The 60,948-nt window shown below is 38.8% G+C and overlaps 2 protein-coding genes across 3 annotated transcripts; both read right to left on the bottom strand.

The window, feature by feature from the left end:
- Positions 1 to 26,350: 26,350 nt before the first annotated feature.
- LOC102795488 (uncharacterized) lies at positions 26,351 to 29,293 on the bottom strand. Of its 2 annotated transcripts, XM_087852464.1 has the most exons (7): positions 29,266 to 29,293; positions 29,007 to 29,101; positions 28,514 to 28,615; positions 27,653 to 28,396; positions 27,414 to 27,556; positions 26,915 to 27,030; positions 26,351 to 26,561 (listed from the first exon to the last, which is right to left on the bottom strand). In XM_087852464.1, exons 2-7 carry the CDS (start codon positions 29,065 to 29,067, stop codon positions 26,435 to 26,437), a joined length of 1,293 nt encoding a protein of 430 aa, XP_087708590.1. In that variant the 5' UTR covers positions 29,068 to 29,101; positions 29,266 to 29,293; the 3' UTR covers positions 26,351 to 26,434. The 2 variants fall into 2 exon arrangements, with proteins under 2 accessions (XP_087708590.1, XP_035767055.2); XM_035911162.2 differs by lacking the exon at positions 29,266 to 29,293 and having other exon boundaries at positions 29,007 to 29,130.
- An 18,746-nt stretch (positions 29,294 to 48,039) lies between these two features.
- On the bottom strand, positions 48,040 to 55,339 carry LOC148106057 (uncharacterized). The gene is made up of 2 exons (XM_087852471.1): positions 54,077 to 55,339; positions 48,040 to 50,281 (listed from the first exon to the last, which is right to left on the bottom strand). Exons 1-2 carry the CDS (start codon positions 55,337 to 55,339, stop codon positions 48,041 to 48,043), a joined length of 3,504 nt encoding a protein of 1,167 aa, XP_087708597.1. The 3' UTR covers position 48,040.
- Positions 55,340 to 60,948: the final 5,609 nt, after the last annotated feature.

Consider the following 60,948-nt stretch of genomic DNA (forward strand, 5'->3'; position numbering starts at 1 on the left):
TATATATATATATATATATATATATATACACACACACACACACACACACACACACACACACACACGTATATGATTTTTTTGTGTTCTTGTATTGGAGATCTACATTGAAATTTATTCAGACTGTCAGTGAAACACGTGAAACCCATTTAGGGGGCCTGAGAGGTCACCAGTTAATTGCAGGTGCAAACAGTTATTAACTCCACTAAATTGACCTGCAAATGAAGTCACAGTGTGTTTTCATTCATGTGGGAGTTATTCCATAAATCCGATACCATCAGCTAAGCTGTCAGACACAGGGAAGCTGACATTCAAGCACTTATCCTGTTATTGTCTCCATTCACTGGCACTTTTTGTATTTTGCATTGTGGTCAGCCCCACCCATCCATTAAAGGTTAAAACAAAAGAATGGACCCTTATTTACAAGCGTGGTAATTCAGGCTGAACTCCTACTTTTATATTAGAACATATTTTTTGAGGACACTTTGTTCACTGCAGGAAATAAGTCTTGCAAAGACAGCCTAATGCTAAGCAGTTAATTTCTTCTCCTTTTCTGCATGTTATACCCAAAACTTTATTCATGCTAACCTTAAGAGTCACTTCTAAAAAAAAGGAAAAAAGAAAATTTTAAATATCTCTATTTTAAGAGTCTGCTCCTTGATACATTATAGCCCAATAATTCATTCCCACTAACTAAAATGGCCTTACAGTTGCTGCTTAAGGCAGAATGCACCCAGGTGAGTTTTAGCTATATCCAAGGGGTTGCTCAGCCAGTGGAAAAAGTAGCACATACAACTTCTCGAGCAGATGTTTGTCACAGAGTTTAATATATTTTTTTATTCCTTCCTTTATGAAAGGACCACATGACCCCCTCAGCAACCAAAAATAATCTCCATAGCCAATGAGAGGATTATAATGTTATATCTAACAGAATGTGAGACATCTAATGAAGACTGAAAAAATTGTTTAGGTAATACTGACCCTACTCACTGATTATTTTCATCTTGCTTTTGCTGCAACTGCTGTCAGGGCGTTGATTAGTAGTATTTGTAATAAGTACATTGAGACATGCCCACACAATGCTGGACAGCTTTTCTTGTGGGGGTTTGAAGACAGCCTGTCTCTGAGCGTGTATGAACTGTTTTGATGTTTTATGTTTCAGTCCCAAAAATAGCACAGCAACCTTGTTGCATCCAAAAAAAAAAAAAAAAAAAAGCAGTTACATCATGATTACCATGACGTGTAAACCAATTACAAATAGTTGCCATGACAAATATTTCCAAAAGCAAGGCAAGTGTATAGGCCACCTTCTGGGATGCAACCTGTCTCCAAACAATTGCGATCCAAGTTGGACTGCAGTCACTTTCTGACAGGAAAAGATTTGCAAATAATTGTGATGTAATTTACAAATGCAGACACAGTGTCAGTCAATCTGAGTCAGTTTGCACCAGTGAGCACAACAGCTCTTTGCAATATGTAAATCAGCTGATTGCTGACTGGTTTTATTCTAGTTAAATTTCTAAAATCAATTTGCAGTTCATTCACTGTCTTACAGCAGGACACTGATTTGTGGATTCATTTTTTAATGTATGTTTTAAATCTATGAGGTCCTGGCTGAACTCTGAATGTAAGCAGTTAACGAGAATTTCTGTGTACGTAAACACAACTGATTTGTGATTTTTGCTGATTTATTATTATTATTATTTTTATCACAGTTAATTGTTGTTTTAAGTTGCAAACTGATAGCAGAATCACTCTTGTCTTTTTGCCATATTATTGTCATCTTGATGAACTAAAGTCTGTCTGAAGATGCCAGGTGACTGCACGTCATCACAGACCTGTTTGCCGTTTCTGGCAAGATTGGAAATTCATATCACACTCTCACAATAATTTTGGTTTCCAGCCACTGTTTTCCAAAGTGTGACTGTAGCGTTGGAGAGTAAGTGTGAACTGCCAAATACCACATCCAACATCTTAATCACACACAGAGCAACACATTCAGCTATGGCAGGTGAGAGTTCACTCAATTACCACCACGCATGCACTGACCGCATCCCATCAGGCATGCAATCTGCAGCCATCAGTCACATTCTGTATGCTTAATGACACAAAGCTTTAGAGTAAATCAGCTTAAATGGACCCCAGACAGTTAGGCCAGAAGTAAACGTCTAAACCTAAACTCTCTGTCCAAACAGGGATCCTTTAACAAAGCATGACCACAAACACAATGAACCTTTTCATGGAAGACTCTCTGGCCTGTCATAGCAAGAAAAAGCAGAGGTGGAACTAATAACATTATGTGTCACAGACAGGCAGTGTGAACTGTACCAACACTCTGCAATGACACATAAAGCAGAAGTAGCCAATAATATTGTTAATAAATGCTTTATGATTTTTATTCCTGCTTATTCCTGTTTAAAAGGGCAGTCGTTGGTGGATGGTTGTTGTAAAGGTCATAAACACTAACCTCTCCATTTTTAATTATTAGAATATATTTCATACCAAACTTATTTGTGTTAAAGTATTCATTTTTCAAAGTAAAGTCTTTTAGCCAAAGGTTAGGGTAACATATATTGACTAGCTCAGGGTCACCCTTGTTTTTTTCAGACAAAAGCAGGAACCTCCAATCATTCGAGGTTCTGTCTGTTACCTGCTCAAAAGCAAATTTAGCTTTAGTTTGTTTGAACAAAATATTTTTTTTCATGTTTTCTTAATCCTTGTCATCTATTGTTACTTTTTATAAAAACAGCAAAATAACAATAACAATTATATATAAAAATGTAAAAAGTGTACCCGTTATCAAGCAAATATTGTATTCCATAAATTCAGTCAGTATCCCAAAATGGCTTTCCGGTGGATCTACATGAATTTCTTCAGGCCAGTCAGTGGAAATCAGGCTAGTCATAAACACTGACTTCAAAGTATCTGAGTAGTCATCAGTGGCCTGGAGCATTTAACACTTTAGTGGTCTTTCATAATTTGTAAAGTACACAGTGCTCCCATACCCAGTTTATGACAACAAAACTATCAATGGTGAATACATGAAACTCACACATTATATGGCTTACTAGTGGTAAATATTAAGGGGGGGCTTGTGTAAGATTTCTAGAGATAATGTGGTAAAAGTTGAAGATTTACTAATTCAACTACTTTACTCAAGTAAAAATGAAAAAGTTCTGACTGAAAGTATAAAAGTACAAAGTAATTCTTTGGAGCAGCGGTCTCCAACCTTTTTTGTGCCACGGACCAGTTTATGCCCGACAATATTTTCATGGACCGGCCTTTAAGGTGTCGCGGATAAATACAACAAAATAAAACTAGTACCGGTACTGAAAAAAAGAAATTTATTCAGAACACACGTGAAAAGACCAATGAAAACCGAGTAAACGATAAAAACGATAACAAATTAACGCTGAAAACCGATAAAAACCCTGAAAACTATAGATTTCACACCTGAGCTTCAACTCTCGCGGCTCGGTACCAAACGACTCACGGACCGGTACCGGTCTGAGGCCCGGGGGTTGGGGACCGCTGCTTTGGAGGACATTTCTAACAGCTATCTGAGCAAAGCTAACTGGACCTTGTGGTGCATTAATTTAATATTAATAGATGAGAATATAAACTTTATTTCAAGTTTCAAAATTTGGTGTGACTTTGCATCCACATTAAAACTGAAAAATGAGTACAGTCAGGGGCTAAAGTGGGATTTGGCAACTCGAGGGAACTAAGATGAGTTGTAGTGGTGCACCATGGGGAAAGATAGTTGAAAAGTTAATTTACTTCAATTTGTTTGGCAGGATGTTTCAAAATTTGAAATTTGAAAAGCATCACATCATCTCTTTAAAATAAACACTAAGATAATATAACATGTTACTAAAGACTTACAGGAGCCAGGTGTTCAGGGGTTTAGTTGGACCTAACTTTCGATGAATCTCAGCATATCCAGGAGGCACGATCACCTCTGCTGATGATTCTGTGTGGTTTCAATGTCACTGTTCTTTGTCCCCGTTTACACCAGCTGCCAGACCTGCAAGTACTTCAGCAGAAAGGGGAACATCTTGATATCAAACAAGGTCTAATGCTGAGCGCAACTCTTTCATCAAATGGAATGAAGGCGTTGCCTAGGAAACGGAAATGGATTCATGTGTGATATTTGCCAAATGTGCTAGTATGAGTACCTGAAAGGAATGCTCCTATAAATAAATGCCTGCATATATGGCACATTTTTAAAGTCACATGCACAAGTTACAAGATTTTTTAAAAAAAAAAGTCTTGTGATACCTTTCAATAAAACTCTGTTTAAAAAAAGAACTTTGAAGAAAATTTGGAAAAATAAGCAAAAAAAAAAAAAAAAAGTTAATATCCTCCCTAATGGTACACTGAATGAATGAAGTAACAGTCTTTTTATCTGAGGCTATTATATAACTTGTGTTTACATTCAATATTTTATTTATGAGTCTCTTTGAAATAGCTACAGGATATAATCTGTATTACCACCATAGCAATAAACATTGTCTTCTGCCTCTGGCAAAACAGAGTTTTTATTTACTGTTATTTGTACTGATTGCCACAAGACATTGCTTCGTTTTTTAAAAATTTCGTTTTATCTTTTATATATTACTGAACCAGTCCTTCTGGAATAACAACACTATATCTTTGAGTGTGCACCATTTTCTTTCAGTGACACAAAACAGGAGCCTCCACCTCCACAGAGTGTGGCTGGAGGGCTTTGTAACCCATTTCCACTTAAAGCTACTTGATTTTGAGCAGCACTTAATGTAGCGAACCCTCCACATGAACACACAAACAGAATGAGTGATGGTATGGGGCATGGATTGGAACTGGGGTAACTCAGCTGCCACATTACTCTGATAGTAAATGGCATCAAAAAAAGATGACAGCACCCATCCTCTTTGGGGTCGCGTCAGGAAGAGCCTCTCATATTTAAATATGCAGAGCGATCCACTATGGCGACCCCTTGTGGCAAGGGAGCAGCTGATGGAAGCTTCTTTTTATTTGAGAGTGCTATGAAGGGGTGATCAGTTACTCTTTCGATGCTTTGAATAACGTGTTTTAACAGGGCAGTGCATTAGAAATTCATATGTGTGCATTAAAGCTGAGCAAGCATTGGGAGAGCTGCATAATATTTATCCCAGTGGGATCGATAGGAGAGTTCATCTAGCTTGCTTCATGTGGTAAGAGAAACTGAAGATCATGCAGGAAACCTATGCAAGCTTGGGGGGGACAACACACAAATTCTCATAAGTAGATCTGAACCCTGATTCCTATTGCTGCCAGGAAATTCGGCATGAAGACTGGAAGCAAAATGTAATAATATCTCCAAAGCTCCCTGATTATCATGTATTGCTTTAGTTTACCAAAAGCTCAAAGCAATCATCATCAGTTCATAGAGGGGCGTCACTAAACAAGATTCAAAATGCAGTCTGTTGAGTATTACAGATGCTCGTACTGGTGAATCTTTTATGGAAATGAGAGTGGAATTAATCTTTTAAATTTCTGAGACAAAACTGGACCTTTAATTAGAACTTCATGCTTCATTATTAAACTTTTCTTAGTCTGACTAGCACTAGCCACTACTTTAGAAATTAAAATTAATTAATGATGTGAGTATTTTTACATTTTAATTACCACACAGAGGTTTTTCCATCTGACAAGCAAAGATCTGCGGTAAAAGAGTTCTAATGGGTGTTTTCAGGTGTAAGAAGGTGACAGACAGCTAAAGAGCTAACATCCAATTATCCTAGTAATGACAGATACGTTTTTGGAACCAACACATTCACATGTTTGCTGTTAGTTAATCAGTCAGCTAATATTAACAAACTAATAATGTTAAGAATATGTAGGAAAATACAGTTTTCCTTCCAAGATCTCTGAAATCCATTTATTATTATCAGCAAATTCAAAACTATGTGCTTCAGCAGACAGACTTGTTCACCTCCCATAATTCACTCTTCACCAACTGATTAAACTGGACAGGTACTTAAGCATTAGACATGAAGCAGAGAATATGCATTTTCCACAGCACAGTTATCTCAGACAGGACCTGCCTGCTGCAAATCAGCAGACTGAATCGACTTGGGCAGTTTTAACTGAGTTGTTTAGTGTCTTCAGACCAGCAATTTAATCCTGGTGTTGGTTTCAAAGGCTTCGGTGGATGCAGAGCACGCTGATTCCACCTTCCACTTTCAGAAAAGGAGAAACTCAAGTGAGCTTTAATTACAAGTGATTATCATTCATAGACTGGTGAGTCCCTGGAGATCAGGGTTATTGAATCTGTACTCCAAAGCAAAGGTGAATTTTAAATGGACTGCATTAGTTCTAAATAAAGAAAAAAACATAATCAGCGGCTGGAATCCAAGCAGTTTGTACTGTCGGAATTTTGTGTTTAAGTTGAGTTTTAAAATGGAAAATACATTTTTTATTTGTTTTTTCTGCTCAAATATCATAATTTGTCTAATCAGAGAGAAACCATCATTTTCTTATAATGAATAACTCAATCCAAGACAAATAATCTTGTGTAGGTTGGGAAATAACACATTTTAGACTGTCGCACACTTCAGTAGTTCATTATTTCTGCATTGAGAGATGGAGAAAAATGTGTATCTTATTATCTTTATTATTGGGATGTGCTGAGATGACAGAGCTGCATTTAAGAATGAGAAAAGCGTTTAAACACTCACTCATTGATGCTCATTTATGTTGAGGAGAAATCAGCTCCACAAAGCCATCATCTCAGTTTGAATTTTTCTTTCTTCTCGATAGTCACGCTGGAAAGCCATTTATTGCATAAAACACTATCTGAAATAACCTTTTAATTGACAATTTTCTGAGATAAGCATCACAATCTGGTTTCACACATTTGGAGAATTAAGAAGCGAATATAATTTTGTCAATAAAACGTGGATTTTACACTGAACGTCAACAGTTGTTTCCTGGTTTTGCATTGCAAAACTGTGAACCTGGTCAACATCAGGAGATGATCAGCAGTAACCACAAGCTACTGGAGTACAGATAACAGACACTGAGTCCCAGTCACATCATACTGGAAAGAGACCAGGACAGAGTGGTCAGCAGCACCTGGATTTTTTGTGCCAGATGAAAAGAGCTCACCTCATTGGGATTCCACTTTCTCACATTGCAGTACATTGCGCAAGAGTGCTGCCTGACCATACAAATAACATCATACACGACCCCTTCCACCCTCACCCTGCTGGCCACTGGAAAAAAAGACCTGCAGCATCCACAGCAAAACAGCCAAAAAATGCAACAGCTTCTAAAATATACTAAATCTAAAATACTGAAGGATTTTTTTATGTTGGCACGATGCATGTCTGAGTGAACGCATTGTGATGTCTAATTTTGATGTCTATTTTTTTCTTTTTAATCAGTTAATTGAGTAATTTTTATTTTTTTTATTTTATGGGATAAATCTAACTGATCTGCAAATGAAAATCACAGGCATAAGTGTAAAAGTATCAGCTCTGCAGGACTCAAACTGCTGTCTCTTATGTAAGCAAAAAGCACCTGATTCCTAGTGTTGACGTACACTCACAAGCCATTTTATTGGATGCACCTGTAATGTTCATTAACATGGTTATCTAATCAGCCAATCACCCGCCAGCAATTCAGTGCATTTAGACCTGCAGACAAGGTTGGAACAGCCTGCCAAAGTTCAAACCAAGAAAAAAGTGGATTCAAATGGCTTCCTGTGTGGTTTGGATAATAAACTACAAATACTGACAAACTAATAAACTAATAAATTAAAAATGTAATTGTTTCTTAATGTCTAGTTTCGTCTATTATGTCTGTGTCTATTTTTGCTTCAACGTAAAACATTTTCACCCCGATGACAGGCTTTTTCGTTCAGGTAAGTGTCAGTTCCTGTCCCAAGACAGCGAGACGAGCAGATAAAACAGCTCACACATGTAAAATCAGCACCTTACATCAATAACGAAACAACCTGTGTTCAGTAAAACCAACGCACGAAGCATACAGAGTATGAGGCAGAGACAGCCTATGAATAAATTATTCAGCTAGCTTTTTTTTTTCACTTCAGTCCTACTGACAACCACCCTTTGATGTAGCTTTACATCTGCTTTAGCTATATGATTTGATATAAGGCTTTTGAAGTAAGTTTAAATTTGTGTTTTTCCTATGATTGGTGGTCAGCCAACCTGCATCTGTATTTTGAGTGACAGCCTAATGAATATTTACAATGTACAGATAATATTTTTAAGCTGTACTTTCCATGGTTACACCACTAATTACACTCTTGGAAGGAACACACATACCCATAATTGAGGTTGACATGAACAAGGTGCTCTCAGGCTTTAATAATGCAGCAGTATTGCACCGGAATAATGGCGCCATTAATTTGATGCACAGTGATCCTTCAGTTTCTCCAACATTCCCTTTGGTTCTCCATCTCTGGATGCTTAAAGCCTTTGGGGTGTTAGTGTTCTTAATAATGGTTCAATGGTGTAGCTGAGCATTGATCCAGCTGACACATCCGTCAACAGCTGACAACTTCCCACTATGTTTCCTGTTATTTATTTATTTTGGGGAGTAAGATGTGATATGCTCTATATGTGTCTGACTCTGTGAGTGGCTTCATTCACACTGCATCTAAAAAAAGTCTCCTTCAAATGATGCAGATGTGCGCTCTATAATCAGTGCATATGAACCAAATCCCAGCTGTTGAGAAAGTGTGTTTCACGTAGATGGGTGACAAATTAAAAGAAAAGTTAATGCTCTGCTTTAAGTCTGCATTTTGACAGCTTGGCAACACATTGATATTCTTCGGGGGTAAAGTGTTGGCGCAACATCTGAGTTGAACTTGATGTGTTAATTTTTGGTTTGTTGTCACCTGTCTATATATTTGAATTCCTCCATCAGACTCAGCATGATGGACGAAAAAGGTGGAGAAATAATTACTGATAGAGAGACAAATGAGCAGAGCTCCGTCAGAAAAATAAACTCTGAAAGGAAAATCTACGTCACAGTTTTATCACAATCATGAAGAATCATTTGATGCAGTGGGTACTTCCAATGAAATTAATATTCTTGCTTGAAATGCCTGTCCCACAAAACCATTAAGAAAGTTTAATCATGTTTGTTATTGCAATATTCCAGGAATGAAATATGCCATCAGTGAAATCAACATTTTCCAATTTTGGAGATGTGACAAAAAACTTAACTGTTATGTTAATGAAAACGGCATTACTTTTTTTTTTTCAAAATCATTTTTATTTCTACACAATGGACGTTCCTTTGGGTCTTTAATTTGTTGTTTTTCCACAGAAAAAGAAGTCTCCTAGTTCTCAGCCATTCTCAGTCCACCATTATTATTGTTCCAAATTAAAAAGACGAGGTATGCGGTACGTATCCAGTCCTTTTATTACTCTCTCTTCTCTCTCTCGTCTTTCTGTTATAGACACCTAATTGGTCGTGGTGTCAGGTTTGCTCACCCTCCTCCATGATACCTGCCTGGTGGGCATACTTCTGGATTAACAGCAGACGGAGGTCAGCACATAATCACCCTGATGAATATGGAGGAGGGCCTTTGAGGGTTTACATGGGAGGACTGCCAAAAATGATAACGACCCCTCCTAAAGTATCTCCTCAGGGACCCATACGCTCTCATCTCAAGGTTGTAACTAAAACAGAGGAAGTGCCTATGGGGGAGGGTGGCTCGGGAGTTCTTTGCTTCTTCGGTTGTGAGCTAGAGTGATTTACACAAATAGTCTCGTGTAGTCTGATGTATGTGACGTCATCTACAAGTGAAATCTTAAATGAGTTTTGGGAGGGAACTGAAATGTCATGCGTGGAACGTTTTTGCAGACACAAATTCTAGTCATGTTGAATTCTGATATCTTTGGTACTTTCATGGAGGAGCATCACATTGTGTGTTTTCCTCTTGCAGCAGCAGCAACCTGTTTCACCCATCAGAACTCTGAAGGTTAAGTAATGCAATTTTCATTATTATTCCGTTCTTTACGCAACAATTTGTCAATATTAAAAGGAACAAATCACAAGAGCAGACATGTTGAAGTAATCTAATAGTTTTCTGAAGCAGTCAGTCAAAAACATTTATTTGCAGGTTGCCTCTTCTATGCTTGGAAAAATCTGTCAAAACCCATTTTCATTCATTTCTGTCTTCATCTTGCACTCCTTTTCTTTGTTCACTGTGATTGTGTCATTTCCCCTTTCAGACGTAAGACTGTACAACCTAAAGTCAGATCATTCCCTCTTTTAAATATAGCACAAACCCTTCTAACAGCCAGTTGTTGTAATGAAATCGGGTACAGTTGCTGCAGTCTTGATACCAAAATGTATGTTAGTACATTAGATGTTTAGAGCACCTATAATATGAGTTCTTACTAATGTGGCCAGCCCAAAGAGTAGCAATTTGACATATTTGTCTCATTCCATATCAGGTTTTTCCATCTATTTCTCTGTGAAAAACTCATTTTCTCTTTTAGTAACCACCCATGCTTGTAGCTACACTGAAACTGTCATATTTCTAGTCACACAGATGTGATGCACTTTAATCACCGTGAAAAGTAAAAGGCTGTACTCTGTCCCTTAGATTAAATATGAAGAACAGACACATCGGGAAATGACATGTTGAGAAAAGACGGGCATCTGAACTCCTCCGAACTAAATTGGTCCAAGTTTTGATGAAACGTGCAACATTGCTGCAGTTTTGGAAACAGAATGTTGGCAGCGAATCTGAATCCGCAAATAGGCGGAGGAAAAAAATGACTTTCCTATTTTCCTGTTTTCAATTTCAAATTTTTTTTTATTGATTTATTTATTGCCATTTGTACAGCCAAACCCCCCCTATAAACCTAGAAATTAAAATTAGTTGCAGTCTCGATTTATTTTTTGCATTTCTGGCAGGAAGACCAACAAACGTTGGAATGGCTGTTTGAGTTTCGATTTTTAGATATTAAAGTTTAATAACTTTCTAAAGTTTGCAAAAGTTTTGATTTTCTGTTTATGAATTTTGTCTCGGATACATAAAGCCACAATAAGTCACTGGCCACTTTATTAGGCACACTTGCCAGTACCAGCTTGCACCCACTTTTTAGTTCAAAACTGCCAGAAATCTTTGTGGTTTTAATTCAACAAGATGCTGGACACAATCCTCTGAGATTTTGATCCATATTGAGACGATCACATCACAATAACAATGCAGATTTTTTTCAGCTGCTCATCCATGTTGCAAATCTCCCATTCTGCCACGTCCCAAAGATGCTCTATGGATTGAGATCTGGTGAGTGTGAAGGCCATATGAGTACAGTGACCTCACTGTCATGTCGGGACAGGTTTGAGATGATGTGAGCTGTGTGACATGGTGTGTTGTCCTGCTATAAGCAGCAATTAAAAGATGTGTACACTGTGTTATAAAGGAATGAATTCGTTTAGTAGCATTTGCAAGGAAGGCTGAGTTGGTACAGATGGGCCACACCATTACATCATCCCCAGCCTGACCTGTAGATAGAAAGTCAAATAGACCCTACCTTGTTGTTAATTGTAGTCTCAGTTTCTTGTTCTTTGCTGACAGATTGGCATTTGGTGTGGTCTTCTGCACATCTGCTTCATGGCTCAACATGTTTGGATACTCTTCTGCATACCTCTGTTGTAACGAGTGATTATTTGAGTTGATGCTGCCAGCAGCATGACATCATTCTGTGTCACAGTGCTGGGTCTTTAGCAGTAATGTCCAAATTTGTTGATTTTCTAGTTGGGTTTATGTTTTCTATTTGATTCTTAGCTTGTTAACTGATCACTTTTTTGTATTTATCTGTTTAGTTGTTGATTCTCATTTCCTGTTTTATCTTTGGTAATTCTGCATGTTATCTCGTATTGTGTCTTGTGTGTTAGTTTTACTTCCTCCCCTGACCAATTGGATTGGTTGTCTATGCTTGCGCTTGTCTGCCCCAGCTCCCTCCACTTGGTACCGTGTTGTATATGCAGTTTTTTGTTTCATCATACTCTTTCTCTGTTTGTTTCCTGAACTACTGACTTTGTTACTCTTTATTATGGGAGGGTTTGTGTCTGGTTTGGGTTTGTGTTTTGGGATTTTAATCAGTCACATAAATAGCTTACTGTTATTGAACTGTTTTTTGTTTCCTGTTCTCATGCTGTCCTACCATGGAAGCACAGCATGAGTAGAGGTCTCTTTTTTTCCTCTTGTACGTTCCCATTGTTGTGTATATTTCAGTGTTTTTCTGTAACGCTACCGATCTCCAACTTGTATCCCCATGTAATGTCTGTGTTGTGTCTGTAAGGTCGGGGGGAGGGGGGGTCCCATTTCAATGCAGGGCAACCTGCATGTGGCAAATAAAGCTTTGATTGATTGATTGATTGATTGATTGAACTCTGCCTCTTAATTTTTCTGCTTTTGAGCCCTCACTTCAACACTCACTCTTTGTTGCCCATTAAGACAGTCTGATGCTTGATTTGAACTTCAGCAGGTGTCTTGACCATGTTCGCATCCCTAAAGCAACTGGATAGTGTAGTGGTAATACTACACACCTTTGGAGTAGGAGTTGCAAGTTTAATTCCCGTCTGGTATCTAGTAAGGGTCTTGGCTAGAACCCCCCTGCTAAAAAACCAAGCCATGGAATGGTGCGGCTACATCTGCAGCCTGTCCGCAGCTCGGACACAAGCATTTCACTACAAGTTGTACTCTGTGTGATTGTGTACTTGACAAATAAATCTTGTTTGATGTTAAAGACATGTAGCTAGGTGAGTAGCTCAGTTGCTGACCAGGTATACCTAAAGAACTGGCCAGTAAGTATATTTAGTAGGCTACTTTCTTTCTCCAATTTCAATCTGCCCTAAAAGTTTTCAACTTTGTCATCCATGTTTTGTGTCTGGAAACTTTTTATGTTCACTATTCTATGTTATTAAAACTCCTTATCTGTTGTTACCCACAGTAAATGCTACGCGGGTTCGGTTTAACAAGCCACGCTTTTCTATGTAAATCTGGATCTCAATTAGTGTGAGCTTTCTTACAGTGAGGCACAGTTTACAATATTCTGTGTCCTGTCCCAGGCACGTTAAGTCATAGGTTTGTCATTCATTAATGATAATGATCATGTAAGCGCTGATTAGTGTGTTACACTGCAAACTATCAGAGCTATGTCATGGAAACGGCAAGAGCAGCTGTTGCTAACTAAACTGGAATCAAAACTAAACAATAAATAACAAACAACTGTAACAAACTCATGAATATGGTTACTAACTTCATAATCACGATAATGGCAATCATGATGCATTGATGACTGTTTTGTTTTTGCATTGAGGCGTGCATTGCTTTTCTCCTGGTGATTCATAAGCAATCAATGCAGAAAATAAATGGTTCTTCATTAATGAATTCATGCTGGTTCATGTACACTGACTGTAAAATGTACACTTATTGATGAAAAGTGCTTCACTCAACTCATTAAAACACTAGAGATAGTTAAGTTAAAATCCTTCTCCATATTTATTACCCAGCTCAGTAAAGGCAAATGTTAGAGAGTCACAAAGGAATAATGTTTCACAATCAATGGGCTCAAGGCTCCTGTTGACATCATTAAAATTTAACAGCGCGTTTTGCATTCATCCCAAGAAGCATTTCTTTTCTTATGAGTAAAAGTATAAATCTTGCTAATCTTAGTTCATCATGTTTATAGCATTGACATTATACCGCAAAAAGTACTGAGCCATCAACCTGCAATACTACACAGTAAAGCTGTTCCTTTTGCCAAAATCATCTGCATTAATATGGATTTCTCATAAAACATCAAACTAAAGGGCACTACACCAGCTTTTTCCTTCATTTCCTTACTTTCACTTAAAAAGAAGGATTAAATTATAGATGGCAGCAGAACTGAGTATAATAAAATATTTATAGTTAAATATGTGAATACACTGCACAGTTGAGTGAGATTCCTCCGACTGTCTTCTAGGTGGTCCTGGCCTATGCTTACAGACAACTGGCTGGCATGGGAGCATCATCAGCTATAATGCCTCTAAGCTCTATAATCTGACTCACTCTTGTCGCTTTTTATCAACTGTCTTTAGTGTTTGTCTTTACTGTCTTGTGTGTACTCCCTCTTTGTCACATACCTTGAGTCAGCATGTAATAAATGGGTGGGATTTGCTTAAATTAAAGATAAGAAAGCTAGCAAGTGAACACCTGGACCAGTTTATAGCTTGTAAAGCCCAGGTGAGGGGCATCAGCCAGCATCTCTCCCATGTCATCCAATTATCAGCAAGCGCAGGCAAGGGCCGCTTCCAACACAGCACGAGGGGCATCGCAGATGGCTGAAAATAATAAAGAAATAAGAAGCAAAAATGAAAACAAGTTATGCTTTGGGGAAATTAGACCTGTAGCATATGTGGTTTCTAAATGCACTATTTTCAAGAGCCCTGACGTCACTCTAGTTTTATTTGGCTCCATATAAATAATTAAATTTTATCATAATACAGCAAAATTGGACTGAAAAGTTGTGCTCCATCTGCTTGTAAGAAGCATCAAAGCCCCGCCATCTAAAATTCTGTTAAGTACTTGATACTGATAGAATAAAGGAACACTTTGGTCCATTTTAAGAGTTAGTTCATCTCCCTTTTTCCCCAGTAGCAGCTCCAGCAGCACCAGCACCACCCAATCCCTGGATATCAAGCTGTCCCTTCAGTCTCTGCTTGAAGTTTGTGTCCATGTATCTTTAAGAAAAAAAAATCATCAACCATGAAAATGTAAATACTTTTAGGTTTCACAGCATGAACTCATGCCCAGTTCCCTTACCTCACTGTGTTGTATGAACAACCAGACAAATATTAACTGGGGAATACTGCACAGTTTGCAGACTAGATAGCTAATTAGTTGCTCGGCTGAAGCACATTAAACAGCATGTAAACACAGATACAAATGCCACTTGAGTCCAGTTTGTCCCTCATTCTCTGCTGTGTAGGCACTGTGGCAGCCTGCCAGCTGCTGCCCATCAAAGACAGGCAGGCACACCTGTATAACCCACTGAAATAAAGAGACATTTCAGATTTTTTCAAACCCCTGTTTTTTCTTTCTGCGACTATAAAAAAAGCAATACATTTTAAAGACACTTAGAAAGAACCTTTGATTGTTAAAAGGGATAAATGTTATTCAAGTTTAAGTTTAAGAAAGAAACTTTTACAAATAGATAAGGATCGACAGCCCATCATATCATCGAGGTAAATCATTGTGTTATCGTGCACAGATAGCAGAAGAAAAGATGTCAAAAAGTCCTCTCCTCTCTTTTCTGAAGTGTCTGTTTCTCATTAGCTCATGAGTTATAGAGCCTAATTAATATGGGCAGTGTAGGGTGTGACAGGCTGAAGGACGGCGTCTCTCAGCCGCAGTCATTTCCCCTTATCTCCATCAGACACTCAGCAGCTTCACTCTCCTCTTTCACAGCCTCTTTTTAGTTTCGATGGGAGATGCATATGACAGCATGATAACAGTCACTGGGGTCGCAACTTGCTGCATTAAAAAAATTACAAAACATAATCAGCTCTCGGTGTGATGCCATTTGCCGTTACTTTCCACCATGTGAGTGTGTTTTTATTTTTGTGATATTACTAACAAGATAGTGTTCATTATTCATTCAGGAGTTGAGGAGATTAGGAAATTCAGTCCAGCTGCCAAAAATAGACCCGTGTTTTCTGTCAGTTGAATTCTGATCTCCTTCCTGAGTGTCTGAGTTCAGTTACAGTCTGAGATTCTCCAAGTTGTCAAGAGACATATTGGAGCATGACAGATCAAGGAAGCAGATAAAAAAATAAAAATTAAAAAGGCAGTAGGGGAGGTTAAATGCCTTGTTAACTAGTCATGTGTCCACCCTCAGATAAAACCGATTCCCAGATCAGCGCTTTGTTGTGTTGAGGCTCTCATCTCTTTAACATGTTGCAGTGCTGTGTCCCCTGTTTTTGATCAAATCAGCAATGAAACAAGTGATTAAATTGCTGTTTTAATGCTCTGAAACATTTTATTCCTACTAGTATTACTACTTTAAGCTAAGAAACATCAATAGTACACATTACTGAGTCTTGTTTTATACACAGTATATTTACTTATCTGTAAATCTGTCCATAATTATAACCTCTGTATAACTATGTTTTTAATTACATGATCAACACTTTAGTTGAAACAGTCTTCCATTTTCACTCCACTGTTTTAGCCCATCAACAACTCTACAAAACAAAACAAGAAAAATGGGGGCAGTGTGGTGTCAAACTGGGTTAATGGTTTTACAATAGAGAAGTGGTTAAAATTTGGAGAAAGTCTATGAAAATACTCCTTTTTAGCATTTGTCAGCAATAGGTTACACAGTCAATTAAACGAATGGTTATAAAAAAATAAAGTCATTGCAAGCAGATCTGAGTTATAAAGATTATAAAAGAAGAATATGGTGAGCTTAGTTTTGGCCATCGGCCTGTTGGCTGCTGCCAGTTTGGGGCATTTTTATTTACCTTATATGAATGAAAGGGTGGAGTGCTAATTTACTAGCTAATGCTAGTTATCTTGGGCAACGAGCTACATCATAAGCTTTGCAGGGACAACACAAAGACACACATAGCAGCTAAGTAATGGATACTGAAACACTAGAATTTCACCCACTGAAGCCGACGCAGTTCTTGGATTGTCTGTACTACACAGCAGCCCACAGTATTAGTCAGATGAGCTGTTAGAAATGCTCCAAAAGGTACATGCAGCATAAACAAACTGACATCCAGTGTTATGATTCACAGCAGTGCAGGTAAGGCCCTGCAGACACTGACAGGCTACTACTGTTTGTGTCCAGACACCAGGTGGATGAGTTATGAAAAAAAAAATTCAGTGTTGTTATGAAGAGGAGATATTCTTTTTAGCATCAAACTGGTTTTAGTAGCAGGCTGTAAATATTTCTGTTTTTGCCGTTGAAGTTAGCCACTGGAGCTTACTGTTTTTTCGATAGAATAAAACCCACCTTTAACAGTACTGTTGTCCTTTTCTATCTTTTGACTGCTTCGCTCTATTAAGGATTTAATCACACTTTATGTATCCAGTATTAAAGCTGCCTAAGTGATTAAAATCACAGTTTCCACCATTACAACTCTCCCATAGTTTATCATGTTACTGTTTATTCACTGTTTATGAATGTTAAAAACATATTGAAATCAACTGAAAAAAACAATCATCTTCTCAGTGTCTTCATTTGTGCACATGTGAGCTGAATCACAATTATTATTATCTTCAATAGTAATTTTACTATAATCCCTTTCGCACTCATTTTAACAACAAGCAACAGCGGGATGAATAGCATCAGTAACAGATAACAGTCTTACAGATTATACCGCTGTTTAGTAACATGAGCTAATCTTTACACGATTCAAGATGACCGTACTCTAAATTCATCTTAGGGCCATCATGTAGATGATGGATTTGTATTTTTGCTTGCACATATAACACTCTATACTTGATGCTATCATATGTGGCATTTTCGCTCCTCTGATTTTTACTGCGGCACTGCTTTTTTTATGTGTTTAAAATGTCACACTTTTTTTTCTCTTTTAATGGAAATGGATCCCAGAAGCCACTGGGAAAATGAGGAATTTGAACTTTAAAAAATGGAAATGGAATCACACCGGTTGATATTCATTTTTATCTGAAGTATCTCACCATTATAGCTTGAAGGAGCCATTAAAGCAGACTCATGTTGTCAGCTTAAGTCAATGCTATATGTAACACAAACATGAGATAACTGCACAGTAAAGGGCCGTAAAACAACAGGTAGCAGATTTCTTTTTCCAAAAAAAATGGAAGTCTAATACTAAATCCTAAAGTTGATAAGGAGGTCTGGTTTAGTTTCTGTTAGCATTTAATGTCTTTTGCCAAAAAGGATAAAAAATGAATACATTTCTTTAGTTAAAAATAAATAAATAATATAAAATATCAGAGAGCACATTGGCTCATGCTTTCTGGCATTGTCCCTTATTGACCAATTTCTGGTTCAAAATATTTGATTGGTACTTTTTTTTTTGCCTGTCCCGTTTGGTTCTTTTGCCATCAGAATTATTGTCTAAAGGCGAAGAAAGATGCCCAACGGATTTACTTTACCAAATTGACCATCCCAGCCTTGCCGTAATGGTCTATTTGATTCACCTTTTATTGTTTCTTTTATTTATTTTTTATTTTCACTTGCTAGATACGGGACAGACTGGAATGAGGAAAAGAAAAGGGAGAAAGGAAGAGGGGGAAAAAACAGCAGAGAAGAGGGACGGGGATAAAGGGCAAAAAAAACAAAAACCAACTAAATAAGCAGACAAAAAAAAAATACATATATCAATCACCTGGATCACCTGTTGAGAAAGAAAAAAGAAAACAAGCAGAAGAAAACGAGAGTAATACAATGAATAACATCACGATGATATATGGGAATATAACAGTAAATACTAAATATTAAACATTATTGTGCAGCACGTAATATCGACAGCGCACAGTGTGCTTTGAGGTAGGAGCCAAAAAGGGTGTAGTTTGTGAGTGTGAGCACCCGTGTGTACACCTGTGAGCATGGACGCGCTTGTTTTTAAAAAGTTCCTTCATGTAATGATCTGCTAGAGGGTGTGGGGAGCCACAGCCCTGTCCTCCAGGGCATGAAGCAGGTATGGAGGAGATCAAGACTCCAGACATCCAGAGGCCCCCAGAACACAGGAGACCAAGGAAGACCAACAGAGGGGCAGCCGCGCCACTATCCCAGAAAGAGCTGAGGAGAGTCCCAGAAGAGGGGTCACTCAGCAGCTGCAGAGCAGAAGCCAGGGGGGGTTGCAGTGACGTGCCCGTGAGCTCCGCCGGCAGCCAGCTGTACCAGAGTGACCGAGCCCCAGGTCGAGAGGCTGAGGGCACCCCACCCCTGAAGTGGCCCGAGCGAGCCCCAGGCTCCAGGCCCCGATAAGCAGCCACCAAGGAGTGAGCCGGTGTGTACTTGGACGCCCATCCCCGGATTTGATTGGTACTCTAAAGCTTATGGGATCTCCATTTCACCCAATGCAGAAATTGCAGATTTTGGCTGCGTACGTTCCAGAACTATCCCTGCGACTGTGCGGGTGCCAATTGATCTCGGAATGATGATTGCGAAAAGACTTATCCTAAAGGAATGGAAGTCCGCTGTTCCTCCCTCCTTCAGAGTCTGGCTCAATGACATGTTATCAGTCATTCAAATGGAAAAAGTTTGATACCTACAAACATCTGCAGCAAATGTTTTCTCAAAATCCTGCACTCCGTTTTGTAATTACTTCAAGAAAGCTCACGTTATATGAGCATGTACCATGGTACTGCAATTTCTCTGTTTATTACATATTCATGACATTTACTTCATTATGGATACTGGTAGTTTCTAATTTTCTAATGTTTTCTATTCTAATCTTTTTTTTTGCTTTGACAGCACACTCTACATTAGTGTTTTTAATGGCCATGAACCTTTGGCTCAATAAAGCCTGTAATAATTTGATATTTCTCCATTCAGACTGGCACACAGGCAGTTATTCAGCCACATAAGCAAATCCAAACAGCAGACTTAAAGGTGGAATTTGGTCACAAAATCACTTGTCTACCACATGAAGCCACCGCACCACTCTTTGTTCATTTTGGCAGGAATTTCAGTTGTACATGCAGTCTGTAGGCTCAACTAACAAAAATGCTAATGGGCAGTTGAAGATCACATTTCAAGATCTTGGGTTGGAAGTATAAAACAATGACCTTGGCATTTTTTAACAGTGGAAAAATCCATGGATATATCAAGAGCGCTGGATGTGGCATTATCTGCAACAGAAAAATCGCTTCAGGCCCAAAAGGCAGTTTGGTTTTACTAAGCTTTTCTCTTTGCAAAACCTTATATGAGCCTAGATTTGAGTAATGTTGTAGTTCTTCAGTGTCAGCATGTGATGCAAAGCCTATAACCAGAGTGAGAACTCATGGGTAGGTGCATGAAGGGACACAAACCCAGATGATGTGAGTGCTGTATTCAGTTCCCTCTAATGCATTTACTGAAAAATGCTTTTTCCCTGCATCATCACAAGAAGGGCATTGAGATAGAGCAGCAGCAATTATAAGTGGTGGCTCTGTATCAGGTCTCTTGATACATTTGGGCAGTGTTGGGAAGGTTACTTTTAAAATGTATTCCACTACAGATTACAGAATACATGCCCCAAAATGTATTTTGTGACGTATTCCGTTACGTTACTCAATGAGAGTAACGTATTCTGAATACTTTGGATTACATGATATATTATCATGCTTTTTACAACTACATGAATGTACTATTGCTGTGTGATTTATTATGATTAGTGAAGGTCCGCGGCTCCGAACCGTAGTAAAGGGACCTCTGGCCAGTATGTCATGTTCCGTGTCGGGCTCGTAGCCGAAAAATAGCTTTACTTTGTTGTCAGGGTCAAGTTTTAGAGAGAGGATTTGAAAGGCCGCTCCAACAGGAACTTATTGTTTCGGAGGAAAACACGAACACGGTGTACAGTCGAGTCTTAATAGCTTACTTTCAACTGGGCTCGTCAGGCACTCTTCTTGGCTGCAGTGGTTATTATTATATTTACATGCTTCCAGCTCCCGTTTCTGCTCGATGATAACTCGTACTTTTCCACTCTCCTTTTTCTCCCTCCTCGCGCTCACAGACACATAACAGGTATGGCAGTCCATTCTCCCTGCAGCACGGACTACACTGCCCATAAGGCTACATTCTTTAGGGCTATGCCTGTAACATTCTGCCTATCCGGTCGTTAAGTCTGATGTCACTAGCCGTGTCTGGGCCTAAACTCTGCTGCAGCTCCATATATCAAACAATCACTATGGCATTACTGAGAGTTGAAAAACTGTCTAAAGTCTTTCATCTTTAATAAAATGATCAGCGTTCTGCTCTAACAGGTGTATCAATTGAGTTTAACATCCAGGCATCCATGAAAACAGAATTTATGACATTTAACGGAGTTAGAAGTTAACAGGAAGCTAGCTCGCTAGCGTCTATCTAAATACAATATAGCATGTCCTAACTGTGGGGTTTTGGAAACAAATTAAAACGTACAGCTCTGTTATCACTTCCAACATAAATGAAGACAGAAAACTAAACAGCAGTGACATTTGTAGGGTTACTGAAGTTTGGCTAGCTGGTATATAATGATGTGCTACGTGATCGCTAGCGACACAGCTATGTTAGCATAATATAAACAAGCTAACTTTATTTTACTCTCGATAAAAGTTAACGTGAGTGTTCTTGGTGGTCAGAAACAAATGTGATCGCATGGCAGGATGCTGTAAAAGGACCAAACTTCAGCCAGGAGAACAACTGAGATAATCCAGCCACAATATGAGGTTAGTTACATCCTAAGGTTTTAAAAAGTGATCTTAAATAAATGATTAGCGGTAATAAAAGCAGAGGGAGGTTAACAGTGACACTACTGTTTTAGGAGCTTTTTGAGATTAAATTGAAGAAAATACAAAACATTAAACATGTTAACAACACAAAAACCATATTAAACGCAGACTACTTTAGGCCCGGAAGTAGGATTCGTCACGTCATCACTTAACAACCGGATTAGGTTAGCACAACAACAGCAACAACAAAAAGGCGCTCTCTCACCCAGGAAACACACAGAGAGACAGCGTCACCCTGTAACCATGGAAACCGTAATGCTGCCGCCTGGAACAACAGAACATAGCTGTCAAACAAAACCCAAACAGTCCTGACCCGCGTCAATATGAAACAGGAAAATACCGCAGTGTAATCCATTTATTTCAACAATGTAACTGTATTCTAAATACCACCTTTTTAAATGACAATTGTAACGGAATATAGTTACTCATATTTTGTATTTTAAATACATAACGGCGGTACATGCATTCCGTTACTCCCCAACACTGCATTTGGGCATTCTACAGCAGCGGTCCCCAAACTTTTTTGTGCCACGGACCGGTTTATGCCCGACAATATTTTCACGGACCGGCCTTTAAGGTGTCGCGGATAAATACAACAAAATAAAACTAGTACCGGTACCGGAAAAAAGATTTCACACGTGAAAAAACCCAGGAAAACCGAGTTAACGATAAAAACAATAACAAAATAACACTGGAAACCGATAAAAACCCTGAAAACCATACATTTGACACCTGAGCCTCAACTCTCGCGGCCCGCTACCAAACGACTCACGGACCGGTACCGGTCCGAGGCCCGGGGGTTGGGGACCGCTGTTCTACAGTACTTAAGGGCCATCGTAGTGTCCTGACACAATCATGGTGCATCATACATAATGCTGCTGTTTTTGCTATCTTTTACTGACCTTGTAAAGATTTAGTTCAGTTTAGTTTTATTACATTCATTTGTCATGGTCTATGCACAGAAAATCTTAATGTCTTTATCCTCATTTTACAATCTTAAGTGTAGCTATTAGCTAATTTCAGGCATACATCCAAAATACATTTCCACAGTATATGAAAGGATTTTTAATATGATTTTTGTTATTGTGCTTGGCTAATTTTGTGGCAAATCAACCTGATAAATAATACATTCGTAAAGTGCAATTGCCAAATAGTGCCTTTTCCAACAGCAGGGGACAGAAGCAGCATGCACCTGGTGATAGGCCGCCTCCCGCCAGATGGCCTGTGAAATTTTCTTGTGATCAATTGAAATCTCAGCGAGAGGCTGCTATTACCAATTTCTCCTAGTCGTAAGAAGGTTGTTGTTAGTCTGAATTTCTTTAAACGTACATTCTCCATCCTATAGTTTTCCAGTCCTATAGAAGTCACAGGGGAAAATGTCTTTATGTCTTGACCTCTGTTAACCCACTTGCCTGCCATGTTTATGTCCTCAGTCACTTATTTGGATCATATTGAATCAATGGAAGAATTTTTAGATCTTTGTCATAGCCAATGAGGAAGCAGTTTCGCACTCAGACCCGCTCCTCATGTTGCATCTACGGTTTTTATGAACCTAACAAAAATCTTTTAAATGCTAATCTTGAGGCTTTGAAATAAAATGTAAGAAACAACAGGTGACATGACGGTAGCTACATCCATTGTTTATACAGCAGAGGTAGAGTGGAGAGTCGTATACAAACAGGTGTAGTAGCTAACATGACTCGTTAGTTTGCTGCCATAGAGACCTGATGTTTTATAGTAAGTGTTAAGTAGTGCAGATAATGCACCAGAGTGAAAGTCTCCAACTTAGTCAGCAATATGTTGTTAGTTTTTCCCAGACACTACCACACTATACAGGCTGTTTGCCCTGTTTGGTAGAATGTTACCTGTTTTACAGGCTAGAGGTTAAAAATATGAAGTGCCCAAAAGTAGGCTCACTTTATAATGTTGTCAGACGCACTTGGAAAAGTAGCCTCATCCTTCTAAATACATTAAATCATCAGACTAATGCACACGCATCACCCTCTTAACTATTTAAATGCCCTTTTTTTCTGTGAGTTTAACCAGACCAACATGTCTGGAAGAGGCTTCTTTGATCTTTATTTTTAGTCACATGGCCAAAAGCGTAACCGCACCACTCGGCTACATCCCGGGGGGGAGCCAGATCTCACCACTCCACCACAGACGGTTTGGATCAGACTCATCTCTGGGGGGAATGAAAAGGCTTAGTCCAATTAATGGTTGAGATGCCCCCTTCAAGAGCAGCCACACTACATGTAACCACCACCACACCCAAAATGAGCCACATGCCAAAGTGTGGTGTCTCAGCGTGCTAAATATATCTGCAAATTCTGCTGTTCGTATTAATATACGAACAGCATTTCCAAAAAACTCTTTTCTCTGATGCTGTGTTATGCAACAAGTAGCCTGTAGCTATAGAGAGCATTGTCAGCATTTGGCATCATTATGTGTCAGTGAATCGTCGTCTGTTCAGGTTACACCAGGGCAACATACGGGGGTGGACACAGTAAAAGCTGCAGCACAGCAATAACAGCTACCCTTTCCTCCACAGTGTTTTGTTTCTGTTACACTAATTTATTTTTGTTTCACTTTTTAGAATGTAAGGCATTTATTTGAGTTCCATGAAGTGCTACCCTCCCTCCCCCCAACAATGTTTAATTTAAAATTTATGCCAGATGTCTTGTGAGGTCTTTTTTTTAACTGAAGTTTCTTGAACATTTGAAAATGGAGTAGGGTGGGGGTGTATTTCTTAAAAAAATGGAACCTAACTATTTAAAACAATGACAAACCACCAAAGTTTTCTACTTTTCCATGAAATTACAACAAAACAAAGACCAAAAAAGCCACATTTGTTTTAGGAGTTTTACAGTTTGACAGTTTAAATATTCACTGGAGTTTATAAGCATCATCTCAGTGGTCTGGCTGTTCTTGAACAAGGAAATATAAGTCTAAAATTTATGTAAAGCCTTCTTGGTTCTAGGTTTCGACCATAATGTTTCCCTCACAATGTGGACATATTGCACACATAGTTAACCATGCAAAGCCATTTCCATGTCATCTTTAACCTGCTTATTAATTATTGTATCTGAACCTGATGTATTTTTTTACGCAACACACAAAAACTTTCTTTTATGTTATTACTTATGTTATATGAAGACTAATTTTGTTAGTGAATGTACTGTAAGCATTCAAAAGATAGATGATGGCAAAAACAAATCATTTTTTCCACATTTTTATTGCCAGTCATTTACCTCTTATACAACATAGTGATGTCTGTAATGGGAAAACATTTAATCATTATTTATTTCATTTATTTAATAATATAATTATTATGCTATGCTAAATGGCTCAGAGTACCAAGAAGGATTACCAAAATCACTTTCTATTTAAAACACAAATTTTTATTCATCATCAGCTACGTAGCAAATTTAGCAGATGACTTTATTCTGACCCTCAACTCTAAGCCCCATTAAATATGTAAATCTTTAAACAGAAGTCAAGGAAAAGGCTAAGCATTTCTTCCAAAGTATTTTTTAATCAATTTTTTTATATGAATTATTCACAAATATGCCGATATGCAAAAAGCCAAACAATACTTTTGAAGAGTCGAAAAATCTGCTTTTACACAAAGAATGATTTCATAACATTAAACACATAACATGTATCGCAATAACATGTAAGTCTGCTTTTAATAATGATTTTTATGTAAATTAAGTAAAAAAATCAACAATGTAAAATAGTGTATGACTTCTTTTCTGGCCCTGAACTCCAAGTCCACTTAATATGTAAATGTTTAACAACAACTCAAGAAAAAAAAGTTATTCTAATATTAGCTGTATGTAATTTAATCACACAGAACAACAGCTATGCCAAAACAGCGAAGAAAAAAAAAAATTACTTCCCAGCTAAATAGATAAAGTCCTAAAATCATCTATCTTATTATATGTCACAGTTCTAATTATTTGTGATGTTGGCTCTAGATAAATAAAAAAGGAAGTGAAATTGATGATCAGAGTTTACTTCTTAAAAAACCATGCACCATGCAGTTTAAACATGGCTGACCTATTCTGTGTACATTTGCCTGTATCTGTCCTTCCACAGTTAAAAGTTCAGTTAACTGATGACTGTAAATTGGCCGTAAGTCTACATGGTTGTCTGTCTCCCTCTTAGCGCTATGATATTCTGCGAGCTTGTCAACTGCGATAGCTTGTAGGGCCCCAGTGACCCAAGTCAGGAAAGCAAATATGAACGTGGACAGATGGAAGATTTGGCTGATGGAAAATAAAATGCAGTGGACGAAATGTAAAAATACCTCTCACCACTGACTTCTTTTGTGGCCCTCGGGTCCAAAACTCTTGTCTTCCATTTGTAAATTAAATTGTAATTAATTTGTAATTTATTAATTTTGAACTTTTAAAACAATAATGATAATAAAATTTCAATTATCTTAAATGCTATTCATTTACATTTTAAATTACATTTTGAGTAAGATGTGACACAGGAAATATGCAGGATTTAGCCAAAATAAACAAGAATGTGTTTTTTCATGTTAACTAGTCCAAAACTCTTTTTTTATCAGTTCTGGGCAAAAACAAAACTCTTTGGAACAGATGAATATGGTAGGTTACAATCATCAGGATTTGGCTTCAAAGACAATACTTAGGGTAATTAATTGCTCATTTTCTCCAATATTAGAAGCATTTTGTGTCAGAGTGATGCTGAAAAACTATTTCATGGATTTGTTACTTCCAGGCTGGATTATTGCTATTTTTCTTTACCCTACAATATAAAGGACATCGAGGCTACTGTCATTGTGATTTGGTGCCATATGAATAAAACTGAATTGAAATGAACTTGTGTGGGTGTTTTTTATGATGACAGAGCCAAAAATCTGGAATATTGTCTATTAATAAACTTAAGAACCACAGTCCAAATCTTTAGTTAACACTGTAAGTCATGTTGATCTTATTTCTCACAAATATAATTTTGTGTTGCGAAACAGCCATCGTCATTCCATGATCCTTTATCAGATGAAACATATTCTCCACAGTCCTGGCTTTTGAAGTCATTAGGCTGTCCAGGCAGCCAGTATCTGATGAATAAGGTAAGAGAGAGTAATCATTTTCTCCACTTTGTCGCTATAAGAAACAAATTCACTCCTACATTGTGATTGTTTGGTGCATCAGTTTGTCTTTTTAATTTAACTCTCATTTGCAAAAGTAGAAATAATACTGTGCACTTCTGCAATCATCCTTTCCTTACATTTCCTGTTGCTGAATTGTTGGATAGATATTAAAGTTTTTGGCAGAGTTCAGTTCAACAACAGAATACAAGACTGATCTTTGTACAGTAAAGTTGTACATAAAAGTTTGATAAATTAACCTTACATTTAGAAAATCTGTAAAGTTAGATCCTTTTTGTTCAGGTTCGTGTATTTAAACTCACTCTATGGTAATAGGGGTCCCATCCACCCAGGTCCAAACCCCCTCTGTAAGTGTGTCAGTGAGGCCAATCCAAGCATTTTGCCTCTCGCTCTTGTCCAGTAATTCGTTGACAAAAACCTGTTAGAGTCGCACAAACAAAAGACTGATGACATTACTGTCAGGGGGTGATCTTGATCTAAATTGGAATATATAATAAATGGACTGGTACAGACAATTTCTACACATTTCAGTTTTGTAAAAAAATTTTGAATGACCCGTAGAGCCACGATGACAGTCATTTGTCTTTGGGATAGAGTCCCATGTCTCCAATAAGATGGATTATAACAGCATTAATGATCCTTTAAGTTTTCGTTTTAGCTCCATCACCTAATGGAGTTCTTGCAACACTGCAGTCATCTTTAACTGTACATGCAAACCTTAGCAACGCAGTACAAAGCCAGTAAAAATTCTTGCAATCACTGGCAAAGTTTAGCGATTCTAAATCTGCCTTTGTTTATTACCTGTTCCTCAGCGCTGTCTATGACAAGTAGATCTGCACCTTCAGCGATGCAGGCTTTTCTGCTTTCCGTCCAGTTTTTCTTCAAGGTTGAGACAAAATAACAACTTATGTCGAACCTTCTCCAGTGGGCCTGACAAGGAATGCCTGCAAATTCATCACATGGAAAAAATATCCAAAAGATGAAGAATACCACAATGGAGATAATTTTAGTAAATTTAAGCTGTAACATAGGAAGCATACCGCTTAGTTTAGTGGTCATCCTTTTGACTTTCGATTGTAACTCTTCTCTAGCTGTAGTCAAACGACTGTAGTTGGTTTGTAATTGTTCCTTTTCCTTCCTCAAAGTATTATACCTGGTTTGAAGTTGCTCTTTGTCTTTCCGCAGGGTGTTATAGCTCTGGTCAGTTTGATGTTTGTTTCTATTCAGAGTATTGTAGCTTCTTTGTAACTGGTCTTTCTCCCTCTTTAACACAGTGTAATTACCTTCTAGCTGGACTTCTTTTACTCTCAGTGCAGTAAAAAGAATGCTTAATCCATCCTTTTCTCTTTGGAGGTTATAGTAGCTGGTTTGTAGCTGCTCTGCAGTTGCTGTCAGATTATTGTGATTAGTCTGTAAGCCCTCAAGCTTCCTCTGCATGTCAGTGTAGTTTGTCTCGAATTGATCTCTCTCTTGTTTTAAGTTGATGAAATTTGTTTGTAACCAGTCCTTCTCCTTTTTCACATTGCTGAAATTGGCCTCCAGCTCATCTCGTTTAGTAATCAAATAACTGTAATAGCGCTGCAGCTCATCTTTATCTTTTGTGAGGTTGCTCAGTATGATCTTTAACTGTCTTGTCTCCTTACTCAAAGCATTATAACTGATCTCCAGTCTGTCCCTCTCTGCAGTTAGGTTGTCATTATCATTTTGGAGTTTCTCCTTATCTTGAGTGAGTGTATTGTGATATGACTGTGTTTGGCCTCCTGATGTAGGATGGATGATCTCATCTGTGAAATTTAAAAAATAAAAATAATACTTTGCCGGATTCAATTGATTATCATGAACTGGATGTAAAAGCAACAAAAAAGGGGGTTATTTTTATTGAATAAAAATAAACAACTTACAGAATATAAATTGACTTATGTTACTGCACAACAGGACAGCACACAGTAATCCGAGGCTCACAGTGACACATCTGAGGATCTGGTTTCTTCTGCGAAAATTCACTGTTTTGTAAATAAGAAAACAGACATTTTTCAAATTAAACTACAAACAAATATATCATTAGACAAGTAAGATTGGTTAAAAAAGTCTTTAGAGACTTTAACTTAAGTTTTAGAATTTTTGAATCCATTTAAAAATCTTTAAAACCTGCTTTACTGTGTAATTATGTATTACTGAGCATAGACCAGTATGATATTGGTCCTTTTATGAATTAAACATGAAATGTATTATTCAATAAAGTGTTCTCAAACCAAAGGCGTCTTAAGCAATGAAATACACACACACACAAAAGTGTGACATTATTCAGTTTGAAATTTAAGCTGAAAAACAGGTTTGCATTTTATTTTGTTTACCCACTAGTTTTGTCTGCGTGTTTTGGGGGTGATACTGTACCTTGAGTAATGAGATTGCCGTCCATATATAATAAGGTGTCATCAATTTCCATTGTATCCATTAATGTTCTGGATTTTTTTCTGTTCAGGTAAGACCTTTGTAGGTTTTCATTAAAAAGAGACATTGGAAATGAAAAACAGTTCCAGAAGTGCTGATTTTCCACTAAACTATACTAACATTCATAAACATTTTTTAATGTTATAGAGAAAGTTCACATTCAATTATCTAAACATTAAATAGTTTTTAAACCTGCACTTACCTCGCACTTAGCTAAATACGCACAATAACAGTGAATTCAAAAAAGATTCTGCCACTGACCAATAAAAAAATGAATGTTAACTCAGTATTATTTATTGTAGTGAAAAAAGGATGTTCCACGTCATAAAGCACTTGACATAAACTGATTGGTTGAAAAGGAAACTATGCAAAATCCACTGTATGTCTACATTCCCACATTCAAGGTACTTCCCACTCAGACTTAATAGAAATAGCTAAGGTTAAATACCATGAAGTAGTGATTGGGATCTTTTCTCTTTGACTGACCTGATTGTTTTTAGACTTCCACCTTCTGTGATTTCTGTTCCCTTTTCCCACAGATTAAGTTCTCACAGAGGTTAAATAACTGAGAGTGTGAATGTGCTGAGAAACAAGAAATAAATAGAAATGGAAAACTGCTCACATATTCTGTCCACATTTCTCATCAATATTATGTGACAGAGACATATATACAGGAACTCAGGGCAAAGTTGTACATATTTATAAGTAAGGGATCAAAGAAAACTGTATGGTAAATTCTGGGTTAGCTTGCTAGGTTTTTTAGCTAGCTTGCTAGTATTACAATAATAAGTAGATATTTTATTATACATACATAGTATTTTCACTCTCCTAGTTTAACATTAGTACAGTGGCTAATTACACCTTAAAGTTAAGTTGGTTTACAAATTTAAAAACTCATTTTTAATCCAAATTTGTGCTGGTTTAATTCTATCAAGCATAGAATTAAATCAAAAACCATTGTTTTAATAAATTTAAATTTTAAAAATGTCATTTTAGTTATAGAGCTTTGCATAAGTGTTGATTAACCTTTACAGAAATTTTAAAAAATATTATTGTAATTACCTGTACTGAGCAGCAGTGGCAGGACAAACCTTACATTGGGTGGTCTATGTTCTGGACAAAGACCACTATGCTGTGCCTGGAATCTGCTGCAGCCACTCTTCTAGTTTCAGGATTACAGCTCCTAATGCCTAATGGTCCTATTACCACTGGGACTACTTTGGACTTTACTTTCCACATCTGCACTATTTTCCATTACTCCTTCTTCCTGATGTTGCTTTCCACTTACATTACCACATCACCCTATCTTTGTAATGTATTTGTGGCTTGCCTGGATGGAACTGCTGATTCTGGACTTGCAAGATTCTGTTTTCTCACCTGCAAGATTTGCCTGCTTTGCTCCATGGAGATCACCATTCACAGCCAGACTAAATTCTGCTTATCGGTACGGTCAGCAGCCTGACTCTGGTAAACACCTCACTTAGGTTTCTTACCTGCCCGTCACCACTACCTCCAAGCTAACCTAACAGCTTGTCAGAATCAGAAAAGCAGATGAATGAAACAGCCTTCAATACACCACTCAGCCACTACTAATATCTGGTTATGCCATTCATAGCAAACACTGTTTAAAGGTGTCATAAACAATGTCTTAAGAGCTTCCCCTGTCTGTCTCGTTCTCTATTTTTTATTCTTCTCTAAGGACCTCAAGGAGCACTCCATAATTGCATGGCAGATACTGATACTGTTTTGGCAACATTGGTGAGAATTGGCAGGTGAAGACAGATCATTCCATGATTCCACATCAGATGAAACATATTCTCCACATTACTGGTTTTGGAATTCATTGGGCTGTCCAGGCTGTACCAGTGCCTGATCAACAAGGTAAGAAAGAAACCATCTTCTCCTCTTTAAGAAAACCTTCTGACCTCTGATTGGTTTTGTAACTTTCGGTTTGTCTTTTTTCATTTAAGCGTTATTTGCAATAGTAGAAACAGTACGAGTTCTGCTATCATCCGCCCCCATCACCACCTCTGCATGTTTTTAAATGCATCAAACAGGACATGAATTTTAATGCAGTGAAGTCTCTGTGGATGCAGTTGAGTAAGCTCTGAATTTGAAAGTGTATTCAATCACTTCTAGATCTGGTTCAACAAGATTTCCTGTTGCTGAATTTTTGGATCAATATTAAATAGATTTAGGCAGTTTAGTTTTACACAGGCTCTCTATATAAGACTGATCCTTTGTGTCCTTATTTTCCACCTTCAAGCAGTTTTAGTTTAGGATGAATCATGGTTAATTTTATGTTAATAAAGAATTGAAAAAAGAAAAAAATCATATGGAACAGTAAAGACAAGTTCTGCAAATTACACTCTATCTATAAAGTTATAGCAGCGGTGATGACATGAGAACCTTTTTGTTTGTATTTGTACAAAATACAAACAAATACAAAATTTAAACTTTTTCAATTCAAATGGTGACTGGGTCCCATTGACCACTGTAAGACTGTCAGTGAGGCCAGTCCAGGCATTTTGCCTTTGACACCGGTCCAGTAATCCACTGACAAACAGCTGTTAGAGTTGCACAAACAGAAGACCAGTTGATATAATTACTAAGACTTATATAAAAATTGACACATTTAACAGTGGGAGAAAGAGGGCACGGCAATTAGCCGTTGTAGAAGGTCCTGGGTTTGGGACCAGGGCTCTTCGCTGTGGAGTTTGTATGTTCTCCCTGTTTTTGCATGTGTTCTCTGGGTACTCTGGCTTCCTTCTGCAATCAAGACACATGCAATTGTTGTGGTTAGAACTAGTGATTATAAATTGCCCATAGATTTGAGTGTGAATGGTTGTCTGTCTCTCTGTTTTTAGTCTTGTGTCAGACTGGTGACCTGTTGAGGGTGTACCCTGCCTCTCTTGAGTCCAGCCATCAGGTCAGAAAAGGGAACATGGCAGCAAAGGGGGGCAGCAAAGGGGAAACAACTCAGCAGTAGACACAGAGTAACTCTTGGATCTGGTCAGATGGTCAACGGCAGAGATGGAGCAACTCTGGGTCCTGACCGGGTGGCCAGTGATCGAGACACAGCAGCTCCGATAAGCAATTGATGGCTGAGGAAATGAGACTCCCTCGGATGCAAAATGAACAGCCAGCGGCTCAGCCTCACAAGGGACTAGCTTGAAGGCCAGTGATGGATTTACTCATGAGGCCAAGGAGGCAGCCAGTGATGACTGACTGCACCTTAGGAAGTTTGAAGGAGAGCGATGGAAGTGAATGAGACCCTCTGGAGGTCGCAAAGGAAGCTGACTCTTAGTGGGCTAGCGTTGGCTAAAGCCACTGGACACCTCTGGTTTGGCTAAAGGCTGGCATCGGGGGAGGTGACTGGACACTTCTGGTGGCTTGACGGGGGGATGACAACTGTAGTGGAGGCAGGACCCCCTCTGAAGACTGGCAACAAAGGAGATGGAACTCCTCTGGCTCAGGTCTCTCAGGTAGTGAGGGATTTATGGTGTCCGATTCTGCTGCTTCCTGCTATCCCAAATTCATAACAGTAGTGTCAAAATGACTACAATAAACTTGAACTTAATGTTTGTATATCTGATAACTTACACAGTCTTTCTCCAAAAGATCTGAGCACAAAGGGAAAAAGATAAGTATTCTTCAAAGGTAAGTGGAGAAATGCATACATTGCAGAACTCAGAAAAGACTGACACATGCATGATCATCCACAGGTAAAGCATACTGTATATACACATGCAGGATAGGAGAGAGACGAGGCAGAGAGTACAGAGAAATTGCAGGTTCACATAGTGAGGACCATGACAACATCCATTGTTTATTTATAGTCACTGTGTGGTACTGGAGCCTTTTTTTGATGTAGGATCATAAATGCCAGCACAAAATTTAACTACAATCAATTTAAAGTGAGTGACTTCCTCCTACACCAACTTGAGCACTTTAGCAAAAAAATATATTTGTATTAAAATGCATACTGGTAATTAAACAGGAACAAAACTTTTTCTTTGTGACTTTTTTGACTTTGTGTTCTTATAAAATTCACAAGCAATACTTTGAAATTAGACTTCATTTGCATGCTTTTTGAGTTTTAAGTTTCTTTCATTATCACAGCACATTTCTCATTCAAAGACCCTGATGCACAAGTTCTTACTGAACAAGTCCCAAGTTTAATCTGAGAACAATGTCAATGCCTCATTAAAAACAAGCCATTTGCAGGCGATCTGCATTCCTCAACGTGAAGAAATTTGGTCTAGCTTCAGCCCAGATACAGCTCCAGTGGCAGCTGTTACAAACTGCTAGAAAAAAGATTTGGAGAAACGTGACCACAAAAAAAAAAGTGCCATTTGTCAAAAATTTTAATATGACAGAGACGGCTGTCAAGCTGATATGCCAGGAGTCCCAGCAGCTGATGTTTTGATTTTTCTCACTGCTGCATTAGACGTTGTCGGGAAAAGACAGGCTGTCAGGCCAGCTGTGCTGTTTTTATGTATTGATCCCTCTCTCCATGTGGAACACTTAGCTCCGTCTCTTTACTGTTGTAGGAAACTGAGTGCTGAGTATTTCTCTGGCTCAGACTGAACTGATTGAACTCCTTCGCAGAAAAGCACTGAGTGCTGAATTAATACTTTGCTGAGGTTAACTTCAGGACTGTAGGTACATTCAGTAGATCGCGGATACATCACTTGCCATAACAGCATTTTATGTATATTATAATCATAATATTCATATAATAACTTAAATGCTTCTTTTATAATTATCAGATGGATTATATGTAGTTTTTTCCTGTTTTATCCCATAAAAGAAGCTTTTATTTATTTTTTAAACTATTTTTCTTATTCCATTTACATTCTTTAAATTGTTTGGTAAGCTGCCCAAGTTTGCATTAATCTACACTGATTTTATTTGGAATTCTGATAACCAGATGGATCTTATGAGGAAATGTCCCAATATGCCATCAGCTCCCACCCCACATGCAATCCCAAGACAAATCTGGCAAGTTAAAAGATGAATGAAGGCACAGGAAGGTTGGCAAAATTAGTTGTGTTTAATCTTCCAGAATTATTTCCAATCTCCAAAATCAAATTAAAACCGGCTGCTGGATTTGGTGGCTCTTTCCTTTGTGAACTCAACAATTAATTACCCTGAGCCTGATTCTGTCAGAAGTTTCTTCCTGTTAAGAAAATGTTTTCACTCAACGAGAGAGACCAAGTGATTTTCATAGGTAATGACTGTTGCTCTGAAGTGATGCTATATGAAGGCAGTTGTACTGCTCTGCATCAACTGCGGTCTGTAGATTCTGAAGTCAATAACAAAAATATTAATTGAATTTGTTCAAAATCATGACTGTTTATAAATGTTTAGATATTTCTATGGTGTTTGGAGGACCATCAACATATCAAGATATATCAACTAACACAAAATCAGAAATCCATGCCTTTAATCCATGCTGCACTATGAACCAACTCAAGAACAAAAAGATTCATTACTTCAGCGATAAATTTTTACCTGGTCAAACGACGCTCATATTTAAACTCCTTGTAAAGAATTTTGGCTAAGACAGCAAAATCGTTGATGCATTTAGATTACAAACAAATCAAAAACACCACCATGTGCCAAAACACCCATAAAACACTGCCACATAAAAGCTCGGGGCCTATATGCTTGCAAACAGCAGCAGTGCAGCAGTCTGAAAGAGTAGGCAGCCAAGACCATATAGATCTTGGCAAACTGACAAATTAACTGTTCCCCATTGAGCGTGCTTTACAATCCTTCATGATCATAATTCTTAATCATATCATTTACTCTACAAATTGAAATATTTTAACAGCCTCAATGAACTATAGCTTCGTGTCAGATCATTGCAGAACATTGCAAAAAAGAAATCAAAAGCAGAGCTTTTCTTATTGAAGAAGTCACTTAGATGAGTGACGAAACGTTTCTCCCACAAAAAACGCTACGTTCAGATGAACAGATTCAACTTTTGGAGAGCTTTTCTTATGTTATAATTTATACTCAAGGACAGGTTCTAATATACACTGACCAGTAGCATTAATGTTTAACAGCAAACACTCAGCTGTGATTGATGGGGATGAATATGCGGCTATTGTAGCAGTTGTTAATCATCCATCATTTTTAAAAATGTGATTTATATGATTTAGCAGGTAAATCACAAAGCAAAAATAGAACATATGCATTTGGGAAAGTTAGATTAAACCTTAGCAACGAAAAGAGAAACATATTTTTAAAAATATAACTTAAATGATTAATTGATTTTTAAAATAGTTGTGGTTGTGCTTGGCGCCAGGAAAAGCTGTAAAAAATGAAATGAAAGTAATAAAACAGAAAAGGGATGTGAGATACGCCCATGATTCTTCCCAGCCTTTTTTCCCTACACGGAGTTCTTTTTTTAGAGATAGAAAAATTTCTTTCATCTTATCTTTCTTAAAGGCTCGTGCAAAAGCTTTGCATAAAGATTTTTATGAATGATCAGCCAAGGATACTGTAAGATTGTGCCTTTTTTGAAGTCAAGACATCACTAAGAATTTAGATGTGATCAATACTGTGAAAAACATCTTTATCTGTTTTATGTAATATTTTCTTCTGTTATGCAGCTGTGTGCAGATAAACTCAACCTTGGGTAGCCTGTCACATGTATGATTCGGTTTAATCAAGTTTACATGTTTGATTTTTCTCATGTGAACTTGCTTAATTTTGACTTCCTTTTATTCGACGTTTCAATCGGGTAACTTTTGTCCTGAACCCTGATGGACTACATAGTACGTAGTAGGGACCCAATCATTGTGCTTTAAAGCATAACCAGTAAAAGGCAAAATAACTTTAATGTTGTTGACAGCAGTCACTGTACCCTCCAGTCAAACACCTCTAACTCTTTTTCAGTTACTTCAATATCTGAGTCAGAAGTTAATGAGATGGGCTTTGTTCTTCCAATCCTTTAACTTGGGGGTTGTCTCATTAAGAGAAAGAAAAACATAGTGGCAGATACATTGACACGTGGCCCTTGTATATAAGTTATGCCTAGCTACAGTTGCACATCTATTATATTCCAATATTTCTGTTTTTTGTATTTTTGAAGCTTATATTATGCTTTCCAAATAGTCCACTGGAGTATAATAAAATTTAAAAAATGCATCCACAGGATCCAACGTTGCCGGATCATTGAGACTGGGAAGTAGGGAAGTACTGGGATGTGTATTTTATGATACAAAGGATATTTGTTGTAAATGTAAACTGATATTTATAAATAATATTGGATTGAGAATGCAGCACGGTGGTTAGCACTGTTGCCGCACAGCAAGAAGGTCCTGAGTTCAATTCCAACATCAGGCCGGGGTCTTTCTGTGTGGAGTTTGCATGTCCTCCCCGTGTTTGTACCTCCGGGTACTCCGGCTTCCTCCCACCGTCCAAAGACATGCAGCTTGTGGGGATAGGTTAATTGAATAATCCAAATTGCCACTAGGTGTAAATGTGCGAGTGAATGTGACTGCGAATGGTTGTCTGTCCCTGTGTGTTAGCCCTGCGACAGACTGGCGACCTGTCCAGGGTGTACCCCGCCTCTCGCCCTATGACAGCTGGGATAGGCTCCAGCGCCCCCCGCGACCCTGAAAAGGATAAGCGGAAGCGAATGGATGGATGGATGGATGGGTTGAGAATGTTGATTAAAAAATTGGACTGTGTTCAGATTGAAAAATGATTTGCTTTGTATCTTTATATTATATCTTTATGTTCTGGGTTATGAGGTGGGTCTCTGCTCTCAAGGAGAGGTGTGATCGTCCATTGGCCTCTAGAGCTTACACAACTAGATCCACATTTTGTGAGTTTTTTATTTGGAATAAAGTTTGGGTTGACTGCTCACCAACAAATATAGGCATCAACAGTCAGCCTCTCTCTTTGTCTCTTTCAGGTCACTTTGACTGAACTTTATTGTTTAATTTACTTAAAGAGCACATGTCCACACATCTAAATGTTACACACATGACATTTAAACTGGTTACACATTTAGCTTTTGACTCTTAGATAACTTCATTTATTGTTATGTGCGGTCTCCGTGTTTTGTCTTTCCCTTTAAGCCTGGATTTATTGAACTCCTGTGCTAAGGTGTCACAAACATGACTGAAAAATACAGCTAATATTCTAAACATTTACATGAAAGTGTGTAAAAACAATATAATAAACTATGACACAAAGTTCCCCATTATTTCCTGTACTAGAATAGTTGCTACAGCTCAAAACAGTCATTCCAAAAGCAGAACTAAAAGGGAAACTGGTGTGGCAGTAGTTAATGAGAGTTTCACACAGTGGACGTCAGCACTTCCTGTCTTAGATTATTTAAGGCTAAGGTGCTGATTTAAACACATTTACTGGATTTTTTTTTTTTTTGCCCATTATAAGATAAGGCACATGATCCTGGAAATATAATAAACGAAAAATAGATTAGCACAAGCATTTGCATACATAACACTGTGTATATGTATGTGTTATGGGTACATATGGTACGTTGCACACAGAAACGTAATCAAAATATGAGATTAGAGGATATCTTGAGCAGAGCCAACAGCCAACAGATTTTGCTGACTTTAATCTAAGCTGTTAGCCTTTTTCAGTAATGATTCAACCCAAAAGGTAATTAATAATTAATCAATAATAATTAATGCATGTGTACTGATTACGTACTTTTATATTCATACAAATATTTACAGCGGGTAAAATAAGTATTGAACACCCTTTTCTAAGTAAATATATTTATAAAGGTGCTATTAACATGAAATTCTTAAACCATAGACATCCATAAATTATGTGTAATAATGAGAAATGACACACCGAAAAGGTTTTTGAGCACGCTTTCTGAAATATTACTTTAGATCAAGAAAGATGAATGAGGGTCCCTGAGTACTTGGACGGTTACAGTTACATTTTTCATTTATTTGGTATCTGAAAAAGTGGAGCAACATATAAAACAGCATTCTTAAACAGAAAATACAATATTTTTGTTAAAAGTTAAAAGTTTCTTTAAAGTCTGCATTTAAATCACATCTTGATTTTTGATTTAAAATCCACTGTGGTGGTGTATAGGAATGAAATGACAACAAAAAACCTGCCATTGTCCAAATACCCAAGTACCTGAGTAATTATTTAGAAATCTACTGATGAAAATAATGAAAGATGAAGTTTGTATGTAATGCAGGTATGTTTTAGTTTGTGAACTTGCGGGGGGGAATCTCTCACATTTGACAAATGAAAGAAGTCGAGTGGAACCCGAGAAGGAAGAAAAGCGCACTGTTAGATGGCTGAACAGTAACCTTGGCTCGCATCGCCTCTGGGCATAAAGACCTGGCATACAACTCCTAAAAAAAGTCAAAGTAGAGGCAGAGATACGGGTGTTTTTTCTGTCTTCCTTCACCTCCAGGTGTTCACTGCACTTCAGGGAGCAGCTGAAAGTCTGATTTAGCGGTCACGTTGCTGCTCTGTTAGATGCTCCTTGCTTTGGGTCTCTGGGACCACACTGGCTTGTTTACCACATTCCTCTGGCAGCCAGGTCGAGTTTGACTGACACCTGTGGCCAGTGAGTCACAGGTACAGGCCCAGTCTCAACCCTTCCCAAATACCCACCAGCTATCAGCAGCCAGCTGCACTCACAAAGACAGATTCTGAAGGCAGTAAGTTTATCCGACAGCTAACTATTCAGCCTCCCATTCCTCCCATCGATCTTTGTTCTTTCCTTACTTCACCTTCATTATCTCTTCGTTGGACTTCCTCCCCATTTGAAAGAGTTTTTCACTCTTCTCCTATTGTTGCAAACATAGAAAAACTCACTGAGTTTTCAAAGTTCGAGGTCAGCAGGTATTAATAGCATTTTCTAAATCATTCGTCATAGCTGGAAAAGCACAGATGTTACTACTAATTCACCAAAATAACTTTTTGCTGAGGCTTGAATTCAAATGGGGTAAAAGCCATGACCTGAAAGCCTGTACTGCTGCCATTTATAAACTACAAACACAGTGTTTACAATAATATTTTGTTAAGAAAAATAAAAAGAACATGCACAATATTCCCAGTCTCTCATTTTCCTCTTCGGACAATTAATCATTTATAGTAATACAAACAGTTTAACATGTTAACATTAAATCCCCATTCTGCTTAGCACCACTTTCTCAGCTGCGCCATTTAACTTCAATATTTAATGTGAAATAATGTCAGAATGAAATGCAGAAAATGCTGTGGACTGAATAATGGACTGCAAGTTCTAACTGTGAATGATGCAGTGAGTGACGGTCATTTGAGGGTTGATGTGTTCACACAAGAGTGAGGCGGCTCCATCATCTGTAAAGCCAACAAACCATGCACGTAATTTCTTCAGAAATCTCTTCATAGTGAGGCTTCCCAAGTGAAGGATGCTGCGTAGAGCAGACTGATGCATAACTGCAATTCAAAAAGTTGAAATAGGATGGTGCTTGCCATTTTTGCAGGTAATGCACACTTTTTTGTAGATCATTAAGAAATAACAGTCATGGGTAAGCTAAGGAAATACAAAATACAGATGTTAAATGATCATGAAAAAAGCAATGAAAGCCTACAATATGAAAAAGTAAATAAACCCAGTAACTTTTGTTGTGCCACCCTTGGTCACAGGACCTGCAATCAGGCATTTTTGATAACTGGCAATGAGTGTTTCAGATTGCTGTGGATTCATTTTAGCCCACTCTTCTGTGTAGAATTGTTTTAATTCAGCCACATTGGAGGTTTTTTGAGCATGTGTAAGTCTAAGGAGCTTGGAAAGAAAGCGTGCATTTTGGGCCATGTGTATTTTAATTTGTGATCGGTGGGACTGATGTTAACGTGGTCATGTTACTGTGATTCTATTGGCTGAAATGATTAATGCAAATCGGCCAATAGAAGCTGAAGTTAATGCCCCTTTCGAATTTAAAGTCGCAGAGATTGATTTCTTTTGTTTGTTTGTTTTTTGTTTGTTTGCTTGTTTTTTTTATTGTTGTCCCGTTTGGCTCTTTAGCCATCAGAATTGTTGTCTTAAGGCCAAGAAAGATGCCAAGCGGATTTATTTTGCCAAGTGGATCATCATGGCCTTGGCATATTGGTCCATTTGATTGACCTTTATTATAATTATGTATTTATTTTATTTTCGATTGCTACAAACGGGACAGACATGACTGGGGGATAGGACGGGGAGAAAGAATGAAAGAAAGAGAGGGAGAGAAAGAAAAATAGAGGGGAGAAGAGATGGTGAGAAAGGGGGGAAGAAAGAAAGAAAAACAAACAAAACACCTGGATCACCTGTATGGAGAAAAAAACTGAAGAGAAAGCAAACAAAAAAAGAGAACCATAATAAAAACAGCACCATCACAATAAACTAGCTAGCAGTAGATAACAGTAGATACTAAATATTAAACGCTATTGTGCAGCACGCAAGATAGACAGCGCACAATGTGCTTTGAGGCAGCAGCCAAGAAAGGTGTAGTCCGCGTCTGTGAACACCCGTGCGTACACCTGTGTGCACACCTGTGTGGATCAGCATGCTTGTATTCCAAAGGTTTCTCCATGCAACGATCTGCTAGGGAGTGTGGGGAGCCATAGCCCCGTCCCCCATTTTTAATCATATGCATTACATGTACTTCTACTTCAATAAAGAATCCATGCAGCTTTGCCACCTCTGAGGTGCACCCCATTTAAAAAAATATGAAAAAAAAACTCGCAGGTGGTTGGTGTGTTTGAAGGAGGAACATGTGGCCCAGTTTAGCCACACACCTGATTATGACCAATTATCAAATTGCTACTTTTTCAGCTGCTGCTAGTTTGATGTGTGAAGACAAGATAACAAATGCCATAAAGTGGCTTACGATGTTGTTGCAGAAGAAACATCACTGAAGAAAATAGCCAGTAATAAGTGTAATATACACAGAGTCCTTTGGGGTGTTCTTAGTGGAGGCGAATCCTTTAGGCTACTTCAGTAAACATACCACTGTCACAATGTGAAAACACTGCATTCTGAGTTAGTTATGCACTTACGCGGGAACACAACCCGAGGATTTTTAGTCACACACAAGCTGAGGGAGGCGAGGACTGGCAAGTCAGCATCACTTAGTCAACACTCATCTGTCCACCACCCGCATTATCCTGAGGGAGAGATGAGGTGGAGGTGGAGTGGGGGGATTTTGTTGAATGATGCAGGTGACCTGTCTTCCCACATGCAGAAGCCTCAGGGAGATCCAATAAAAATCTCCCACTCATCAACAAGGCCACTGTTCCCAAGAATGCGATCGTGTTTTTGTGTAAACACCCTGAAAGCAGCTCCTTTAATTATATGGAAAAAAGCCAGAGATTAGTACGCTGACAGTTACCTCAATGGGGCTAATTGTGAGTCATTTCTCAGAACAGAAGTGCTGAAAATGACTACTTTGGCTTGTGCCCCAAGTATGTCCATTAAAAGGAGCTCTGAACTGGTTTTACTAATGGAGGAATAATCTGGCAGTGATATTGGTCTCAAAGAATAACAGCATTCTCTTACACTATAAAGAAAAGGAAAACCTGAATCTGCTGAATCTGTCAAACTCAAAATTGTTTGAGTGGGAATATTAAAGCTTTATTAGATTAGAAATGTGTTAATGATTACAACATTTTAAGAGACTGACCTGAAGTTCTATGAATAATGTAATCGCAGGCACTTTTTAAGAATAAAAGCAACAGAACAAATGTATTTTTATTTAACTTCTGTGGCCTTGAGATAGCATACACAAAGTAAAGCACACTTCAACATCAGACAGTGTCATAGAAAAGAGCAAACAAAAAGTAAAGAAATACATTACTTGTTACTTTTAAAGAAAGGACATGTATTACATCACTTGATTGCATCCTGCAGAAAGTAATGAACTACTTCTACATCATGGGCTGAAATACACTGTCAGATAATTGGCAGTTAAAGATATAAACCTTAGGCTACTTGCCCACACACTGACACGATCCCACAAAATTTTTCTTTCAATGTTTAAGTATGACAGCATCGCCAAGAGCAAAGCTGAAAACCAGTCCAAAGAGCACTTCACAGAGATCAACGTGGCAATTCTACTGTAGAAACAGTCATGGATAGAAATGGAGGTTCGTATGCCAGAAGTCTGACTGCTTCTGTTATCTGTTGAAGGCTTGGTTCTGGGTGCTTGGCTGGGGTTAGTATACATTTAGTTTAACATCATTCTGGGTTCTTTGCTAGTGGCTTTGTGTTAGCTTGTCACCTTTGTAGATGCTTGGAAAGAGTCAATGGTGTGTTTCTGGAATTGGATAGCGTTTCCTGGCCTGAGCATAGTTTGTCCTTCTTAAAATATATATGGTCAAGTAGCTGACTTTGGCCACATCCGCATCCTCATCGCCCCGGACCTCTCACCATTTCTCACACCATGTTTCTCTCCAGCCTAACCAACTATCTTGGTCTCACTGATACAGTACTCTCCTGGTTTCAGTCATACCACTCCAACAGAACATAGTTTGACACCATGGGACACTCCCAATCCACCTCTGCTCCAGTTAACCATGGTGTTCCCCACGGTCACCATCATAATGCTCCCCCTCAGTCAGATCATCCGTCGCCATGGTCTTTGCTTCCATTCTTGTGCTAATGATAAACAACTTTATCTCAGTACCAAACCCTCCACCTTGCTCCCCCCACAATCACTTGTCAACTGCCTGAATGAAATCAAAATATGGATGTCAACCAACCTGCTCAACCTTAACAGTAATAAAAAAGAGCTCTTGGTTGTGGCCCCAAACCCAACTACAGAAGATTGACACAGGCTGCCTCATCTTACCTTCCTCTGAGGTTTTCAATCTGGGTGTCATTTTGGACTTCACTCTTTCATTCCTTACTCATGTCAAATCTGTTACCAAAACACCTTTTTTTCCACCTAAAGATCATCTCTCGACTTCAGCCACCACTCACTGACTCTGTAGCAGAGACCCTCATCCATGCTTTTGTCACAACCCAGCTGGACTACTGCAATGAAGTCCTATTTGGGATTTCCACTAAAGCCCTGGATAGGCTCCAGTATGTTCAGAACTCAGCTGCCAGGCTTCTAACAGGCACTAAGTTCTTGGAACATATCACCCACGCCCTCATAAGTGTCCACTGGCTCCCGGTCAAGGCTTTCATTACTTACAAGATCCTTCTTCTTACTTACAAATCCCTCAATGCCCTGGCACCTCGGTATCTCTCTGACCTGCTGCAAACATACACACAGTCTGCTACAGTCCTTAGCCCTGGGTCTCCTTTCTGTCCCTTGCACCAACCTCAATACCTTTGGGGAATACCTTTGTGGCACCTCTGGAACTCGCAATGCCCCGTCACTGGAGTCCTTCAAGAAACTTCTCAAAACTCACCTCTTCAACAAAACCCTCAACCTCTAGCCTCTTTAACCTCTAGCTACGCTTCTGTAAAGCATCCATGGGTTCCTTGAAAGGTGCTATACAAACCTAAGTCTTTATTATTATTAATATTATTACACTATAATTTCCATACTCCTTAAAAGTTGCTCCTCCAATTTCTTTCTTCCTCTATTGGAACTAAGGTCAAGTGTAGCATTTTGGGCGCACATAAAGGATTCATTTAAAGTGTATTGCATATGAAGTGACAGAAATGTTTGCTGAGTAAATACCTAGACACATTATTTGCCTCGGGATTGTGTATGTTGTTCTCATCCTTGCACAGGTTTTCTCTGGAAGCTACAATTTTGCTACTGAAAATCAAGCTAGGCTAATGCTTCCTTGAGCCATGGACAGACATATTTGTATGTCCCTGAGCTTCTGTACTGGAATATCAGTCCATGGCATTGGTAAAAACCAACACAATCGCACACAGGTGTTTTTAGCAGGTGTGGCAGACTCAGTGTGCCAGGTTACAGAAATCGAGAAGCTCATGGCCAGCAGAAGTGCCACAAAGTTTGCGGCACAAGACACAAGATGTCATGTTAAATTTGTCATGCATACGTAACAGGACTATTACCTGTTACCAGAGCCTGGAATGCCAGCTCACAACCAACACTCAGTGATTCAACCCTTTAATCTCAAGTGTTTTAGTTCCTCGTTAATAAAGAATTTTTTTTAAGTGTTTATTATTTTAGACTTTTTTAGTTTTCAATTATTGAGAAATTATGGTTCTCACCAATAGTGCAAACAACCCAAGCAGATAATACAAGAGCAGTCTAAGCCTGCATACCTCCAACAGAGGCCACACCTTGCATAATTTAATTCCATGAATCAAGAGAATTGAATAAATCCCGGTTATTTTGTGATATTATCTTGACCCGGGATGTCAAACTCACTTTAGGGCATATACAGCCCACTTAACTAGGTCAGATGAGTGAAATTCTACTTTCTGTCAGTGGGAAGATGCTTAACTGCACATTTGATCCCTGAATGCTTTAATACAAGATACAGATGTGCAATTTGATAGTAAATCTCAGTTTTCTATATGAAATTACAGAAAAAGCTTTAGTAGTTGACTATATCATAGCACCTGTATTTCCACAATAAGAGCTTTAGTGATAGTTTTTTTTGTTTTTTTAGTCCAAACTTCTATAGTAGACAGTTCACACACAGGAAGGCCTCGAAGGGGACTGGCGACAGCTCCTGGGCCTGGCAGATCTTCGTGTACTAAATAGGAGTGAAGAAGTTTAAGAATTGAGAACAAGGAGGGAGGGTGGGGCACGTAAACGAGAATGAACAGCTTGCAGAACTGGGGGAACCTATATACATGACAACCAGAAGGAGCGTGTTTGGAGGCATGATCCCGCTCCTGAAATTCCGATACATAATCTCCAATTAAAAATCATTTAACCTTGGTGTAGTATAAATGGCTGTGTGGGAGGTCTTTATCAGCAGGAAAAGCTGTAAAATACAGTTAAAAGTCAACAAATTTATACCCTCCTTTATTTTTAATATTAGGCATCATTGAGTGACTGAAGAGGCACAAGGAGGATAAAGGAGAGCAACCCAGGTCACAAAAGAGTTCACAGAGGAGACAGTAGTTAGACCAGGTGAGTCTATTCCAAAAGGTCCACAGAGCATTATCACATAGACAAAAAGGGACTGTTGCAGTATGCCTACTTTAATTACAAGAAGAAGTGGGAGTCCAAAGCTTTGTTTCCGTAAGAGATGGTGGCCGGTGGAGGGTGAGTTGGCAGGTGAGGGACCAAGGAGGCTTCCAGAGTGAACTAGCTCAACAGAAACAGGTTGGATATGTAGATAAGTTATTCACTTTTTCAGGCACCAGGAAGGCATCAGAAATTAAAACAGATAAGCACAATGAAGAAAGGAATTCACCAAGAAGCTACAGAAGAACATCTTTACCACACTTAGGAAGTTGAAAAGAGGGCAAAGAGCAAGAGCTGCTCCTTTTTATATATGTGGCTAATGAGCGTGATGGTCTCGCTATAGAGAAGGAAAACTCAGGACGGAGAATGCGTGCTCAGCCATCCCGGGCTTCTAGAGCGTTAAAACGACTCAGGGCAGGTCTATGACACTGAAACCTCAAACATCATCCACCACTTTTTGTTGTAGAGCAGGGGTGTCAAACTCAAATACACAGTGGGCCAAAATTCAAAACTGGAACAAAGTCGCGGGCAAACATTAATATTTATTGAAAAAAAATCTTCCTCCAGATATAAGAATGAATCTTTTCTTATGGACTCAAATAGGTTTTGCTGGAAAACTGAATATGGAACAAGCAAAGCTTAATACTAAACAATATATATATTAGCTGTATAATACCAGTAGGCCAGCTCTAATAGTAATTTGGTATGGCTTCGCGGGCCAAATGTAATTTGTCAATGTTATTCTTTATTTTTTCTCAGTGTCTTCTTGAGGGACAGTATATGTATATGTGTACGTGATATTAAATGAATGTTTAAGTGCAGGTTATTGCACTTAAACATTGCTCAGCACAGAGCATCAAAGAGTTGATTTGTAGTGTGTCACATCAGTGTGGTGGCAGCTGTCCTGGCAGCCATTTTTGGAATTCCATAAGATACTATGATTCATATCAGCATGTCACACATAAACACATTGTATTGAATGACACAAAAGCAGAATCTTATGAGAATTATAAGATTCTGCTAACATTCTGTCCACATTTGATAACCTGCTTAGTGATGTGAAATCATCATCAATGTGTGTGGGCAAAACAGAAGCAACTTTGGATTTCTAACTACAAATCCATTCTCTCTTGTTTCTTTTTGTCTTTATCCCACTCGAAAAGTTGGATGTAACAGTGAGACCAAATTCACAACCCAATAGAAACAGATCCAGGTAAATTTACTGCAATATTTAAACTGAATACAGGCTGCTGGTTTTTCAGTGTTGATACTTGGGAACTTGTTGGAGAGGCCAGGGTTGAAAAAGGGATGCCGTAGAACCTGAGAGGGTGTTATCCGCTGGTGTGCATCCAAGGCCAACATCTCTTTAATTAGGCTGACAAATAAGCGTTGGCCATCTTCTGGTCCTCGTCTAAACATCGTTATTTGTTCGAGGTCATCCAGACATTTAAGTTTTATGTATCATGTAGTATCCTTTTGACTTGAAGTCACCTAGAACTGTAGCTGTGCTGTAAACAAATAATGAAGCACAGTTTGACCAGAATAAGAACTAGAATCTTTAACACACTAAGATAATAAAATACACAAGCTATTTGGCTGGTAACTGGCAATAAGCCAGATGACTAATGGCCCAGAAGGCCCAAATGAAACTAGTAATGTCCAGACATCTAGCCTATATTACTTAATATTCATTAACCTATTTAAAAAGCACTTTTACTCTGTTTCAGGTAAAGTGTAAATCTGCACCTCTGATTTGTGTGATTACATTTTCTCTTTGTCTTTTTCTGCTGCAGCAGCCAAAGTCTGATTTATTAATGACAAACCAGAGGTAGAAGCATCATAACATCAAGAAAACTGGACAGTTAAAGGATTTTTCTTTATACATAAAAAATAAAAAAAAACTGTTTAATGATCTGAAATGTTTAAGTGTGACAAACATACAAATAAATAGGAAAACGCTTTTTCACACCATTGTCATATAAAAGACTTACTTCCTTCATTCTGTTCATTGACCCCATTGTGGACCACTGAAATTTTGCATACTATGTAGTATATACCTTATTTACTTTATTTATTAAATTTTGGGTTTGTTTTGTTTTTTTGCACTACATTAGACAACAAAATAGCATTGACATTTTTGTTATTTGTGTTTTGTAATCTTTATAAAAACCTAGAACAAACCACCTCTTAATCTTTGGTATATGGCGAGGCGCTGTGGACATCCAAGTTTCTGATTGTGTAGATTTTTCAAATCAATACCATGGTTGCATCTACTGAAAATCTCTGTGAAGCTTAAATCTCAGTGACCTTGACTTCAAGGTCAGAGGTCAACTTTTCTGAAAATCGGAGGAGTTTCACATTTATAACACAGGTATGTCTACTAGGAGGCTGAAGGGTATCACTATATATTTATAAACAATCAAAAACAACAATTTATTTCCAATTTGTATGGAATTTATTTCTGTAAACATGGTGTTTTAGGTCGGATTAAAGGACTGATGTGATGGTAAGGTGTCCGCTGCTCTGCTTTGAATATTGGTAGGCTTTTTTTTTTAAATTTTCGCAAGAATTGCTAGTTCCCCTAGAGTTTTGGCCACCCCAGCAATCAGAAGATTCCCTATGAACAAGCATTTAGCGACAGTGGGAAGGAAAAACTCCCTTTAAAAAGGAAGAAACCTTCGACAGAACCAGGCTCAAGAAGGGACAGTCATCTGCCGCGACTGGTTGGGGTGGGGGGAGTGAAAATTTAAAAAAAAAAAGAGAAAAGCCAAAGTGATAATTATTGGAGCAGCTTAATTAATATTTCCAGTGTAATTTGCTGTTAATATCCTTTTCCAATCCCAGTTTGTGTTTTTATCACATTTGTCCAGGGTGGAAAATGCCACGCTGGAGATTGACTCTGTATGGTTTTTCAGTGTTGATACTTGGGAACTTGTTGGAGAGGCCAGGGTTGAAAAAGGGATGCCGTAGAACCTGAGAGGGTGTTATCCGCTGGTGTGCATCCAAGGCCAACATCTCTTTAATTAGGCTGACAAATAAGCGTTGGCCATCTTCTGGTCCTCGTCTAAACATCATTATTTGTTCGAGGTCATCCAGACGTTTAAGTTTTATGTATCTTGTCTTCAAAGATTCATATCCTGTCTCGTATTTAAATTGTTGGGCGGTCTTAAATGTCCAGCGTTGTTGGTTGTAGTTGTCTTTTGTGAAATAGTCTTCAGTGTACACGCCAGGATCGAGAACATGATCTGGTGGCTGACCCTGAGTCTCTATGATGAATTTCAAAACATCATAATATTTTTTTCCAGGGTAGAGTGGCACCCCTGTAACAAGCTCAACAGCCACCAACCCCAGAGACCACATGTCACATGCTTCGTTATAAGGAAGGCCAATCATAACCTCAGGTGCACTATAACCAACTGTCCCCACACGGTCACCAGGCATCACTGCAGATACAGGACATGCGAGGCCAAAGTCTATAAGTCTGACTTTGACTGGAGACTCATAGCGATTTACAACCATGATGTTTCCAGGTTTGAGGTCAGCGTGCACTATTCCCAAAGAACCCAGGTGGGACAGAGCATTGGTGAGTTGACCTAAAATTGGCCTGACTTCGCTTATGGGGAGACGCCGGTTATTCGGGTCCCGTATGTAGTCCCACAGGCATTGATCTAGGAGTTCAAATTTCAGGCAAACCCGCTCTCTGTCAAGGAAAAAGCCGTTCCATTGAACAATGTTGGCGGCATCTGGATCCAACCTTCTCAGCTGCTCCAGGATGAAAATTTCCAGTTTTGCCTGTTGCAGAATATCAGGGTGGCTCTTGTTCACCTTAATAGCCACAGCTTGGTTGGTTTTGGTATCACGGCATTTGGCTACAATACCAAAGCCCCCTTCTCCGAGGAAAGCCTCTACCTTGTAGTGGTTTCCCAAAATGCTCCCTTCAACTATTTCAAGCTCATCTGAGCTGAAGTATGGGCTGGCTGACGTGTGGACGAATACTTGCTGCGAAAATTCAACCGAGTTTTGAAAACTGCAGTTGATTTTCTCTGATCTCTTGCATTTCAAGTTTGAAGGGTGCTGAAAGACCACAGGGTTTTGTGGTCTTTCAGCACTCATGTCAATGCAAGGGGAACTCTTAGGGTTGAAAAAGGGATGCCGGAGAACCTCCGACGGTGTTATGCGCTGGTTTGCATCCAAGGCCAACATCTGTTTAATTAAACTTACAAACAAACGTTGGCCATTTTCTGGTCCTCGTCTAAACACCATTACTTGTTCGAGGTCATCGAGACGCGTCAGTTTTATGTATCTTGTCTCCAGGGACTCATGTCCTGTCTCGTACTGAAATTGTTGGTCAGTCTTAAATGTCCAGCGCTGCTGGTTGTCGTTGTCTTCAATGAAATAGTCTTCAGTGTACACGCCAGAGTCTAGAACATGATCTGGTAGCTGACCCTGAGTCTCTATGATGAATTTCAAAACATCATAGTCTTCATTTCCAGGGTAGAGTGGCACCCCTGTACCAAGCTCCACAGCTACCAGCCCCAGAGACCACATGTCAGCTGCTTCATTGTAAGGAAGGCCAAGCATAACTTCAGGTGCACTATAACCAACCGTCCCCACACGGTCACCAGGCATCACTGCAGATACAGGACATGCGAGGCCAAAGTCTATAAGTTTGACTTTGATGGGAGACTCATGGCGGTTTACAACCATGATGTTTCCAGGTTTGAGGTCGGCGTGCACTATTCCCAGAGAACCCAGGTGGGACAGAGCATTTGTGAGCTGACCTAAAATTGGCCTGACTTTGCTTATGGGGAGACCCTGGTTTTTACGGTCCCCTATATAGTCCCATAGGCATTGATCAAGGAGTTCGAACTTTAAGCAAACCCGCTCTCCGTCATGGAAAAAGCCGTTCCATTTAACAATGTTGGCGGCATCTGGATCCAACTTTCTCAGCTGCTCCAGGATGAAAATTTCCAGTTTTGCCTGTTGCAGAATATCAGGGTCGCTCTTGTTGACTTTAATAGCCACAGCTCGGTTGGTCATGGTATCACGACATTTGGCTACAATACCAAAGCCCCCTTCTCCAAGGAAAGCCTCTACCTTGTAGAGGTTTCCCAAAATGCTCCCTTCAACTATTTCAAGCTCATTTGAGCGGAAGGATGGGTTAGCTGACATGGTGAAATGTGTCGGCTTGGTTAGTGAATTGCTAAGTAACGCGAAATTCTCTCAAAACTCTCCAAAAGGGTTTGCTTACTGTCAGGTCAAGGTCCGTTGAGCAGCAAAGTTTAACAGAGCAAAGCTCCTATTTAAGGGTTTTCTCTCTCAGCAAGATGATGACATCACAAGGGATCAAAGGCATTCTACTTTGGATCAAAGGCATTCTATTTTTGATCAATGGCATTCTATTTTTTCAGTTGAAACACTGAAAAAAAATAGTGTTTCAACAGGGCAGGCTGGCGCCCTGTGGGAGGCAGAGGTGATAGGGTAAGGATGCAGAGGATAAGAAAAGATCTTATCTGTCAGCTCATCAGCGAGCAGCCGCAGAATCACAGGTGCAGCTTGGCAGGGGATGGAGAGTGAAGACAAAATCAACAATGACTTATGGCAGGGGTGTCAAACTCAAATACACAGTGGGCCAAAATTCAAAACTGGAACAAAGTCGCAGGCAAACATTAATATTTATTGAAAAAAAAAAATCTTCCTCCAGATATAAGAATGAATCTTTTCTTATGGACTCAAATACGTTTTGCTGGAAAACTGAATATGGAACAAGCAAAGCTTAATACTAAACAATATATATATTAGCTGTATAATACCAGTAGGCCAGCTCTAATAGTAATTTGGTATGGCTTCGCAGGCCAAATGTAATTTGGCTGCGGGCCAAATGTGGCCCGTGGGCCAGAGTTTGACACCTATGACTTATGGCAAAGTTACAGTCTCAATGTTATTCTTTATTTTTTCTCAGTGTCTTCTTGAGGGACAGTATATGTATATGTGTACGTGATATTAAATGAATGTTTAAGTGCAGGTTATTGTGCAGACTCAGCACAGAACATCAAAGAGTTGATTTGTAGTGTGTCACATCAGTGTGGTGGGCAGCTGTCCTGGCAGCCATAAGATACTATGATTCATATCAGTATGTCACACATAAACACATTGTATTGAATGACACAAAAACAGAATCTTATGAGAATTATAAGATTCTGCTAACATTCTGTCCACATTTGATAACCTGCTTAGTGATGTGAAATCATCATCAATGTGTGTGGGCAAAACAGAAGCAACTTTGGATTTCTAACTACAAATCCATTCTCTCTTGTTTCTTTTTGTCTTTATCCCACTCGAAAAGTTGGATGTAACAGTGAGACCAAATTCACAACCCAATAGAAACAGGTCCAGGTACATTTACTGCAATATTCAAACTGAATACAGGCTGCTGGCCATTGACATGTAGTATCCTTTTGACTTGAAGTCACCTGAAACTGTAGCTGTGCTGTAAACAAATAATGAAGCACAGTTTGACCAGAATAAGAACTAGAATCTTTAACACACTAAGATAATAAAATACACAAGCTATTTGGCTGGTAACTGGCAATAAGCCAGAGGACTAATGGCCCAGAAGGCCCAAATGAAACTAGTAATGTCCAGACATCTAGCCTATATTACTTAATATTCATTAACCTGTTTAAAAAGCACTTTTGCTCTGTTTCAGGTAAAGTGTAAATCTGCACCTCTGATTTGTGTGATTACATTTTCTCTTTGTCTTTTTCTGCTGCAGCAGCCAAAGTCTGATTTATTAATGACAAACCAGAGGTAGAAGCATCATAACATCAAGAAAACTGGACAGTTAAAGGATTTTTCTTTATACATAAAAAAGAAAAAAAATGTTTGATGATCTAAAATGTTTAAGTGTGACAAACATACAAATAAATAGGAAAACGCTTTTTCACACCATTGTCATATAAAAGACTTACTTCCTTCATTCTGTTCATTGACCCCATTGTGGACCACTGAAATTTTGCATACTATGTAGTATATACCTTATTTACTTTATTTATTAAATTTTGGGTTTGTTTTGTTTTTTTGCACTACATTAGACAACATCAAAATAGCATTGACATTTTTTTTATTTGTGTTTTGTAATCTTTATAAAAACCTAGAAAAAACCACCTCTTGATCTTTGGTATATGGCGAGGCGCTGTGGACATGCAAGTTTGTGATTGTGTAGATTTTTCAAATCAATACCATGGTTGCATCTACTGAAAATCTCTGTGAAGCTTAAATCTCAGTGACCTTGACTTCAAGGTCAGAGGTCAACTTTTCTGAAAATCGGAGGAGTTTCACATTTATAACACAGATATGTCTACTAGGAGGCTGAAGGGTATCACTATATATTTATAAACAATCAAAAACAACAATTTATTTCCAATTTGTATGGAATTTATTTCTGTAAACATGGTGTTTTAGGTCGGATTAAAGGACTGATGTGATGGTAAGGTGTCCGCTGCTCTGCTTTGAATATTGGTAGGCTTTTTTTTTTAAATTTTCACAAGAATTGCTAGTTCCCCTAGAGTTTTGGCCACCCCAGCAATCAGAAGATTCCCTATGAACAAGCATTTAGCGACAGTGGGAAGGAAAAACTCCCTTTAAAAAGGAAGAAACCTTCGACAGAACCAGGCTCAGGAAGGGACAGTCATCTGCCGCGACTGGTTGGGGTGGGGGGAGTGAAAATTAAAAAAAAAAAAGAGAAAAGCCAAAGTGATAATTATTGGAGCAGCTTAATTAATATTTCCAGTGTAATTTGCTGTTAATATCCTTTTCCAATCCCAGTTTGTGTTTTTATCACATTTGTCCAGGGTGGAAAATGCCACGCTGGAGATTGACTCTGTATGGTTTTTCAGTGTTGATACTTGGGAACTTGTTGGAGAGGCCAGGGTTGAAAAAGGGATGCCGTAGAACCTGAGAGGGTGTTATCCGCTGGTGTGCATCCAAGGCCAACATCTCTTTAATTAGGCTGACAAATAAGCGTTGGCCATCTTCTGGTCCTCGTCTAAACATCATTATTTGTTCGAGGTCATCCAGACGTTTAAGTTTTATGTATCTTGTCTTCAAAGATTCATATCCTGTCTCGTATTTAAATTGTTGGGCGGTCTTAAATGTCCAGCGTTGTTGGTTGTAGTTGTCTTTTGTGAAATAGTCTTCAGTGTACACGCCAGAGTCTAGAACATGATCTGGTGGCTGACCCTGAGTCTCTATGATGAATTTCAAAACATCATAATATTTTTTTCCAGGGTAGAGTGGCACCCCTGTAACAAGCTCAACAGCCACCAACCCCAGAGACCACATGTCACATGCTTCGTTATAAGGAAGGCCAATCATAACCTCAGGTGCACTATAACCAACTGTCCCCACACGGTCACCAGGCATCACTGCAGACGCAGGACATGCGAGGCCAAAGTCTATAAGTCTGACTTTGACTGGAGACTCATAGCGATTTACAACCATGATGTTTCCAGGTTTGAGGTCAGCGTGCACTATTCCCAAAGAACCCAGGTGGGACAGAGCATTGGTGAGTTGACCTAAAATTGGCCTGACTTCGCTTATGGGGAGACGCCGGTTATTCGGGTCCCGTATGTAGTCCCACAGGCATTGATCTAGGAGTTCAAATTTCAGGCAAACCCGCTTTCTGTCAAGGAAAAAGCCGTTCCATTGAACAATGTTGGCGGCATCTGGATCCAACCTTCTCAGCTGCTCCAGGATGAAAATTTCCAGTTTTGCCTGTTACAGAATATCAGGGCGGCTCTTGTTCACCTTAATAGCCACAGCTTGATTGGTTTTGGTATCACGGCATTTAGCTACAATACCAAAGCCCCCTTCTCCGAGGAAAGCCTCTACCTTGTAGTGGTTTCCCAAAATGCTCCCTTCAACTATTTCAAGCTCATCTGAGCTGAAGTATGGGCTGGCTGACGTGTGGACGAATACTTGCTGCGAAAATTCAACCGAGTTTTGAAAACTGCAGTTGATTTTCTCTGATCTCTTGCATTTCAAGTTTGAAGGGTGCTGAAAGACCACAGGGTTTTGTGGTCTTTCAGCACTCATGTCAATGCAAGGGGAACTCTTAGGGTTGAAAAAGGGATGCCGGAGAACCTCCGACGGTGTTATGCGCTGGTTTGCATCCAAGGCCAACATCTGTTTAATTAAACTTACAAACAAACGTTGGCCATTTTCTGGTCCTCGTCTAAACACCATTACTTGTTCGAGGTCATCGAGACGCGTCAGTTTTATGTATCTTGTCTCCAGGGACTCATGTCCTGTCTCGTACTGAAATTGTTGGTCAGTCTTAAATGTCCAGCGCTGCTGGTTGTCGTTGTCTTCAATGAAATAGTCTTCAGTGTACACGCCAGAGTCTAGAACATGATCTGGTAGCTGACCCTGAATCTCTATGATGAATTTCAAAACATCATAGTCTTCATTTCCAGGGTAGAGTGGCACCCCTGTACCAAGCTCCACAGCTACCAGCCCCAGAGACCACATGTCAGCTGCTTCATTGTAAGGAAGGCCAAGCATAACTTCAGGTGCACTATAACCAACCGTCCCCACACGGTCACCAGGCATCACTGCAGATACAGGACATGCGAGGCCAAAGTCTATAAGTTTGACTTTGATGGGAGACTCATGGCGGTTTACAACCATGATGTTTCCAGGTTTGAGGTCAGCGTGCACTATTCCCAGTGAACCCAGGTGGGACAGAGCATTTGTGAGCTGACCTAAAATTGGCCTGACTTCGCTTATGGGGAGACCCTGGTTTTTACGGTCCCCTATATAGTCCCATAGGCATTGATCTAGGAGTTCAAACTTTAGACAAACCCGCTCTCCGTCATGGAAAAAGCCGTTCCATTTAACAATGTTGGCGGCATCTGGATCCAACCTTCTCAGCTGCTCCAGGATGAAAATTTCCAGTTTTGCCTGTTGCAGAATATCAGGGTCGCTCTTGTTGACTTTAATAGCCACAGCTTGGTTGGTCATGGTATCACGACATTTGGCTACAATACCAAAGCCCCCTTCTCCAAGGAAAGCCTCTACCTTGTAGAGGTTTCCCAAAATGCTCCCTTTAACTATTTCAAGCTCATTTGAGCGGAAGGATGGGTTAGCTGACATGGTGAAATGTGTCGGCTTGGTTAGTGAATTGCTAAGTAACGCGAAATTCTCTCAAAACTCTCCAAAAGGGTTTGCTTACTGTCAGGTCAAGGTCCGTTGAGCAGCAAAGTTTAACAGAGCAAAGCTCCTATTTAAGGGTTTTCTCTCTCAGCAAGATGATGACATCACAAGGGATCAAAGGCATTCTACTTTGGATCAAAGGCATTCTATTTTTCATCAATGGCATTCTATTTTTTCAGTTGAAACACTGAAAAAAAATAGTGTTTCAACAGGGCAGGCTGGCGCCCTGTGGGAGGCAGAGGTGATAGGGTAAGGATGCAGAGGATAAGAAAAGATCTTATCTGTCAGCTCATCAGCGAGCAGCTGATGAGCAGAATCACAGGTGCAGCTTGGCAGGGGATGGAGAGTGAAGACAAAATCAACAATGACTTATGGCAGGGGTGTCAAACTCAAATACACAGTGGGCCAAAATTCAAAACTGGAACAAAGTCGCGGGCTAACATTAATATTTATTGAAAAAAAACAAGATCTTCCTCCAGATATAAGAATGAATCTTTTCTTATGGACTCAAATAATTTTTGCTGGAAAACTGAATATGGAATAAGCAAAGCTTAATACTAAACAATATATATATTAGCTGTATAATACCAGTAGGCCAGCTCTAATAGTAATTTTGTATGGCTTCGCGGGCCAAATGTAATTTGGCTGCGGGCCAAATTTGGCCCGCGGGCCAGAGTTTGACACCTATGACTTATGGCAAGGCCAGAGTTTGACACCTATGTTGTAGAGGAAGAAAACTTTTGACAGAGAACATTTTTTACTACTTATTGATAAAAATGACATGGCTAGGCTGCTCATGCTAACTTAAAGCTACTATGTCTATGCCTGAGAAAAACACAAGATTCTTCTTGGAAAGGAATAGTATAATTTCTCTCATTTACTGCATATTCCTGAATACAATTATGAATATTCCCAGTCTGAGGACAAACAAAATATAAAACAAAACTGATAAACATGACTTCATGGCAGTATCTGCATGATCGGGGCTGGCAGACAGCCTCAGTCACAGATCATTTGCAGAGTTGACAACACAAACCCAAGTCCATCATAACAAGTTTGCTCAACAACCTGTGTACAGAGAAACACAGGAGCCACGCTCTCACACAGCGAGCATCGGGGCAGATATGACAAACACTGCATTTTTTCCCGACTATTTTTTATTTTGTTGAAACTGCAATCTCTACAGCAGCAGAGTGGAACCGGTGTGCATTATCTAGTCTGATGACAGCTGAGATAGGGTATAGGCATGGGCAGTTTGTGGGAGGAATGTATTCCACTCCCTGTACAAACTGTACAGTCATTTATATGCAGAAGGAATGAACATGTTAGACCTGAAATATGATCTTGGAAAGGCTGTCAAAATGGCAATATCAGATCCAGCTCTGACTTTCTAGTCTGGTGAAAATGAAGATTTATTTCAACGCGTTCAATAGTGTAGAACATGTATATTCTAGAAAGCACTTCATGATGCAAAGTATCACATAATTATTATGATTATATGAAACTGCTGACGAGACAATCACAATAAACCTGCATCAGTGAAGCATAGAGGCAAATTGGCTCCTTGTTCTGTTGAAATATGAGATAAATGCTGAGCGCTAAACGACCCCTCAACCCTGATCACAAAGATTCTGTATGAGCAATGCATGAGATAGAAGAGATATCATCGGTTTTGTGTTTGCACAGTGATACCTAATATCACTTTGTAGAGAGGACATTTATCCTCAAGAATGCAGGAGCGATAAAACTGGATTTATGGCCAGTAATATATGCTGGCGGGGAGTGCAGGGCCCACATTGTTGGGACTTAATTTGCTTTTGTTGTCGAAACACATCACAGGTACACTATTTCACATATTGTTACGCATTTGCGGACAAACAACCAAACTGTTAACATTCAAGTAACTTTGAGATTTTATCACAGAAAGCTATTTTTGTAATCTGAACTGTTCAGGAGCCATCGCGAGCAGCTTCCTGTGTTCAGTGTCGCGAACAAATACAGTAATTAAGCAGAGTTGAGTCCTGGACTTTTAGACTCATGTCACAAAAATTATAGTCTTTCAGCTACACACAGGCATGAATGGACCTAAAAACACAACTTGTGACTTGAGACTGAGGAATTGGTGAGGAAATTTGGACGCGGAACAAATAGCAAATGCTGCATTGTACAAACAACTACGGTTTTAACCAGCTATCCAGCACACATTAGCAGCCTATGTAATGTCAACCACTGATTAATGTTTATTTTCTAATAAACACTTAATCTGTATTAGAGTTGCCCTCTAAAAACTTCATTTAAATAGCTTCAACATTGCATCTAAATCTTCAAACTTACAGTTTTAGTAAGGTTCATGTACTCAGGCTTAGGCAGCTGTGTGCACTTTTCATGCAGTGCCTTATTTAAATAAATAAATCAGCTCTTCCGGCTCTAACAGCCAGTTCTGTATGCTGGGAAAACAAATAAGGAGTGCAAACAACGGAATCAGATTGGTCTGAAGGGATTTATTATGGGGTGTTATGAAAATATTAAACTTGCTGAGGTACTAACACACGATGAACAACGTGCTGCTCTATAATAAGTTACATTACTACAGTGCAACTGACAATGGTAATCCGAGGGACTTTTAATGCAAAATGACCCATAAAATGAACCTATTTACATAAAAAAGAAACAACTCTTTTGTATTGAATTACTTTTCTAATTAAAAGCAAATACCCATGATACTGAGCAAACCCCCAAATTTGGGTCTTGAGTGAGTCCTGCAAAAACTGCATTTTTCTTCTCAAGAACATTTATTTATTTGTGGTATACAACAGAGTTTGTTTTTGTTTGTTTTTTTTAAACTACGTCTAATTATCCTTTTCCAACATATGCTCCTATCCGATGACATCTTTTTGAGGAAAAGTCTTGAATATTTTAAGCTGCATACTATTGCATCCTGCAGCAATTAGAACAGCATTGATTTGGAGGTCTGCAGTCAAGACCTTTCACCAGCTGGAAACATTTGACACATCGTGAAATGAAAATGAATAACACAACAAAGACCCAGGACTGCTGAGCAGCTAGAAGCCTACATCAGACAAAAATAGGACAACCTTTCTCTCCCAAAAGTCCAGCAGCTGTTCTCCTCAGTGGCCAGGAATGTTATTAAAAGAAGTGGGGATGTTACACAGAGATAAACAAGGCAAACATTTTTCAACTTTCCAAAAAATGTTCCAGCTTTTCTGAGATATGACACTTAGAACAGATTTCTCCATTTAAACATGTAATGTATTTTCTATGTTCCATTGTGACTAAAATATGAGTTTATGTGATTTTCAAATAATGGCATTCTTTTTTTATTCTTTATTCTTCACAAAATTCATATTTTCCACTTTTACAAAGGCCAAAAAGAGGTTAGAGGGTTTGTGGCAGAGGGAATCCTTTCTGTGATCATGCTGTGATTGCTAACACATTGCAATGACTCTGCAACTCAACTCCTTCCCAAATTAAAGAGTCTGTCTTTATCACCATTTTAAACGACCACAACAACCGTGAGTGGTTGCAGATCTGGTCCAATGAGATTGCAAGTTCACTGCACATGGTTGCGATAATTTTGATCCAATCTCTTTTTGTCCTGATATGATTGAAGCATGAAGTTTTTTTTTTTCTTTTGTCATGGTGATATACACATGGTATATTTCACATGTTCCTGACATGAAATATACTTCCTATTGAACTACATTTAATAATAACTCATGCTCAGTGACATGAAAAAGACAGTGATAACGCATCCACAATAAACAGTAGACTGATTTTTGTAATGACCTCACAAACAGCTGTTAGACTAGGCTAGTATCACATACTGTACATGTGTTCAGATTTTTGATACTAAATTATGAGTCTGACTTCTGACACAAATTGCAGCAATTATGCACTAAGGGGGTTAGCCTGCCTTGATTGCTCCATGTACTACAGGTTGCAGCTGCTGTTGAAACAGCTGATTGTGCTGATAAGTGGACCAAACAACAACTAACTTCCTACATGCTTTTTTCTTTTTTCCATGTCCCTCTCATCTCACATAATATCTTTGGCTCTGCACCTTCCCTTTAAAACAAATTATCCCCCTAAAAAAACATCCATGAGTTAGATCAATAACTTTGGTTAATTAAAAAAAATCAAGCTTGTGTTCTGGGGATATGATTCACATAGAACATTTTCTTTCTATCCGAATGTTCTTGCCAGAATAAGATTTCAAGAACACCAGTTAAACTGATACCTTTTTAGATTATTCAGAGCAGGAAATTAAAGTAAATACCAACTTTATAAAAATTGATCCGTTGACAGTTGATAGTCTGAAATTTTGAACTCTTTGAACTTCTAATTGGACAAAAACAAATCCAATGGTGAATCACAAAACAGACTAACAAATAAAATTTAAATAGTGGCTATAAAATATAACAGACAGAGTGTGACTGCCAGTTTTTGTTGTTGTTGTTTTACAGTACTATGCTTTAATGACCCCTGAGCAGTCTGCTGCTCTGCAGTTTCAAACCTCATATTTACCACAAGAGAAAAAAAAGTGGAAAAAATGTAATTAGGACATACAGTAGTCTTTCAAAATTGCTGTAAATACAGAAAATACCTCCATTTATTTTTCCACTTAGGCTATATGAAAGGAAATGTGCATTACAGCAATTTAATTATCATTATACCGCATTCTTTGCTGACTGCAAGCTCATAGCGAGGTATGGGCAGATATGGTTCTTGGCTGATATTTAGATTTTCTTTTACAAGCATTAAAACTGCATGTAAGGCATGTCTTGGGGGTTGTCACTATGCCAACAAACACAAACTAAAACATCAGAAGAGAGAGAGAGAGGGAGAGGGACTCTTACAAAGCTTGCTTTTTATTACTCGGTACCCCTCTGTCTCCCAGGGAGCACATATTTAATTACAGACGTGACAAGGAAGACATGAGGGAGTTCAAATGCAACAAATCCATCATCCCCCCCCTTCCCAGCACCACCAACACCAACGCCACCACGCCATCCGCCCCAAGTAGAAATCGCAATCTCACCACACAGCATGCTGTACAGATTAGCTCCGGGTTGGAAATTACAGAACATCTCCTAGCCTCAGTGGAACTCTCTGCAGGAGCTTGCCAATGTTCAGGACCAGCTTCCCGGTGGCTAATGAGTCACCAATTTCCTTTTCAAGCTGGCTAAATAGACCTTTCTTTCCAAAGTTGTGTTTAGCTTATCATACAGACAGACGTTTATTTTGCTTTCTACTGAGCATGGCAAATGTGATGTTATAAATAGATTTTCTTCTCATTCAACTATTTTCCCATATGGCTGAAGGCCAAAGTCGTATTGTACCTTTTGTGTTCACACTTGAAAAATGTATCCCTAGGCACTTTACAGGCAGCAGTGCATTTGACACCAGTGTAACACAAGAAATGCTTACCTTGTTAAACTTTGCTTAATGGAGGTGCCTCAGGGATCCATCTGTACCCCTGCTCCCTTTTACCCCATCGCGACACCATTCACGATATGTGATCAGCGGTT

The sequence above is a fragment of the Neolamprologus brichardi genome, chromosome 2, assembly GCF_056152115.1.
Source record: "Neolamprologus brichardi isolate AB-2024 chromosome 2, ASM5615211v1, whole genome shotgun sequence".
Lineage (NCBI taxonomy): Eukaryota > Metazoa > Chordata > Actinopteri > Cichliformes > Cichlidae > Neolamprologus > Neolamprologus brichardi.

Bases quoted from the DNA above. Each gene is read 5' to 3' on its own strand.
- LOC102795488 (XM_035911162.2), bottom strand. From the start codon at position 29,130: ATGTCTCTTTTTAATGAAAACCTACAAAGGTCTTACCTGAACAGAAAA. The intron at 28,397-28,513 runs GTAAGTTGTTTA...TAAATTTCACAG, and splicing joins CATAAGTCAATTTATATTCT to ATGAGATCATCCATCCTACA. The intron at 27,557-27,652 runs GTATGCTTCCTA...ATGAATTTGCAG, and splicing joins GATGACCACTAAACTAAGCG to GCATTCCTTGTCAGGCCCAC.
- LOC148106057 (XM_087852471.1), bottom strand. From the start codon at position 55,339: ATGTCAGCTAACCCATCCTTCCGCTCAAATGAGCTTGAAATAGTTAAA. The intron at 50,282-54,076 runs GTAGAGGCTTTC...AACCTCTACAAG, and splicing joins TTTTGGGAAACCACTACAAG to GTAGAGGCTTTCCTTGGAGA.